Source organism: Xenopus laevis, chromosome 4S (genome assembly GCF_017654675.1).
Source record: "Xenopus laevis strain J_2021 chromosome 4S, Xenopus_laevis_v10.1, whole genome shotgun sequence".
NCBI lineage: Eukaryota > Metazoa > Chordata > Amphibia > Anura > Pipidae > Xenopus > Xenopus laevis.
The window spans coordinates 112,094,504-112,166,592 of record NC_054378.1 but is presented as its reverse complement, the minus strand read 5'-3'; the positions used below and the strand labels follow the sequence as shown (position 1 = coordinate 112,166,592).

General features: G+C 41.8%; 1 protein-coding gene across 2 annotated transcripts; it reads right to left on the bottom strand.

The window, feature by feature from the left end:
- Window positions 1-28,656: 28,656 nt before the first annotated feature.
- klf15.S (Kruppel-like factor 15 S homeolog) lies at window positions 28,657-58,495 on the bottom strand. 2 transcript variants are annotated; one of them, XM_018259542.2, is made up of 3 exons: window positions 58,326-58,495; window positions 49,699-50,790; window positions 28,657-31,731 (listed from the first exon to the last, which is right to left on the bottom strand). In XM_018259542.2, exons 2-3 carry the CDS (start codon window positions 50,724-50,726, stop codon window positions 31,563-31,565), a joined length of 1,197 nt encoding a protein of 398 aa, XP_018115031.1. In that variant the 5' UTR covers window positions 50,727-50,790; window positions 58,326-58,495; the 3' UTR covers window positions 28,657-31,562. The 2 variants fall into 2 exon arrangements, with proteins under 2 accessions (XP_018115031.1, NP_001084413.1); NM_001090944.1 differs by lacking the exon at window positions 58,326-58,495 and having other exon boundaries at window positions 31,563-31,731; window positions 49,699-50,726.
- Window positions 58,496-72,089: the final 13,594 nt, after the last annotated feature.

Below are 72,089 nucleotides of genomic sequence, written 5' to 3'. Positions count from 1 at the left end.
ATAAATAGATAAGATCAGCCCAGCTCAGCACAACCTGACATAGGGCCCGGGAGAGAACGTTGGCCCAAACAGTATTTATATCCATGATTATTCTTGTAGTTTGCTCTTTCAAAAAGAAAACTGTTATCAGCATTCACGGTCGGATTGTAAATGGGAAGCCCAAACCTGTAATAAACCATACAAAATAAGCAATAATTGTCATAGTCAGCACTTGTGGATGCAGAATGGAGTGAATATGGATTTGGTAGTATTGGTAGCTCTCCCTGCATTTGTTAGTACTGTATTTATGAGGGGCGGGGGTCCCATATATGTAGGTATACCCCCTCCCATGACATGACTTTAAGGGGGTTATTAATTAAGCTCCAAATGTTTCTAGTCGGCCTTTTAGAGGGGAAGATTAAATTTTTTTGTAGAAAAGAAAACTGGATTTTGCCTTCCTCTGGATCAACTGGCAGTTAGGCAGGTTAAAATAGAGTTAAAAGGTTGAACTTGATGGACGTGTGTCTTTTTTCAACCTAACTTACTATGGATTTATTAAAGTCTGATTGTGTTAAAGTCAGATGAAAAAAGTACTCAGACCTGCCGAGCACAAGTAAAAAAACCAATGGCAGATATCCCGTTAACAATTGGAAGATTCGGAGTTTGATAAATAACCCCCTTAAGTTTTCTGAATCAAATCCATAACCTAATTTGAAACCCTGCAAATATGTTGTGAATGATGTATAATCTCTGTATAGTGCTGCAGATTATGTTGGAGCTATACAAGCAAAGGATAATTACATTAGTGCCAATTATAAATAATTTTGGTGGCTTAAGGTTCATTCCTCTTCAATTTACTTGTAAATCTATTGATGCATGTGTGTGGCCAGGGGGGAGAGGCCTTATATTGTAATAACTGGTATTTTTACAATAATTCTCTTTCTCTTCACCCTCCTCCTCCTGTGGCCACAAATCTACTCTCCTATATGTCATCACTGGAGCCAAACAATATAAATCAAATATTATTTGTTTACACTGTACACCCTTCTCTTCTAGAGCAGAGACACACGCTCAGATTCGGGGAGATTAGTTGCCTGGTGACAAATATCCTCTTCTTCGGGGGTGACTAATCTCCTCAAACTGCCTTCCCCCGGCTAGAATGTAAATCGCCAGTGGGATGGCACTCGGATTGCTTTGTTTTCCGAAGTGGCCAGAAGTTTCCTCGTGAGGCAACTAGAATGTAAATCGCCGGCGGGAAGGAAGGGGAAGGCAATTCGGGGAGATTAGTCGCCTGAAAAAGAGGAGATTTGTCGCCAGGCGACTAATCTCCCAGAATCTGAGCACGTGTCTCTGCCCGTAAACCCACGAGCCAGTGCCTGCACCGTGTGGGGCCTCATGGTGGAGGTTCAATAAAGCCACATGTACAATGACTGGATATCCTGTTCCTTAGCACTCTTTAGATGAGGAACATAAAACAAACTACAAAATAAATGAATGGTATAAGGTCTGTACTCATGAGTGGAAAGATAAAATCACGTACATGGTCTCATGTTCCAGCGAAACACATGCCGTCGTTGGGGAGGAGGGGGGCAAACAGTATTATTATTAATTCTTTGTTGCTATTGTGGTTGATTTGTCAAGTATAATAGGAAGGGATTGGTTGTTTTAGAATTAACCAAAGCACAGTTTGTCCTGCCACAGCAATCATTATTAAAAGGGCCACTGACACATAAATGGATTTGTGCAGCACAGGCATTCACCAGTATGTCTGAAAGTTGTATTTACCTTAGCAAAGATATTCTGGGATTGCTACTCCTTCCATATAACTACTAAATACTCTTCCTCTGATACTTTCTATATTACAAACTTGGTATTGATCCATCAGGGAGTGGTTAAGGCTAAAAGGAGTATTATATCTTTAAAGGGATACTGTCATGGGAATTTTTTTTTTTTTTCAAAATGAATCAGTTAATAGTGCTGCTCCAGCAGAATTCTGCACTAAAATGCATTTCTCAAAAGAGCAAACAGATTTTTTTATATTCAATTTTGAAATCTGACATGGGGCTAGACATATTGTCAATTTCCCAGCTGCCCCAAGTCATGTGACTTGTGCTCTGCTAAACTTCAATCACTCTTTACTGCTGTACTGCAAGTTGGAGTGATATCACCCCCCTCCCTTTTCCCCCCAGCAGCCAAACAAAAGAACAATGGGAAGGTAACCAGATAACAGCTCCCTAACACAAGATATCAGCTGCCTGGTAGATCTAAGAACAACACTCATGGGTTTTTAACCCATGTCCCACTGAGACACATTCAGTTACATTGAGAAGGAAAAACAGCAGCCTGCCAGAAAGAATTTCTCTCCTAAAGTGCAGGCACAAGTCACATGACCAGGGGCAGCTGGGAAATTGACAAAATGTCTAGCCCCATGTCAGATTTCAAAATTGAATAAAAAAAAAATCTGTTTGCTCTTTTGAGAAATGGATTTCAGTGCAGAATTCTGCTGGAGCAGCACTATTAACTGATTCATTTTGAAAATTCTTTTTTTCCCACGACAGTATCCCTTTAAGCATAAAGCATAAAGCCTTATTCAACTAGTTAATAAGATGGAACAAGGGTCACATTGGATCTCTCCCATTAAATGAGCCTTCACTAAGTGGAAGTGTGGTGCACAGGGGCCACCATCAGAAATAATAGGCCCGTATGACAACATTTTCTGGGCCCCCATGGGCCACCCCAACCCGTAGTAAAAAGTCCACACAGGCATAAGCTCTAAAACAATAAAAACACGTTTGGTCTAAGGATTATAAAGTCCGCCAAGTGCCAACCACGACAAGGTAGAAGCTTTAAGACGTTACCTCCTCTAACCTAAATTACATTTAAAGTGGCCATAGACGCACAGATAATATCATACGAAAATAATTTGCGTACAATATGCGTGTATGGCGGGAAACGAACCGACCGATATCGGCAGAAGACTTGGATATTAATTAATTGGGCACCTTTGAAGACACCCGAACATCTGCCATTGTTAGTGCTGAATCGTCAGATAAAGGTAGAATTCTATTGTTTCTCTCTGTATATCTGACGATTCAGCTCTACACGTGTTTATTGAAATGATAAACATTTCAATAAACAAGTATATTTTGAGATCAGAGCTGAGATATGGGGAGAGTTTGGGTTTTAAACTGGTGGTTCACCTTTAAATTAACTTTTAGAATGTTATAGAATGACCAATTCTAAGCAACTTTTTAATTGGTTTTAATTATTTATTTTTCATAGTTTTATAGTTATTTGTCTTTTTCTTCTGATTCTTTGCAGCTTTCAAACGGGCGTCGCCGTCCCCGTCTAAAAAAACAAATGCTCTGTAAGGCTACAAATGTATTGTTATTGCTACTTTTTATTACTGATCCTTCTATTTAGACTCTCTCCTATTCATATTCCAGTCTCTTATTAAAATCAATGCATGGTCGCTAGGGTCATTTGGGCCCTAGTTACCAGATTTCTTAAAATGCAAATTGAAGAGCTGTTCAATAAAAAGCTAAATAACTCAAAAACCTTCAATAATAAAAAATGAAAACCAATTGCAAATTATCTCAGAATTTCACTCTCTACGTCATACTAAGGGGCAAATTCATCAAGGGTCGAATTTCGAGGGGTTAAATCCCTCGAAATTCGACTGGGGAATAGAATCGAATAGAATCGAATAGGCAATTCGGGCGAATTTACGCACTGGCGAATAGTCGAATTGGCAAATATTCGCCAGGCGAATAGGCGCTCGATCGAATATTCGCTCCAAGGATTTTCATTCGATCGAATGCCTTTTTATTTTATCAAAAACTTGGTAAACAAGCCTATGGGACTTTCCCATAGGCTTTTAAAGCAATTCGGTATGTTTTAGGTGGCGAAGTAGGCAGACGAAGTATTTTTAAAAGAGACAGTACTTCGACTATCGAATGGGCGAATAGTCGCAGCGTTTTTGCGCTCGATCCAGTACTTCACTATCGAATGGCGAATAGTCGCAGCGTTTTTGCGTTCGATCTATTCGAATCATTCTACGAATTTACGCCAATTTGATAGTAGAGGAGCACAAAAAACCACTCGAAATTCAAAGTTTTTTTACTTCGAATCCTTCACTCGAGCTTGGTGAATTGGCCCCTAAAAGTTATCTGAAAGGTGAACAACCCCTTTAAGGGTCTTTAATGTGAGTGCTGGTATCTCGAATTTAATGCAGGATTTTGAATTTAAAGATGGAATTGGGAGTTGGTGAAGGGGTTTGCCTGTACATTTGCGCAGTCCTCCTTGAAGAAGAATTTAGGGAAATAAATAGGGAGATTCACAAAGGCCAGCTATTTACTAAAAAGCCAGCAAGATATTATCTTAGCAAGAGATTTTATTTATAACATACAATGCTGAAAGATATGAATCGGGGTCCTGTTTACAAAATATAAATGCAGAAGCATAGCGCATATTCATTGCAACTTTTCCTAATCAAGATTGTTTTGTCAGCACGTTCCCTGCATTCAACTTCAGTTAGGTGCAAGTCACACGCTGGCCACCTCCATTACTTCAATGTAATGTTCACAGACAGCACCGACAAGAAGAAATCTTCCATTTAAAACGCCTTTATTTGAATATGGGCTCTGACCTAGACACTCTGCAATGTTTCAGACCCCCATCGGCCTTTATCAAGCTTGATGAAGGACTGATGGGGGTCTGAAACGTTGCTGAGTGTCTAGGTCAGAGCCCATATTCAAATAAAGGCGTTTTAAATGGAAGATTTCTTCTTGGCGGTGCTGTCTGTAAATGTTATACAACTTTTCTTAATCACTGCATCTGATTCAGGAGGTGTCTGACATTTCAAGATGATTCTTGAGGATGAAAAAGTATTGATTTGATTCCAAGATGAAGGGCCACTGTACCCTTAAACTGTACTGCATAAAGTGTGCTGTGTACAGAGAGATACTGATACGGCACATGACATTCTTGGGATATTTTATACTCCCTTATATTTAATTTATGAACAGCTTGACTATTACCAGTCTGTCCTATTCAAAAAGACAATACTCCTGCGTAATAAAAGGATAAATAGTTAAATGGTTAACATATAAATATACATACCTATACAAATCTATCAATACACTCACATGTGTGTGTGTGTGTGTGTGTATGTGTGTGTGTGTGTATATATATATATATATATATATATTTGTGTTAAAAAGGAATGACGCACTCCAGGACTTCATAATGAGATCAAGCAAAGTGAAGTTTATTTATCAACGTTTCGGTCCAGTCTGGACCTTTCTCAAGACATATATACATATATATACACACACACACACACACACACACACACACACAGGGCTGCCTTCAGAAATCATGGGGCCCTGTACGCCAACATTTTCTGGGCCCTCTGGTCCCCGCCCCCAAGCCCCACCCCATTTATTGCACAGGCACTAGTGGCCAGGCACCTCCAAAATTAAAAAAATGCTTGCCACGGTCCCCCATAAGTTTGACACTTAAGGGGGGGCTTCACTTACTTAGGACGGGAGCTCTGCTATCAGCATGATTATTCTCCTATTCAGTTCTTTGTACCCTCTTTGTACCCTCGATGGTCGTTTAAGTCCCAGTGAAGCTGCATTGGATTTGATAGGCTGGAGGGGAAGTTCCTACTTCACCTATCAAATCCCTGTACTTATCCATAAAGGACCAATGAGGGTACAGAGAATCTGTATAGGAGAAAAAGTATGCGTGCACGGAGCTCAAGTTCTATTTTCTGCAGCTGGCTGCATACTGACAGCAAGGGGGCTAATCAAGTAAGAGAAGCATGGCTGGGTCCCCCCAAGACAAAAAATCTGTCCCGCCTGTGCAAAAACAGAAACAGTACTTGCAATGCCCAGGTCATTGATAAATAGAGTTGCCACCTTTTCTGGAAAAAAATACTGGCCTTCCTATATATTTATCTTTTTTCCCTAATAATAACATTGGGCTCAAGCATCATTTTTACCAGCCAGGCCGATAAAATACCGGCCAGGTGGCAACCCTACTAATAAACAAGTTAAAAAGTACAGCTCTGCGGTACTCCACAACACTGGTTCAATTAGAAAATGTTCCATTTGCCACCTCTCTCTATAATATATCCTTCAGCCAGTTCTCTCTCCAAGTACAAATATTATGCTATAATATACTGTATATACTGTATAATATATAACTGATATATAATATAGAACTATATATACCTACACATTGGATCACAGGCCATCTGTCTCTAAAAAGAACAGTTCCCACAAATAGCTCCGTTTGGGTGATTTCAAAGTAAAGTTTGGCACTGAGTTCCTTCTATACCCCATAGGAAACTTTGCCTTCCATATGCCTTCCGACCTCTCCCTTTAGTTAACACACGTGCACCTCCATAGCAGACCCAGATACAAGACCTGTTCCTAAATAGTTTCACACAAGGGTATCTTGGTTGCTATGGGGCTGGCATCTTCTCAGTGGTGGCTTACTGACTGGGGCACTCTCAGGGGCTGGCTCACTGGAGATCACAGACAGACCTGCAATGCCAACACTCTCACTAGTGGCGTCAATCAGTTCTTGGGCATCATTCAGCTTGGCAAACAGCAGGTCCATCTTTCTGCATGGGTTGGAGCTTCAAACCTTTCGTCCCAGCCAAGCCACCCACTGGGCACCAAATTCTTCTTTCATGTCTTTAAAGCTTGCCAGCAATCTGCTTTCATCCCAGCCATCTACAATAGAGAGCACCAGCTTGTGAAGACAGCTAGAGGCAGGGGCAGGTGGCAAGTAGATACCCTATGCCCCCAGCAATACATTTCCAATATTCCCTGTGATAGAAGGGCCTGTTTGCACTAGCAATGCCTCATTTTCAACATTCATTTCAAGCACTTGGCTGAGATATTGGGCACGCGGCATCCTTACTATTCCAAATCCAAATGCTGCTTTTCCTCTGATTTTCCTGGAAATGACAACTAAACTGTTTAAAGTCAAACACAACCCTTTTTTTGATTGCACAGATCTTCAGTGGTTGGTTATTTGTGAGGATTTTTTTTGTCTCTTTTGTCTTTTTTTGGTCTATGGCTGCTGTGAGCTCAATTAAATTGTATCTCTATTTTGTTTCTATTTTAAAGAGGCAGTTCCATTTAGCATTTAGTTTGATACAAATAGAGATATTCCAACACAGTTTTCAATTGGTGTTCATTTTTAAGGTATTTTTAATAGGGATGCACCGAATCCAGGATTTGGTTCAGGACTCTGCAAGGATTCTGCCTTTTTCAGCAGGATTCGAATCCTTCTGCCTGGCTGAACCGAATCCGAATCCTTATTTGCATATACAAATTAGGGGCGGGGAGGGAAATCGTGTGACTTTTTGTCACAAAACAAGGAAGTAAAAAATGTTTTCCCCTTCCCACCCCTAATTTGCATTCGGTGCATCCGTAATTTTTAAATTATTACTTTCTTTTCTGTGTCATTTTTAAATGATATCAGGGGTCACTCCTGGGGAGTAATCTTGAGGCTGAAGTTTAAGTTGTATTATTATATTTTATTACTTATCCTTCTACTCAGGTCCTCTCCTATCCTTCTTCCACACGTGTCTGGTTCTTAGAGTAAATGGGACACTAGCCAGGACCTCCAGTACAATGGACACTTCAGTCAGTGAACTCATAGCATAGGGGACCCCATTAGATGCAAAAGTGTAATATGTAGTGCTTGCAGTTTCGGCATAAAGAAACATAGCCATGGGCAGATCAGGGTTGTGACCCTACCTCCCAACTGTCCCATTTGATGTAGAACAGTGCCAATTCTAACAACTCAGTCCATAGTCACAGATTTTTATTTAAAAAGTCCTGAGTTTCTCTTTGATCTCCTGCACCAATGCCAGAAAAAGATAAGTTTCTGAATCTTAATTAAAATAAGAGGCTTTTTGGCAGAGAGCTTAGAACACGCAGCACCTGCATTTATATACATTTGTAGTAATTTAAGATAACCAAAGATACAATTGAACTATTTAAAATAAGCAGGTCTCTTGGGAGAACTGAGACTTGCAGGACAAGGACAATTTCACCTTTATTAGCAAAACTTGTATAACACATAAAACATAGCCCTAAAACTCCCAGAAATGTGCTCAAACTTTCCTAACCTGCCAAGTTTTTTAAAATGTACATAATTAGGGGTATGGCCACAAAATGGGCATGGTCAACAGGGACCCCATTCTATTTGTTGCCCAGCTGACACAGGGGACCAATGTGCTAATATTCATAGGGAATAAACAGTTTATGGGGTTTAATGGAAATTGGCAAAAATGATGGTGTAAAATGCAGGAAAACATATTTTATCGACAGATTTAGAAGGAAATGTTTTCATCTTTCTTACAACTGTGAACATTTGGAGTTATGGCATTTTCTTGCAGAGCAGATCTGGCAGGTTGTGTCAATGTGCAGAGTCTCTAGTAAATCAATCATTGACCTGTTGACGGCACATTCAAGTTACATTCTTGTACCCAGTAAGGAATTGTTATTGTTTTTAGAACTGTGTCATTGACACTGATAACAAGTGTTCTATACTTGTTTGTTTGCTCCTGTTTATGTTCAGTGCCAGTCAACAAGTCTTAAAAGAGGCATATGTCGTTTATATATAGTATGTCTCATATAAAAGCAGAATTTTGTCTGGTAGTTCTTTATGAATCAGACATGACCAAACACAGTGATTGAGTGAGAGCCCACCTTATCATACATGTGGTCATCAACAAGTATTTTTGGTTCCAAAACCCATTGATCCCATGACCCTGCATATACTCCCATTTCATATATTAATTTCACGGTAAACACAAATCATTCATTTGTTCTCAGATTGGTACAATGTTGTTCAGAGACCGTCCTCTATAAACTATTAGGTATTATTAGTACTTTTAAGTAGGTACTGTACTACAAAACAACAGTCATCCTGCCCACAATAGGCCACTTTCTGCCCAGTTCATCATTCTATAAGGAAGGACCTAATGAGCTTGCCAGTGTCGGACTGGGATGCCAGGGGCCCACCAGAAAACCTTAGACTGTGGGCCCACCGTAGACCATGGACTCACTTTCCAAACTATTATTCCTCCTCTCCTCACTCAACCTCTTTATTATCCCAGTCTTTTATATCTACTTAATATATTCTTCCATTATTAAGCATTTGTTTCCCATAAAGAAATAGGGAATGACCATAAAATATGCTAAATGGTTAGATGCAAGAGGGCCCACCGACAGCTGGGCCCACCGGGAGTTTTCATGGTATCCCGGTGGGCCAGTCCGACACTGGAGCTTGCTAATGCTCCCATATGAAAATAACAAATTCTTTATATCTAATTTATAGGTTCGAGCTCTGCATTACTAAGCCATTTAATAAGTCTGGGTCCAGTACAGCCAAAAGGTCAGTTCCTTTTCAAAATAAATGAAATCTTTCATTAGTACATAAGGTTTACCTATTATTATAGAGTCACTAACATAACCAGAAGTAGTTAAAGTAAAAGCACACTAACTGAAAAGACTTTGAGCCTTAAAGGCATATGGTTTTAAAAGCCTGTCATTATCCTAAATGCACCCTTCTGTGTTGTCCTTAGGTAACGTTACCAGATCATAGGAGCAACTTAGGAAAATAAAGTTATGGGGTTTGTTCACCTTCCAAAGACTTTTTTCAGTTTAGTTGTTTTCAGATTGTTCAACAGAAATAAAGGCTTTTTTTTTTAAATTTTTCAATTCCTTCCCATTTTTTATTTTTTATTGTTTTTCCAAAATTGACATTTAAAATGTAATGTTTGTGTCTCTAGTTTGTCAGTCTGGCAGCTCAGTGATCCAGGGGCAGTTACAATTTGCTGCATTTAGTTGATACAATTAATTGGTACATTTCTCAGCAACTATTGTATCAATTCTAACAGCTGCCTTTACTGAAACTCAGGGATTCTAAGGACTCGTTCAGGGACAAAGATAACAAGTGTATCAATTTTATGTATCAATTTAGAACAGTTAAAGAGTTGGCGACCCCCCCTCTCCTCCCAGAGCTGGAGAAATTTTACACTCCAGTATTAGAAAAACAATCACAAATAGAAAATAGAAAGGAATTGCAAAAAGTCTTAATTTCTGGTGGACAATCTGAAAACAACCGAAATGGAAAAGTGTTTGAAGGTGAACGACCCCTTTAAGAGAGCTGCACTTGCTACATTTAATTTAAATGCAATCAGTTTGCAGTCCAACCACTTGTATTTATCAGATGTGCCCCTGATTTGCCAAATCATCTAGTAACCTTATCCTAAGGACTCGTTCAGTACTTTGCATCATTGTATTCCCCCAGGGTAGCTGGAACTCTGCACGACTGCACACCCAACAAATTATGCCATTTCATTGCTAAAGTGGAAATACCAAATGTGCCTTCTTTTTCTGAAAATAGATTTCCTGTTCCAATGAAATACTAATTATTATCAAGAAATACTGTTTTTGTCAATGTTAATGTTCCACTTCCCTACCCCACCCTAAATACACAGCTCAGGGGCAATATTAGGTGTCTTTCCCTGGCTCTAGTTCATCTCGTGTTCAGCTTGATTGCCTGTTAATTCAATAATAGTTGCAAATAGAACAGAATGTGTGATTGTTTGTCTGTTTGATTATGAGACATTAGGACAATACTGGCCTTTAGATTCACATTTGATTCTATATTTCTATTCTTTTGCTGTTGCTTTTCATTTCATCTATTACTAAAGCTTTGCCTTGACTCATTGGTATCTCATTGTGCTGCGGAACTGTCCTTACAGGTTTAGTTTTCTCAGAAATGTCTTTTTCAGTTCAAGAACCTTGGTTTAATTCTACGATTTAAGGACTCAGGGCCAGGTCAGACCGGCAGGGCGCCCCAGGCAATCCAGCCGGCCGTGTCACGCCACCCTCATGTTGCTTAGGCGTGAGAATGCACACGTGCACACAGAAGTATCATTGCACTAAATGCTCCTGTCACATAGGAGCACGCACATGCACACACAGAGCGGGACCGAAGACAGGACGGGGGTATGCAGCAGTTAACGGTACGTGCAAGGGCGCCCCCAAAGCTTTGCACCTTAGGCACCCCTAGTTCCGGCCCTGCTTAAGGTAGCCATATACAATAAGATCTGCTTGTATGATGAGGTCGCCAAACTAGGGCATCTTTCCCCGATATACCCACTAACGACAGGGCAATATTGGCTTAATTAGATCGTTCAACCGTAGGGCTAAATCTGTTTATCGATTGGATTTTAACAAAGAAAATGGGCGGTAATGGGATGAGGACCACATCAACTAGCCGATGCAGTCCTCGATCACATAGGAAAATCAAACCTCCCGATTGATCTCTGACCGAATGGGTCTAAAGGAACGATATTGGCATCTTTAATCTGCCCGTGTTTGGCAGCCTTTAGGCATCATGTCCTTGCAATCAATGTCCCTTATCTTCCCCCATGAATCCCAACCTCATGGAAAGCCTTAGGACAATGTTGATACTCACCCAGGCATATAGTATTTCCCCTTTGAGTGACAAAACACATTTTTATACAATCACTTGGACCCACATGGTGCACTTGTGGGACAATTGATTGTCCTTAGAAATGATGGCTTCCCACTGCTCAGCCATGCAAGTGATTACTGATGTACAGTCTATGTCTATTTGAGTTTTTCCAGCCCTTCCATTAATACAAATGATAGGAATAGGCATAAAAAAAAAAAGGCAATGATCTTTGCAGTTTCCAACCCCTTCATAACAAGGTTACAGATATGTAGAAATATTACTGGTTAAGGTCAATCTGCCATTTTAAGAAGTCCTCGGGTCAACTAGAGTTTTGAATTGTAGGCTTATATTGTTTCAGATCAGATGAAGCAATTCTTTTGGTCGTTGTCCTGGTGGTTTGGTCAGGAAATTAGAGATGATTGAAATTATTTGCCTATTTTAACGTTGGAGCAGTCAAAATATGCAACCATGTCGGGCAACTGTAAGTAGAAAACCCACAACTTAGATAAAGACCTCTGATTTTCTCTTTCAGGACTCATATAAGGACAATTACCATCATTCTGAATTTCAATGTGTTGCCTACAGCTCTGGAAAGCAAAGTATTTGTGCATTTTAAATGCCCTTTTTGCTGTCTTCTCTCCAAGCAGAAGCATGTGTGGACTTTCTCACACAAATGATCACATTTCTTTTCCAATGGAAATGCAAAGCAACCGGCCTATATGTAAACTCTCTGCTTTACATCCACCACTTACACCTGATCAGATTTCTTTATGCTTCTGGATTTCTGGCCCAAATTACCGTAGCAACCATGGATAAGATGGGGTCAGTGACCCCAATTTAAAAGTTAGAAAGAGCCAGAAGAAAATAATTAGCAAACTATACAAAAGAAATAATGAGGACCAATTGAGGACCACTTGAATTGAATAGAATCAGCCATTCTATATCATACCAAAATTTAACTTAAAGGCAAACCACTGTAGGATTGTTTTACCTCCATTAAGGATTCATTATATCTTAGTTGGATCAAGTAGAAGATACTGTTTTATTATTACTTTTGGCCTCTTCTCACCTTGATCCTATTCCTTCATAACTTCTCCACAATACCAATCCTTGTCTAATCAAAGCCTTAACTCCCCTATTTAATCTCTCGCTTTCAACTGAAATCTTTCTGTCTCAACTAAAACATGCTCTTGTCACCCCCATTCTGAAAAAAACCCTCTCTTGATCCCTCCTATCTTAACAACCTCCGACCTTTCTCTCTGCTACCTTTCATCTCTAAACTACTGGAGCGCCTAGTCTACAACCGACTAACCTCTTTCCTCTCTGACAATAACCCCCTACAATCTGGTTTTAAGCCACAACACTCCACTGAAACTGCCCTAACCCAACTAACTAATAACCTTTTAACAGCTAAAATCAACAATCACCTCTCACAACTAATACTGCTAGATCTCTAAGCTGCATTTGACACTGTAGATCACCCTCTCCTACTCTAGCCCCTCCATTCACTTGGCCTTCGTGAGACAGCCCTGTCCTGGGTCTCTTCTTACCTCATTAATCGTTCCTTCAGTGTCTCCTACAATGGAGTAACATATTCTCCTTCCTCTTTCTGTTGGGGTTCCTCAAGACTCTGTCCTGGGCCCCTTATTATATACTCCCTCTATATTTCCTCCCTCGGCAAACTAATCAATTCGCATGGTTTCCACTACCACCTCTATGCTGATGATACTCAGATCTATCTCTCTTCACTCTGATCTCAACCCAGAACTCCTAACTCGGGTCTCCTCCTGCCTGTCCACTATCTCTACTTGGATGTTGCAACGCTACCTTAAATTAAACCTCTCTAAAACTAAAATGGTTCTCATTCCTCCAACTAACACCAGTAACATCCCGGAAGTATCCATCATAGCTAACAATTCCACTATCACCCCATCTCCCCCATCCGCTACCTTTCAGAGTAAAATTCTAATTAATGACCCTGACATTCAAAGCACTTCATAACTCTGCCCCACCCTACATCTCTATATACTCACCCAACTGCTTACTACGCTCCTCTACTGACCTGCTACTCAACTCTTTTCTCATTACCTCCTCACATGCTCGCATTTAAGACTTTGCAAGGGCTGCACCCCTCCTCTGGAACTCTCTCCCACGGTCTGTCCCCAAACTTTCTGCCTTCAAGAAATCTCTTAAAACCCACTTATTTAGAGAAGCCCACCCTCACTCTGCTTAACTACCAAATGCAATACCACATACAGTACTACATCTCTCACCAATTAATTCTGATCTTGTCCACTCCCACACCTTGTGTCTTATTCCCTTCCCTCTAGATTGTAAACTCTGTTTGCACAGGGCCTTCCTCACCTTTTGTACCAGTATTGGTTATGATGTATGTAACTCCATATGTTCTATGTATGTAATTCATGTGATTTAGTTGTATAAAAACATTTGCTTAACAGCGCTGCGAAATATGTTGGCGCTATATAAATACATGTTAATAACATATAATAATAACTAATTTTTATTAATGTGAATTATTTGATTAAAGTGAAGTCTATGGTGAGATGGACTTAATTTGGAGCTTTCTACATACTGGGTTTCCTGATAGCGGAATCCATTTTTTTTTTACATACTGGGTTTCCTGATAGCGGAATCCATTTTTATATGTATGTCTCATCATTAAATAACCAGCCTTGACAGTCACTAACATGAGGTACTCAAACTTTCCTTATTCATTGTTATATACTAAGACAAAAGTGGGGAGCTTAACCTTCACCTTTCCAATCTATTTTGATTGCACGCGGATATTTTCCCATCCCTGTTCATGCAGATAAAAACTACAACAAAAAAAAGTGCAGAGCAAAACAAATAACAAGATGAAAGGAAACTGAATGGAATTTGCAAAACAACCTGCTGTTTTCAGAGAGTGACTGAGCAAGACGAGTAGGAAAACAGCAAAGGGTCGGTGTAATCATTAACTTCAGAGGCTTTGACACCAGTATTGCTCTTGGGTAGGATCATCTGCTTGTTTGGACAAACCATGACTAGACTAAAGTGAGCAGAGGAAAACACTTTGTTTCAAAAACATGTGTACCGGTTCCTTATACTATGGGTCAGAGGCCCTTAGTGATACCCACAGGCATACTACACATTCCGTGGCAGTCCTACAAGATACACCAGTTTTCACAGTGAAACCCACGGAGAGAAAAAAAATGAATGGCTTACACACAATGGCCTGGTAAAGTGGTGACATGTTTGGCCTCATGCCTTTCTTCATATTTAGAATTCCTTTTAAATTGCATGTGATGTCATTGGTTTTAGAAGCTGAAGTTGCAGCACTGGATCTTAGAGGAGTAGAATAGATTATGCCAAAGATCTGGCTATGAGTATAACGTAACAGGCATATGATGTGGTGCAGGTCAGTGATGGATTAAGGACATGTGAGGCACCTCGGCTACACTTTCCACAGGGCCCCCTTCTAGAGTACCACTTTTTTTTTGTGCGGTCCGTGACATTTTTTTTTTTTAAAAAAAGCATCGCGTAAATACACTATCGGTTTCAAGCTTAGGCAATGGCACATGATAGTAGCGTATTTACGCGGCGGTCAGCTTTATTAAAAGCCGTGGCTCGGATCGCTCAAACCCGGCGATGATCAGCAATTAACTTCCAAATAATCAAAAATAACAAAAATAATGACTCAAAAATAGCAGATTAGCAGGTACGTACGCACAGGGGCGCTTCGCCAATGAGGCAACTTGAGGCTGTCGCCAGGCCCGGATTTGTGGCGAGGCCACATAGGCCCGGGCCTAGGGCGGCGAAATTTTTGGCTTAACGATCCCCATCGCTTCTGCCTCAGCGAGCGCCACAGCCGGCACTAGGACCCTGCGGACACAGGGTGGCGCGACCGGAAGCAGCAAGGGTATGGATCGTGCGGCCTTGGGGCGCCGCTTCATTAAATCTGGTCCTGGCTGTCGCCTCAGGCGGCAGCGACTCACTAGGTATCAGGGGAGGAATTTCTGTTTTTCAAATTGTAAATTCAGCTCTTCTGGCGCAGAGATCACAATTAGGCTCTCTGCGCTAGCGTACTGGCCCTCTCTGCCGCCCTCGTGAACCCCCTCAGGCGCAAAAAGTTAAGCGCACGGGGGAGAGGGGCGGCAGAGGGGCCAGGATCACCCCTGCGTACACAGCTACTGCCTGGGAGTGGGACCCCAATGCAATGCTGATCCCAGTGGAGCACAGCCACTGCCAGTGGTACCTGCTGATTCAGCTTGTGTTTGCTTTGCTGGCCTGGCTGAAGTTTTTAATTTCCAGAGTTCACACACTGTGACGCACATATAGACGTGACGTACCTGACCTGCCTAAATTTTCCCAGCCAGTGCTGCAGCGCCCATCAGCACGTGGTGGGGGGGACTTGTTAGTGGACCCCCGTTGGTGAAAATTTTTTTTTAAAGAAAAAAAAATTGTCAAAAAAACCCATGGCCCCCTGACCACTATGGGCTCCTATACTATAGCCTAGGAGTTAATCCGCCCCTGGTGCAGGTACAACACACACAAGTCTAGATACTGAGCTTCAAAACAGGTTCCCATTCTATTTTAGGACATCAGCTGTCTCCTTCCATCAGCTGACTATAATGCCTTCCTTTATAAGTCATACGAGTGACCTAAATCCATACCGTATTCCAAGGTCCCCATTCTAATGCCACTGAGTATTCCTGGGTAAGACTTCAACCTTGGATTCCTGTTTGCACATACACCTAGATTTCACTTCCCAACTGTCCTGACTACTGTTTGTGGTTCCTCCGTGTCTCATTAGTCCTTAAAGGAGTTTATTTTTAATATAATGTGATAATAGTGATAGTCCGAGACAATTTGCAATTGGTTTTCATTTTTTTTATCCTTTGTGGTTTCTGAGTTATTTACCTTTTTATTCAGCAGCTTTCTAGTTTGCCGCTTCAGCAATATGGTTGCTAGTGTCAAAATGACCCTAGCAACCATGCCTTGATTTGAATGAGAGACTGGAATATGAATAGGAGAGAATAGAAACATGAGTAATAAAAAGTAGCAATGACAATACATTTGTAGTCTTACGGAACATTTGTTTTTAGATGGGGTCAGTGACCCCCATTTGTAAGCTGAAAAGAATCAGAAGAAGAAGGCAAATAATTGAAAAGTTATAAAAAAACTAAATAAATACATTTAAAAAAATGACAGGAATTGAGAGTATCCAAATTGCACAAAGAGTTGTATATTAAAGGAAACTATACCCCCCCCCCCAAACTGAATATTTATTGGCAGGCTGTTATTTCTCCTACTTAATGTAACTGAATCAGTCTCAGTGGAACTTGGCTTTTACAATTTCGTGCTGTTCTTAGATCTACCAGGCAGCTGTTATCTTGTGTTAGGGAGCTGTTATCTGGTTACCTTCCCATTGTTCTGTTGTTAGGCTGCTGGGGGGGGGAAGGGAGGGGGTGATATCACTCCAACTTGCAGTACAGCAGTAAAGAGTGATTGAAGTTTATCAGAGCACAAGTCACATGACTGGAGGCAGCTGGAAAATTGACAATATGTCTAGCCCCTTGTCAGATTTCAAAATTGAATAAAAAAAAATCTGTTTGCTCTTTTGAGAAATGGATTTCAGTGCAGAATTCTGCTGGAGCAGCTCTATTAACTGATGCGTTTTGAAAAAAACATGTTTTCCCATGACAGTATCCCTTTAAAGTTGAACCACTCCTTAAAGAACATATTAAAAAAAAAAAGGCTGGGGGCGTGGCTGGCCTGGTCTGCTGGAAAGTCGCATCTCGTGGCGCTCCTGGGGCTCCAACCACCTCGGCGCCCCATCCACCCATAAAGGCTCCAAACCCCAACAGCTAAGTAAGCCCACTAGGGCTGGAACACTGTCCGCCACCCGCTGCCTCAATCCCCAGTCTCCCAGCACGTCGCCGGCCAGAGTTCCGGCTGAGGCCTAGTAAAACGTGCGGAGCCGCGGCCTCGCGTACTTGCGACTCCCGCCTGCACGATACCTTCAGCGCGGTTCCCTACAAAGCCACACAGAGGGCACAGCGGACTCTACAGCTGATCCGGCAGGGGACACCAGGAGTGGGGTGAGTGGAGTTGGAGCCCTGGGGACCCCTTTTACCTAGGGCCCTATATAGTAATCAGCCACAGGCCTGTGCTAGTGACTTTGACCCACTGTTAATGTGGATGTGCACCCAGGTGAACCCCAAAATCAGCACCCATAACTGAACCCTGTTTTACCACATATGGCAAACAGTTTGGCACCTGTTCAACCGTTACCCACAAGTCTGGCCGCAAATTAACCCTTTAGCTGGATCGACTGCCTATTGACCCACTGTGTTGGCACGGCGGCAGTATAAGGGCAGCACAGACAGTGACTTTCGGATCTTGCATATTCAACCCAATTTCAGGAATTCCATCTGAGCAATGGCCTAAGTAATATGGCAGTGCTATAGCCTGACTTAGTGCCCGTGCCCTCATTATCCTGATTATCATCCTGCACTCTACCGGGAACATTATTTACTGTCTCTTATATCTACACGGACCCACCTGAATCCGTCTTCATAGGGGTAGACATGAAAAGAAACAAAGCTCCGACCCACAAACCAAGTGCGGGGTCCTCTTCCACAATATCCAAGAAAAGTGCGGAAACAACCTCCCCACTCACATCATCCAGTAACCCCGACCCGCATCACGTCACTACCAACTCTGCGGACAGGCAGAAAGTGGGCTCAGACGTGGCAAAAAAACTGCAACGTTACGCCAGGGGCCAAAGTGAGAATACGGAGCGTCTAGGCGCACAGATGGCAGCTTCTCTGGGATGCTCCTCAAATACCTCCCCTGTGCCTCCCCTGCAATATACACCAGAAGACGTACAGGAGGTCTCACCTCCTCAGCCCACACTTGCTGAAATTATGCAGCTAATAGCCAGCAACCACACAGTTACCATAAGCAAGTTCGATGATCTGAAGTCTGACCTGGCACTCCTAAAACATGATGTGCAAAATGTCAGGGACCGCACTACTGAAGCAGAGCGTCGTATCAGCGAGCTGGAAGATCTAACTGCACCTATTCCTGAGACTATAACCTCTATGACGCGTAAGATCCAAGCTCTAGAATCCAAGGCAGATGATCTAGAGAACAGATTACGCAGAAATAACATTAGACTTGTTGGTCTTCCTGAAAGGGCAGAAGGAAATAACCCGGAACTCTTTCTTGAACAATGGCTACGCAACCAATTTGGCAACGACAACTTTTCCCCTTCATTTGTCGTGGAGTGAGCTCATCGCATACCAAGCAGACCTCCACCTCCGGGAGCTCCCCCAAGATCCTTTATTGCCAGGCTCCTTAACTACAGGGATAGAGATAAGATACTATCGGAAGCCCGGAAAAAACAGCAAATTCTTCATGAAAATGTGAGAATTTCCATCTATCCTGATTTTTCTGTAGAAGTTAGGAAATTACGCTCGAAATTCTCCGAAGCCAAGCAGAGTCTCCGCCAACAAAATATGCCCTACGCCATGCTCTTCCCCGCCAAATTGAGAGTTCTAGAGGGAGGAAGAGCACACTTTTTTGAAAGACCAGAAGAGGTTTTTTCATGGCTTGAGTCAAGGAGGAGAAATTCTCCCAGAAGAGAAATGTAACTGATAATGTTAGTTAATCCGAAATCCATTATTCCCGACAGGTGTTGTTCTAATAGGCACGGGACACCTACAGGCAGGCACTGCCGGACTTTTATCTCCCAGGTATTCGGAGATTTCTACCTAAATTTTTGAAAGTGGTCTCATCCACGCCCTGATTGCAAAATGTTTGGTTTGGGAAATATGTATCTCCAGGTTGGGGGGGGATACGGGGTGGGGGGGAACCTTGACGGGGATTTGTATTTCTGGCTTTTTCTCTTTTTTCTTATCTGCATCTTTCTCTTTTTGGAGCTTAGAGAGAAGGGGTCATCAGCACTCTACTACTGTACAAAAAAACATGCAAAGGTATCTCTGAGACGCGCTGCTCCGGGCCTGAAACCCGTCTCAGTAACCACTATAACCCATACATGTCCAAACTTTGCGGGAGGCGGCACCGGGGCGGCTACTCTCACCACCAAGGTAAACATGTTTTGTCTTTCAAAATGATTGAAGGTAAAATTGTTTTATTATCCTGGAATGTCCGGGGATTAAATGACAAAATCAAAAGATCAATTGTAATGGGACAGTTAAGGAAATCAGGGGCTGATCTGATTATGCTTCAAGAAACCCATTTAGTAGGTCTAAAGGTTAGAGCTTTAAAAAGATACTGGGTAGCTAAGCATTACCACTCTGAATTCTCTACATACTCTAGGGGAGTGGCCATTCTAGTTAGGAAAACCTTAAACTTTCACTTTGAACAAATCTTTACTGACAGACATGGAAAATACATAATCCTTAAATGTAGAATTAATGACACTCCCCTCATTTTGGTTAATGTTTACCTACCTCCACCTGCTGATATCCAATTCCTCAGCGAGGTGTTTCAAAAAGTAGCTTCTCTGGGACCTCTCCCCACGGTGTGGGGCGGAGATTTTAATATGGTCCCGGACCCATCCAAGGATAGGTTAAAACCTAACGATAATGACACCAGGATATTCCAAAACTGGTTAGACTCCACTAGTTACACGGATGTATGGCGATGGAAACATCCTGACCTCAGGCATTTTTCCTGTTATACAACTGCCACGTCGGCCTTATCCAGAATAGATATATTCCTGACCACCTCAGATTTGCTCAAGGTAGTTTCCAATATATACTTTGGCTCCCGTATCTGTTCTGATCATGCCCCCCCCTTTTGATGACCCTAGAAGGCGGGGACCCTAACCCCCCTACCAATTGGAGACTTTCCCCTAAATGGATTTTCAACCCTAAAGTAGCAAATCCTTATGCTACACAATTGGGAGATTACTGGGAACTGAACACAAATTCTGCCCCTGAACAAGTAGTCTGGGATGCCTGCAAGGCTCACACCAGAGGTCTATATACCTCCCTTATCGCAGCAGCCAGGAAAGAGACTGAGGCCACACTTGTCAATGCTAAAGCAACTCTCAGTGTGGCTGAGCAGGCACTCATTGACGACCCCAATGAAACAACGAAAGCTGACATGAAGAATGCCCAAATAAATATAGACCTACTATCTGTAGAAAAATTTTCCCAAAAGGAACTCTATCGCTCAGCGAATTGGTTTGACAAAGGTAATAAAAATGGCAAACTATTGGCAATACTTGCAAAAGCAGACACCCCTCATACGGCAGTGGCCAACATTGTTGGGGTAAATGGAGATACAATATCAGATAGAGTAGGGATAGCTAGATGTTTCAAAGAACATTTTTGTGATACGTATGCAGCCCGCCCCTCACCCCCGCAAGCTGAGCTCTTAGACTACCTGGGTGTTATAGATTTCCCAACTATCCCACAAGACATGTTGGAATACCTAGACAGTGATATCTCTGAGGAAGAGATCGGTGGAGCAATAGCAGAGATGCCCACTGGCCGTACTCCAGGCCCAGACGGTCTCCCCTCCGAGTGGTACAAAGCTAACTCCCCAACACTAACACCCAAACTCAAATCTCTGTTCAACAATATTTCAGAGGACTTCTTACTACCCGAATCATGCTTCATGGCGCATATTACTTTAATACACAAAGATGGTAAACCCCCCCACAGTTGCGACTCTTACCGCCCCATATCCCTCCTAAACTGTGATATTAAATTATTTGCAAAAATACTTGCAAACAGACTGAAGCGGACTGTGAGGGGAGTAGTTCACCCAGATCAAACGGGCTTCATGCCTAATAATGCCACAGATATAAATATCAGACGACTATTCAATAATCTGGAGACTAATCATGAAAATAAAGGTAACAGAATTATAGTATCACTCGACACCGCCAAAGCCTTTGATACTGTTTCATGGCCTTATCTCTGGGAAGTTCTTCGATTGTTTGGCTTTGGGTATCGCTTTGTCACCTGGGTTAAGGCTTTATACCGACATCCCTCAGCTAGAATATCAGTAAATGGTATGCTCTCTGACCCATTTACGCTTCATCGGGGCACAAGGCAAGGTTGCCCTTTATCTCCCCTTCTCTTCTCCCTAGCTATTGAACCTTTGGCTATACTAATCCGTAACTCACCCACCATAATAGGATTTCAGGTTGGTAAATTGATGGAAAAAGTATCACTATATGCCGACGACATGCTACTGTATCTGGCCAACTCCAGGGGGCACTAGACTCTGCACTAAACTTGGTGGAAGAATTTGGAAATTACTCTGGATTGAGAATTAATCAAACTAAGTCGGTAATTTTCCCTGTTGACCAACTCCCTGTTGATCAGACACTTAATATAGGCCAACTAAAGGTGGTGCACTCTTTCAAATACTTGGGGGTTATAGTTACACGAAACTGCAAAGATTATGAGGAAACTAATCTTAAACCCATAGTTAGAGCTTTATCCACAAAGATTGATATCTGGGAACAACTTCCCCTCACCTTACCTGGTAGAGTAAATCTCTTTAAAATGGTATTTCTCCCCAAGTTTCTATACGCCCTGCACAACTCTCCGATAACCCCGCGATCCCACTGGTTCAATTACATCGACAGAATAATTAGAAGATTCCTTTGGGCTGGGGAACACCCCCGTCTCAATTTCAGGATTCTACAAGCCCCAGTTACACGTGGGGGTTTGGCCCTACCTAACCTAAAAATGTATTTTCTAGCTAGTCAATTGACATACGCACACTGGTGGTTATCCCCCCACCTTGACAATACCTCCATTATTCTAGAGGCAAATATAATGGGATCACTAGAAGCCTTGGCCAACCTCCCATACCGGGGACCTCCAACACTCCAAGCCTGTACTACTCCAATGTTAACTGTGATCGCAGCCTTTCAAAAGGCTCTTAAACTAGCACAAGGGCGGGCTTTGGTGTGGTCCAAATGGGAACCCTTATGGGGTAACAAGTCTCTGCCCCATTTTTCCTCTCTCCCTGACATTAATGTATGGGCCTCGCGGGGCATCAAAATGTTGTGTGATATTGTATGGGAAGGAGAGATAAAACAATTCCAGGCCCTCAAAGATACTTACCATTTACCCCAATCCATGTTCTTCAGATACCTCCAGCTATCTCATGCCTTCCGAGCACAATTCCCGAACAGGCCGATAACTACTCTAGAGACTACTCTAGAAATTTACCTCAGGAGAGAAGACCTCACCAAACCCCTATCCCGCCTATATACTATCCTAGGGCAGACCTCCCAAGACCCCCTGGCAAAAACTTTTGCGAAATGGAAAAGAGATATTCCAAACCTGACTGAGGATTTATGGGAGGAGGCTCTGAAACAAATACCTGACTTAACAATATCCTTAAATGACAGGTATATTCAAATAAAATTCCTCAATCGGGTGTACCTTACCCCATATAGACTCTCGAAAATATTCCCCCAGACGTCTGATGTTTGTATTAAGTGTGAACAAGAAATTGGTTCCTACATGCATGTGTTTTGGCATTGCCCACTAATCCAGTCATTTTGGAGAAATGTTGTACACTATATATCTGATGTCCTTGATTTACCAAGAATACTATCGCCCCTGATATGCCTTCTCGGAGTTGAAGAAGACATGGACATCAATAACCACATTAGACTGTGTTATCTTCAACTTCTTTATTACGCAAAGAAAGCCATTCTCCTAAACTGGAAAGCTACTGGCCCACCATCGTTAACCTTCTGGCGAAATCTTATAAATAACTCATTGTCTAACCAAAAACTGACATATCTTGCCAGAGGTTGCCCGCAGAAGTTTGATGCAGTTTGGGGCACTTGGGTATCATTTCATGACGAGAACAATACTACTATTGTCATTTAACATAACCAACTTTGACATGTGATGTATAATTGTATGAACATCCTTCTCCTCTCCCTGCTCCACTTTTTCTTCTTTCTTTCTTTTCCTGCTTTCTTCTCTCTAAATCGCTGTTTTGTGTTAACCTAAAATGCAAAAATAAAAACTTTAAAAAAAAAAAAAAGGCTGCATAGTATATTTGCATACAGAGGATGAACTTGTAACCAATGGTATGTGTACTTGATGTTATAAGTAGATATATGTGAATATTATACCCATTCACCCCCTTTTTCCCATTTCCTTCTCCTTTTATATTCTGAACCCTATCCCCAAAAAAATACCTATAAATAAAGAATTATAAAAATAAAGAACATATTAACTTTGATTGCGTTGTACAGCTTGGATATCGCTTCAAAATATCCCTTTCATCTATACATTGTTATACATATTATAAACGTATGCTGTATACCAATACCACCGGTTTTCAAAACTGATGAGCAAAACAAAAAGCAAGTCAATTAAACTGTTGGGGGGGGGGTGGATAATGTGGTCAAACACAGAAACAAAAAATAGTCATTTAAATGGGAGAATAAAATGATGCTAGCTTTGGAATGTTAATAGTTACAGCTCATAATGCTTGTATTTAGCTATCAAAGTGGTACAGAACTGTTATGTACAAGTATGGGACCCATTACCAGGAATCCCATTATCCAGAAAGAACTGACCCCTCCCATCAAAGCATGTCCACAAGCTCATATTTATACACCATTAAAACTTAACTTTTATTACTGATAAATAAGATAAAAAAGTCCAGTAATAATTAAAACATGGTTAGGACCGGGGAGACCGATTAACTTGGAGTAGTGGGTTGGTGGTACGGTGCTCACTATAACTTATACTATGTAGAGCTTAGTAGAGTGTATACTGCATACCTCCCAACATTTTGAAAATAAAAAGAGGGACAAAAACTGTTGGCCCGCGTAACGTGGCAACATTTTTATGACCACGCCCATTTACCATGGAGAAAAAAAGGAACACCAAGAGCCCCAATAGTGTAATATGTTTTTACAGGGAGTAATGGTAGAGTAAACAAGTTAATACTCACAAACCAGGGTTACCGATAGGCAACCACTGTATAGGCAGGTGGGGAGATTATCCTGACCCCACTCTAGAATAAAACGTCGCTCTCTGTAGAAGAAGAAAACGGGGATGATACCCCTCCACTCGGGGTGGACTCGATATGGTAGTAAGACAAAACAGAGGCGCCAAAAAGGATAAAAATAGCTAAAAGCACTTAAAAACCCAATGGGTAAGTTCATTACTACCTCCTCTGAATTACCCATTGGGTTTTTAAGTGCTTTTAGCTATTTTTATCCTTTTTGGCACCTCTGTTTTGTCTTACTACCACGCCCATTTACCATGTTCATTTTGCAAAATTTGGCAGCTTATGAAAGTTTGAACATATTTCTGTGTTTTTTTTCCAGTTATTCCAGTTTTGTTAATGAAGGTGAATTGCCATGTAAGCTGTGAGTCTAAAGCTGGCCATAGACACAAATATCCAATCGTATGAATCCTCGATTCGTACGATTTTCGGACTGTGTCTGGAGAGTCTTGACATTTTCCGTCCGGCGAAGATCGGTCAAAAGATTTCTGTCGGCTGCCGATAATATCTCTGCGTGTATTGCCGATCGTACGACTTCCAGTGGGAGACTGTCACCAGCTTTGGTGGGACATAACTGTCGTACGATTGCTGTCAGGGGCAGAACATCAGCTGATCTGTTCTTTTCTTCTTTATTTGATTGGAATGTTAATGGCAGGTCGGGAGATGGGAAAGTCCGATCGTTCAAGGATTCGAATGATCGGATCTTTGCATCTATGGCCAGCTTAACTTTTCCTAAGGGACCTCCTTATCTACTGTATATTGTTACAATTACTTATTTGCTTATCTCAAAATTGTTAGCTGCACCTGGTGGCTGTTCTGGGCTCTCTGCCAAAAGCCAATTAAGTTAGAAACTTTCGGGGGAATGTAATAAAAGTCGCAAAGAGCAAAACACTTAGCACAAATGAGAATAAAACGTCTCATTTCGCAATGTAATACTCTTCTTTAAACTGTTATGACATTGGGAATTTTAATTGCACATTGCTCACTTTTAAGAAGTGCTTGAAGTTGTCAAAATCTTTTGGAGCAAACAGAACAACTTTTTCATTAAGAAGTTTAAAGAAGTTTTTATTAGCACTGGCGCTAACTATAAAATTCCCAAACCTTCTTCCACTGTCGGAAGTGGTCGCTAAACAGTTTCCGACTTCGCAAAAGCTATATTCAATTCTCACAAAGGCAAATATTTTTCTCACAGAGGCATAACTTTTCGCAATGCGAATATTTTTTCTGTTACCGACTTTTATTACATTCCCCCATTTGTATCTTTTTCTGGCTGTTCCGTGCAGAGAAAGTTGGGACTTTCCAGTACAAACACGGGACTGTGGGTTGAGCGGGACTGTCTCGCTGAAAACGGGACAGTTGGGAGGTATGATTAGAAACTTGATGAAAAGTGAAAAGAAGGATAATATGAAGAGGGGATAAAGGAAAATTAGTGAAAGAATGGGATAAGAGGAATGAAAAAAGAAATAAAAAAGATGGATAAAGAGAGGGAGAGAACATTTTTCCAGGGTGGGACACTGATCAATTATTTCTTGGTGGGTTCCCTGCATCCTACACTGACACTTGCTGGGACACGGGCACGTTTCTATTTATCTACACAAAACCTTAACACAACAAAACCATTCTTCTCGAAACCACAAGACAACTTTTTATTACTTTTTAAAAGTTTTTAATATTTATTGTAAATATAACATAGGCGGAACGCTGGCGAAAAATACAGTATTGTTTATATACATCGCGTTGTAGAGACCTCTTTTAAACTTTGATTCAATTTACACAAATTTCTGATAATAATAAATTGAATTTGATATGAAGACATTTATATACAATATATTTACATACATTCAGAAAAAGAGAAGTTAACCTGCTTGGGCAGAGGACAGTTGGCCTGGGTGGGAGGAAAGCGACTAAATACAATTTGTAAATCGAGGACCTAATACTTTAATTGTCTGTCACTACTGTCAAACCATTCGGGAAGCAAACTGGGTTGGTTTCTATGTAGTGATAAAAATTCTGTTTAGTGAATTTAGCGAATTTATTCGGCAGGTGCAAATTTGCGGCGAATTTCCGCGTTTCGTCACCGGCGCAAATTTGCGCACGCCCATTGACTTTAATGCAATTGGACAAAATAGGGGCATGTCCAATTGTTGCTGGCGACATATTTTGACGCCCGCGAATTGATGCCAGTGTCAAAATTCGCCTTTCACAAATTTTTCATCTAAGCAAAACAGAACAAATTTGCCCATCACTAATTCTGTTGTATGAAAATCTCAACCATTTTGAGCTTCTGGGACAGTATTGGTATTATAATAATTCTCTTGCCTTTTATCATAGCACTGTCATACAGAATTTAATTTCTGAGCATTTAGCTCATCCTATAAATCTTCTAAGCACTAGAGATATGATTGACAGAGCAGTATTTTGTATGTATTGTTCCTATCTGCACATATGAATACATATCTGGTACGAGTTCGATCCCCCATTCTAGACAATGTAAAGCAGTGGGGTCCTTTCATCTTTTATGTCTTTTGGAAGCCCAATAGGAAAACATCTTCTCAAAAGAAGGGAGTCAAAAAAAAAAAACAACATAATAAAAATTAACAAGGAAACATCATTGTGGATAACCAAATTGGCCAAAATACCCCTGCACAAGGCAAATTAGTTCTCGTATACATGGCTTTTCTACAGGATGGAATGCATACCTCATTTACCCCTTTGCAACCAGAGCAACACTATATGAAAGCAGCTTATTCCCTCTCCTGCCACAAATTTCCCACCCTCGTCTCACTCTGAATTAGGCTTGGGTTTTTTATTTTTTTTCTTAATAGCTGGATTAAGGCAGAATTAACACATTTCATTACAGATTTCACAAGAAAATCACAAACAAGAAGATAAACCGATTGAAGAACAAAGGCATTTAAGGAGCAGCAGAAATATCAGGCTTTGTTTCCCTAAAACTGGAAGGACAAAAAAATGTCCTAAGGCTCCTAAAATAAATATAAAAAATATACACATATTCTTATGTATATACAGCACGAAAACATGTAGATACTTTGATCTTTACATCCTTAAAGTATGTCACTGGCAGCTGAATGTGTTGAATGAGTTGATATTGTTTATATAGTCCCCTGTGGCTCTACAGCTGGTAGAGCAGAGACTATGGTTGACTTCAAGACTTGACTACAGATTTGGTGGGATCCCAAATTTCAGCATCCCACAAGCAAATATATATAGGCAAGGGTGATTGCTGGGATTTAATGTTCTGCAATGTGACTTATACTGCCCAACACAGAAAATCATGGGCTTATCATCAAACCTTACAAAAATATATACAGGTATGGGATCCGTTATCCGGAAACCCGTTATCAGAATTATGGATTAAGGATTATGGAAAATTTAAAAATGATTTCCTTTTTCTCTGTAATAATAACACAGTACCTTGTACTTGATCCGAAACGAAGATATAATTCATCCTTATTGGAAGCAAAATCAGCCTGTTGGGTTTATTAAGGGGCAGATTTACATAGGGTCAAATATGGAGGGTTAATTAACCCTCCATATTCGACCATCGAAGTTAAATCCTTCGACTTCGAATATCGAAGGATTTAGTGCAAATAGTTCAATCGAACAATCGAATGAAAAATCGTTCGATCGAACGATTAAATCCTTCGAATCGTTCTATTCGAAGGATTTTAATCCATCGATCAAACGATTTTTCTTTGACAAAAAAAGCTGCCAAAGCCTATGGGGACCTTCCCCTAGGCTAACATTGACTTCGGTAGCTTTTAGGTGGCGAACTAGGGGGTCGAAGTTTTTTCTTAAAGAGACAGTACTTCGACTATCGAATAGTCGAATAGTCGAACGATTTTTAGTTTGAATCGTTCGATTCGAGGTCGAAGTAGCCAAAAAAAACATTTGAAATTCTAAGTTTTTTTCCTCTATTCCTTCACTCGAGCTAAGTAAATGGGTCCCTTAATGTTTACATGATTTTCTAGTAGACTTAAGCTATGAAGATCCAAATTACAGAAAAGCCCCAGGTCCCAAGTATTATGGATAACAGATCCCATACCTGTATCAGCACAACATACACATGACCGTAAAACGTGCCTTGGTGTACCTCAATCGATACTGAAAAGGTTTTATTAGATTAAGTTGCATAGGAGTTTCCAAGACAGAGATATGGTTGAGTTCAAACATTGTCCGTGCATCCAGTCGGTAATACCAATTCTTTACACAGTCTATTAATACTGATATGTATGTTTTCACAGGATCGCTTCTCAGTTGCAGATTGATCCTTTAGAACAGAGATTCCCAACCAAAGGACATCTTACACTGAACTGTCGTCATGGGATGCGAGAATCGGAAGCTCAACAACAGCCAAAAGGTCACAATGTGGATGTGCTTGCTTAAAATAAGGAACCAGAGAGGTTCATACATTCATCTTAGTACTTTTTTCTTATGAAAAGTGGCAGTGAAAGATCAATACAAGGGATTGGATTGTGTTGTTAGTTCAACATGGAGAAGAGTAGAACTTGGCCACCAATACCTCCCACACATGTTTCTATTTTTGAACTTTTTTGGATATCCTATCATTTCCCAACTAATTGATGATTAAGGCCATGCTTTGTTGACCAGCACTGTGACTATTTTTTTTATAAATTATTAACTTAATCATCTGTACATGGAGTTTGTTTTACAGCCGAAGAAGACGTGATCTGCAGCAAGACCAGCAAAGGATCATAGGAAATGCCTACTAGAAACAACAGCCCTAAGAAGCTTGCAAACGTTTCACATTACATGGTGCCTGGTAGGTTTTACAGTTAACAGAAGTTTTCTGTAGTCTAGTAACCCATAAAAACCAACCAGCAGTTACCTTGAACTGATCAAAGTTAGAATACTGAAAGTAAACATTTGATTGGTTGTTGCAGTTAAATGGTAACCTTAATTCCTGTTACTAAGTAAACTCTCCGTTTAACAGCAGCTTGTTTTAAAGCACTGGCTGTAGAATAGCACCATTTAGTCATGTATTAAGAGATGAATGTCTGACCAAACCAAGCTGTATTTGTAGTGAGCATTGTTCTGAAGCTGCTTGACAGATCCAAGTATACTGAGACTAAATACTGCTGATAGTAACTGGCCCCTTGCTGTTCCCTTTTGTACAACTACTACTGTAGATATTTAAGGATACACAACTGTATTGATAGGAAACATTCACTCTTGTTTCTGGCTTGTTCTTATAAATTAATTAAATTAAATAATAAACCACACAGGGTAATCCAACTACAGAACAATACAACTTTCAGACTGGACACTTGACAATCTGTCCCTATTTTAAATTATCTTAGGGTCCCACTGTTTTTTTTTTTTGTATAGAGACCAACCGTTTTCAAAAATAAGATTTCCCCACTTTTTGTATTTAATGATGACATAACGCTAGCTGGCTGTATAAAAGCTGTGATATGCCCATAGGGCTTGTATATCCAAGCAGACTATGCAGATTGTCAAGGGCATCCATTAAGTGTATCTCTAGCAACAGACTCTGCTCACTATTATTTATAGTTTGAATATGTCATACCTTATAATTAAAAAGCAAGAAACAAACCTAAATATGAAGAGCACCACCTATATACTACTACAGACTGTGAGTAGATCATAGAATCTGAATATAGGCCCATATTTTTGGTATTTAGAAGATTGAAATAGATGAGGGGAGCAACACCTCTATAGCCTTCAACAACAGATTTAGTGATGTAACTATAATTCAAGTGCAATAGTAATGTGCAAAATATTTTTCCCACATTAAAAAGTGAAGGAAACCCTGACAACAACCCTAGGTCCACTCCAGGGGCCATGTTCCTCCAATATGGACTGGAACTACTATGCTTTGAGTTGGTGATCGCAATAAAGAGGACCCAAAGTGTCATGAGATGGAGATTGTCAACCCTGCTGTGCTCCTGTTTTATGAGCCCCCAGTGGTGTGGTTCAGGAACGAGGGGCTAGGGTTGCCCTCAGAGTTTCATTCTACTTAAAAAAAGAGAAAAGCACATTTAGGTCATCAGTGAGATGATGATTCACTAATGATATCTGTAAGATCTTCTAATACTTCTGTCTGGTCTACTAAGGAAAGAGTTGAAGTAACACAGATTCACATGTAACATTATAACTTTAAAGACAAGTTGACTTTCTTTGTTTGAGTGTAGTGGTTCCCAACTGTGGCGCTGGATGGGGAAGAAAATACAAAAAAATTGGTGGTAAATACTTGTCTACTGTAATGGAAAACCCCTCAAACAATCAGGTTTATGAGCTAAGGGGGGCTGGTCAAAGGACCATTCACTTAGGGGAAGCTAGAACCCATTCTGAAAACCTCATGGAGGAAAGTAAATTTCCATCAAATATTCAAATCTCATAGAAAGTTACAACATGCTAAAAAGATGGCAACATCCCTGCCCATCATCTGTTGTAAAATTCATCTTCAGCCATTGCTTGGCCATAGATGCTAGGAGATAAACATGGCACCAACCGAAGTCTGTAACCTTGATATTGCTGCTGAAGAGCAACTTGTAAATTTGTATCTCTTTATGAACCCTGACGATTGCGTGGGTACAAATTGAACTGGTTTTACCAACACACCAACCAAATGGAAAGAGTTGCTCACCAAACTCATTCTTTGGAACTAACAGTAGCAATGCAACTCTATGCTGCACAGGGAGACCCATATTTATGCAGTGAATCATCCCCTACATTATCAAACTTTCATTGCTTAGACTATTGCATTGTGATAAACCAGGGTAGCAGAGCGCACACATATCTATTATCCAAAATGTTTCTTTGTCCTGGAGAATACGCTTCATTCATAACCTTGTTAAATAATAAGAGTTCAGATTACATTCACAACTGCTGTCCAGTCAAACCAACGCTCTGTTGCACATTTAATAAGTTATAGCAGGATGATGGGGAAAAAAGTGCTTGGGATTCACATGATCTATCCAATGATATGTGTTCTGGGCTGAGCCTTGGAGACAGAAGGGTCAGTTTGATAACCGCGTCGAACGGCTGCTCCTGGGAAATCTGTGCACCTTGATGTGTTTGGAAAGGTGGTCACTGCGAGCAAATTTCTTTTCACAAACGGCACACTGATATGGCTTCACCCCAGAATGCGAGCGGCGGTGTCGAGAGAGCTCATCTGATCTGGAAAACCTATGGAAAAAAAAAAATATATGAATTTAATTTAAAAGTCATTTCACAGATCATGTCATTTAAAATTCAACATCTACATCACCAAAATAAACATACATTATAAATATTCCATCTCTAGATAAACAAAAAGGAGCCATGGTAATTCACAATATCCCCGTTGTGACCATGGCAGCAACCAGCTCCCATGGGTGTCACTATTAATATTTCTACTCTACAAACATATCCTGCTTTGCTGACCTAAGTTACATGATTAAAGGAATCCAGCAAATCATTCTGACATCATCTGATGACTTTCTCTTATTTAAAAGTGAATATAAATTAGCTGCACAGGCAAAATTATTCAAATGAGATTGCCCAAGAGTAATCACAACCAAATCACGTCATGGTTAACAACATCTAAAAAATGTTGTATTCATATGTTCATGTGTGCATAACAATTATCAAATCGTCACCTTCAAACATGTCAATTTGGGAATTAATCACATCTCCAATCATTTACTGATAATTAAGCTGTTATTTTTAAGAATTGTCTGATGGTGGCAGATGACTGAGTGATGACTAAAGTAGTTGTGACTATCAGTAATTTTAGACTAGTCTCATTTCAGACTAGGTATCTAGCTGTCACTTTTCTTTCTTGGCCCACATAGGATCCCTCATCAGAACTAGCAGCCTCAATGTCCCTTCCTCTGTCCTACTACTGCTAAAAGATTGATCCAGACCCTTATCCTCTCCAGGATAGACTACTGCAACATATTAATAGCTGGTCTCTAGTTTTATTCTCGAATTTTCTTGATGCCGGTGAATCACGCGAATTTGCGCCTCGCGAATAAATTCGCCCATCACTACTGGTCTCCCAGAATCACATCTCAATTCAATATCACCATCCATACTTTTGCTGCTCATAGCATCACACCTGCATCTAAACTTTGTTTTACCTCTTTCTCCTAACACCGCCTTGACCTATGTATCAGTTCCCTTCACCATTGTGTTTGTGCTGACCCCCCCCCCCTTGTGTGGCCCCCCACCTACCTGCTGTGTCTGCTTACCACGTGTAAACTTTAAATGGTATCACTACAGAGATTAACTGGCCCCTCCATTGTTTAAACCACAAATTCAGACTAATCGCCTGTATTGTTCACACCTGTGATCCCCCTGTATTGTTCACCCTTGTGACACCTCTATTGTTTATATCCTAAAACCCTGTAATGTTCACACCTGAGACCCAGACTGAAACTGCCACATTGTTCACCCGTTCACACTTTATACAAAATGCTAATGGGGCACCACCACTGTGTCACTGTATGTAGTACATATTAGAGTGGTCCTGATGGGTTTCCCTGTCTCCTGCTCTGTTCTGCTTTCCCTATACTCTGCCTGTGTGTGCCCTGCTTTGCCTGTGTGTGTCCTGCTCTGCCTGTGTATGACCTACTCTGCCTGTGTGTGCCCTGCTTTGCCTATGTGTGGCCTACTCTGCCTGTGGAACATTAGACTGGTATCTGTTCTGGGGTTAGTTAGCATTTTAAAACAAATTATTGTTAGGGCCCCTAAGGTGTTTATTCATGTGCTGGGGGTGCTGTGTTATCCACAGGGGATGAGGAGGTATATGGATTTAAGGGTATGTCTTATTATGACAACTTTTTTCGCATATGAGTGATAAGTGATATCCCTGCAGTGAGCACCAACCATTTGGTTTTTTGGTATGCTACCACAATTAATGGGGACATGGTCTTGTGGTAATATGGGTGTGGTTTAAAGTGGGTGTGGTTTAAAAACAGGGAGTGGTCTACACTGGCTTCCATTATATGCCCTCCACCATGTAGGCCAGAAAAATTTCGGCCCTCGATAACAAGTTGAAAAGCACTGTAATATGCTCTTCAGGGCAAGGATCTCATTCCAAATTTGTACGGAAACCCCTAAGAATGGGGCACACAAAGCTACTGGGGGAGATCAACAAATCCTCTGTTCTTTGGGCGACTAATCTCCCTGAACTGCCTCCCCTCCAGCTTGAGTGTGAATCACCGGCAGGATGGCACTCAGAATGCTAAGGTTTCCGAAGTCACTGAAGTTTCCTTGTGAGGCAACTTCGGGCGACTTTGGAAAACAAAGTGCTCCGAGTGCCATCCCGCCGGCGATTTAGATTCTGGCCAGTGAGGAGGCAGTTCGGAGGGATTAGTTGCCCGACGAAGAAGAAGCGATTTGTCAATGTCTCCCCCAGTAGCTTCGTATGTCCCTGCCCTGTAATTTAAGTACTTATTTACAATGGCTGTACCCTTATCTGTGTTTATGCCTTCTAAAGCACTGTGTACATTTGTGGTTCTATAAATAAATACAGATGTCTCCGCCTGCCTAGGCAGTTGTAGCTTATCTTCAGCTGAAGGACTAGACATACTTGGGTTAACACAGATATCAACTTGCCTACCAAGCAAGAACTTTTCTAATTTCAGATATAAATTCATCCCACCTTCCCTTGGATTTTGGAATGGCTCTTTTGATTGCTTCTAGTCAAATCAATTATGATTCATGAGATAAATAATAATAATAATAATATGACTCAGAGAAGAAATATAGGTCGCAAGCCCTTCCTAGGCTACTTTACAAGAGTGCCATTTGCATGGATTGTACATCATAATAACAGGACTAGGTAGTTCTGAATGCTTTGCGGACAGAAACGATATCTTCAGAGATACTTGCATCCAGTCTGCAAGTTTATACACCCTATTGCTTTAATCTAAGAGGTTCTGCGTCAGCTCTACAATATTCAACGGAATTGACTAATAGCCTTGTATAATTATGTAAATCATGAAAATGAGCTGGATCCGTGTAATAATGTATAAAAGCCAAACACAAACTCTGACCTTTGTATCAATAACATTAACCATATTAACAGACAATGAAATAAATTAATTGCGGAGCACAAGCCAAATCATTGTCTTAAAACTGTCACCTACTAATGCAATAAGGATGGGTGCCCCACCTTGGGGTGCGGCAAATTACATAATGATGTCCAACCTGCCACCTGCACAAGCTACTATTAGGCCAGCTCTTCTGAGTAGCTGAAGGGGCAGTTATGATCATTCTGAGTCAAAAGAGATTGTGCAACAGCTGTGTGACCACATTTCCCTAGAAGAGAGTTTGAGGGACTGATGAAAGACATTATTTAGTACTAGAGAAGTCATTTCTCTGTGGTTGAGTGCAATCACTCTTACTCGGAAAAGGCTTTGGTTCAATATCTTTGTCATCTCCATGTGGGCCAATTGACTATTAGAGATGTCGCGAACTGTTCGCCGGCGAACTTGTTCGCGCGAACATCGGGTGTTCGCGCTCGCCGGAAGTTCGCGAACGTCGCGCGACGTTCGCCATTTTGGGTTCGCCATTGTTGGCGCTTTTTTTTGCCCTCTCACCCCAGACCAGCAGGTACATGGCAGCCAATCAGGAAGCTCTCCCCTGGACCACTCCCCTTCCCTATAAAAACCGAAGCCCTGCAGCGTTTTTTCACTCTGCCTGTGTGTGCTGAAGAGATAGTGTAGGGAGAGAGCTGCTGCCTGTTAGTGATTTCAGGGACAGTTGAAAGTTTGCTGGCTAGTAATCGTTTTGATACTGCTCTGTTATTGGAGGGACAGAAGTCTGCAGGGGTTTGAGGGACATTTTAGCTTAGGTAGCTTTGCTGGCTAGTAATCTACCTTCTACTGCAGTGCTCTGTATGTAGCTGCAGTGGGCAGCTGTCCTGCTTCTGATCTCATCTGCTGACTGCTGCAATAACAGTAGTCCTTGTAAGGACTGCTTTTATTTATTTTTTTGTTGTTTTACTACTACTACTACTACTACTATAAGAGCCCAGTGCTATTAGTCTAGCAGTGTTGGGGAGTGGGACTGGTGTGCTAATCTGCTGCTCCTAGTAGTTCAGCAGCACCAACTTTAATTTTTTTTTTTTAATATTCATTTTTTTTTTATTTTACTTTTTTTTATTTTACTACCGCTGTAGTAGTGTATAAGTTGACCTTTTAGGCATTATTTGCCCTGTAGGCATTATTTGCACAGTGTTTTCTTCAACCCGCCATCTAGCTGTGTGACCTTGTTCACATTCTGTCTAAATATCCATAATATTACCGTCTCCAGAAAAAACACCGGAGTGACTTTTTTCAAGCAGCATTCATATATTTTACGTAATCCGTATCCACCGCTGTAGTAGTGTATACGTTGACCTTGTAGGCATTATTTGCACAGTGTTTTCTTCAACCCGCCATCTAGCTGTGTGACCTTGTTCACATTCTGTCTAAATATCCATAATATTACCGTCTCCAGAAAAAACACCGGAGTGACTTTTTTCAAGCAGCCATAATATATTTTACGTAATCCGTATCCACCGCTGTAGTAGTGTATACGTTGACCTTGTAGGCATTATTTGCACAGTGTTTTCTTCAACCCGCCATCTAGCTGTGTGACCTTGTTCACATTCTGTCTAAATATCCATAATATTACCGTCTCCAGAAAAAACACCGGAGTGACTTTTTTCAAGCAGCCATAATATATTTTACGTAATCCGTATCCACCGCTGTAGTAGTGTATACGTTGACCTTGTAGGCATTATTTGCACAGTGTTTTCTTCAACCCGCCATCTAGCTGTGTGACCTTGTTCACATTCTGTCTAAATATCCATAATATTACCGTCTCCAGAAAAAACACCGGAGTGACTTTTTTCAAGCAGCCATAATATATTTTACGTAATCCGTATCCACCGCTGTAGTAGTGTATACGTTGACCTTGTAGGCATTATTTGCACAGTGTTTTCTTCAACCCGCCATCTAGCTGTGTGACCTTGTTCACATTCTGTCTAAATATCCATAATATTACCGTCTCCAGAAAAAACACCGGAGTGACTTTTTTCAAGCAGCCATAATATATTTTACGTAATCCGTATCCACCGCTGTAGTAGTGTATACGTTGACCTTGTAGGCATTATTTGCACAGTGTTTTCTTCAACCCGCCATCTAGCTGTGTGACCTTGTTCACATTCTGTCTAAATATCCATAATATTACCGTCTCCAGAAAAAACACCGGAGTGACTTTTTTCAAGCAGCCATAATATATTTTACGTAATCCGTATCCACCGCTGTAGTAGTGTATACGTTGACCTTGTAGGCATTATTTGCACAGTGTTTTCTTCAACCCGCCATCTAGCTGTGTGACCTTGTTCACATTCTGTCTAAATATCCATAATATTACCGTCTCCAGAAAAAACACCGGAGTGACTTTTTTCAAGCAGCCATAATATATTTTACGTAATCCGTATCCACCGCTGTAGTAGTGTATACGTTGACCTTGTAGGCATTATTTGCACAGTGTTTTCTTCAACCCGCCATCTAGCTGTGTGACCTTGTTCACATTCTGTCTAAATATCCATAATATTACCGTCTCCAGAAAAAACACCGGAGTGACTTTTTTCAAGCAGCCATAATATATTTTACGTAATCCGTATCCACCGCTGTAGTAGTGTATACGTTGACCTTGTAGGCATTATTTGCACACTGTTTTCTTCAACCCGCCATCTAGCTGTGTGACCTTGTTCACATTCTGTCTAAATATCCATAATATTACCGTCTCCAGAAAAAACACCGGAGTGACTTTTTTCAAGCAGCCATAATATATTTTACGTAATCCGTATCCACCGCTGTAGTAGTGTATACGTTGACCTTGTAGGCATTATTTGCACACTGTTTTCTTCAACCCGCCATCTAGCTGTGTGACCTTGTTCACATTCTGTCTAAATATCCATAATATTACCGTCTCCAGAAAAAACACCGGAGTGACTTTTTTCAAGCAGCCATAATATATTTTACGTAATCCGTATCCACCGCTGTAGTAGTGTATACGTTGACCTTGTAGGCATTATTTGCACACTGTTTTCTTCAACCCGCCATCTAGCTGTGTGACCTTGTTCACATTCTGTCTAAATATCCATAATATTACCGTCTCCAGAAAAAACACCGGAGTGACTTTTTTCAAGCAGCCATAATATATTTTACGTAATCCGTATCCACCGCTGTAGTAGTGTATACGTTGACCTTGTAGGCATTATTTGCACACTGTTTTCTTCAACCCGCCATCTAGCTGTGTGACCTTGTTCACATTCTGTCTAAATATCCATAATATTACCGTCTCCAGAAAAAACACCGGAGTGACTTTTTTCAAGCAGCCATAATATATTTTACGTAATCCGTATCCACCGCTGTAGTAGTGTATACGTTGACCTTGTAGGCATTATTTGCACACTGTTTTCTTCAACCCGCCATCTAGCTGTGTGACCTTGTTCACATTCTGTCTAAATATCCATAATATTACCGTCTCCAGAAAAAACACCGGAGTGACTTTTTTCAAGCAGCCATAATATATTTTACGTAATCCGTATCCACCGCTGTAGTAGTGTATACGTTGACCTTGTAGGCATTATTTGCACACTGTTTTCTTCAACCCGCCATCTAGCTGTGTGACCTTGTTCACATTCTGTCTAAATATCCATAATATTACCGTCTCCAGAAAAAACACCGGAGTGACTTTTTTCAAGCAGCCATAATATATTTTACGTAATCCGTATCCACCGCTGTAGTAGTGTATACGTTGACCTTGTAGGCATTATTTGCACACTGTTTTCTTCAACCCGCCATCTAGCTGTGTGTATTATCGTTTCCAGAAAAACCAACTGAGTTTTGTTGTTGTTGTTGTTTTTTAAAAAATAATGCCAGGCAAAGGCAGGCCGCCACGCAGAGGCCGTGCTAGGGGCCGTGCTGCTATGCAATCCTGTGGCCCTAGCAAATTGCCCAGTTTTAAAAAGCCAATGACCCTGAACTCCCAAAATGCTGAAGAGGTAGTTGACTGGCTTACACAGCACACCCCATCCTCTACCGTTTCTAACTTTACCACAACATCCTCCTCATCCTCCACTGCTATGGCCACCCCACGTAACACTTCCTCCACCACCGGTGCCCCTTCTTCACTGGGGTCAGAGGAGTTATTTTCCCATGAGTTTCTTGAACTGAGTAATGCGCAACCATTATTGCCAGAAGAAGATGAAGGAGATGAGGACCTTACACCAGATTTAATTCTGGCAGAGAACACGACAGAGATGGACATAATGAGTGATGAGGAGGAGGTCCCCGCTGCTGCTTCCTTCTGTGATGTGTCAGAAGAAATTGATGCATCTGAGGAGAATGATGATGAGGAGATTGATGTTTTGTGGGTGCCTAGTAGAAGAGAGCAAGAGGAGGGTAGTTCAGATGGAGAGACGGAGAGTCAGAGAGGCAGTAGGAGAATAAGACTTAGAAGAAGCAGGGAGGACAGCCCGCAGGGATCAGTAGGGCAACAACATGTATCGGCACCTGTGTTCAGCCGGCCAACGCACCCGCCATTGCCGCCAATGCCGCCAACTTCTACTGTTACCGCCAGATCGCACACTTCCAAAAAGTCAGCAGTGTGGGATTTTTTTAATGTGTGTGCCTCTGACAAAAGCATTGTAATTTGCAATGAGTGCAGTCAGAAACTGAGCCTTGGTAAGCCCAACAGCCACATAGGTACAACTTCTATGCGAAGGCACATGAGCGGCAAGCACAAAGCACTTTGGGAGCAACACCTCAAAGGCAACAGGCAAACTAAAAGCCACACTCCTTCTGGTCCAGCATCTTACTGCTCTACCTCTGCTCTCCTTGACCCGTCTGAACCACCCTCCACTCCGCCTTCCACCTTGACCACCTGTTCCCATTCCCAGTCATCTGCCACCAGCCAAGTTTCTGTGAAGGCCATGTTTGAGCGTAAGAAGCCAATGTCTGACTGTCACCCCCTTGCCCGGCGTCTGACAGCTGGCTTGTCTGCACTCTTAGCCCGCCAGCTTTTACCATACCAGCTGGTGGACTCTGAGGCCTTCCGCAAATTTGTAGCAATTGGGACACCGCAGTGGAAGGTACCCAGCCGCAATTTTTTTTCTAAAAAGGGAATACCACACCTGTACCAACATGTGCAGAGCCAAGTTACCGCATCTCTGTCACTTAGTGTTGGGCCAAAGGTCCATATGACTACTGACGCATGGTCCTCCAAGCATGGTCAGGGCAGGTATGTCACCTACACTGCCCACTGGGTGAACTTGGTAATGGCTGGGAAGCAGGGAATGGGTAGCTCAACAACAACAGTGGAGTTGGTGTCACCGCCACGGATTGCACGCGGTTCTGCCACCACCTCTACTCCTCCATCGCTCTCTACCTCGTCGTCTTCTTCTTCTTACTCTGCTGCTGGGTCCTCCTTCTCCTCCTCCACACCTGTGCACCCCCAGCTCCCCCTAGGCTATTCGACGTGCCAGGTACGCCGTTGTCACGCTGTCTTGGGGATGACGTGCCTGGAAAGCAAAAACCATACCGGATCTGTACTCCTGTCATCTCTGCAGTCACAGGCCGATCGGTGGCTGACCCCACACCAACTGCAGATCGGAAAAGTGGTGTGTGACAATGGAAGCAATCTGTTGGCAGCGTTGAGACTAGGCAATTTAACACATGTGCCCTGCATGGCACATGTGTTAAATTTAATAGTCCAACGTTTTGTCTCCAAGTACCCAGGATTCCAGGACGTTCTCACCCAGTCCAGAAAGGTGTCGGCCCATTTCAGACGTTCCTACACAGCCATGGCACGCCTTGCTGACATTCAGCAGCGCTACAACATGCCAGTCAGGCGTTTGATTTCTGACAGCCAGACTCGCTGGAATTCAACGCTCCTTATGTTGGAACGTCTGCTGCAACAACAAAGGGCCGTCAACGAGTACCTTTTTGAACTGGGTGGTAGGACTGGATCTGCACAGCTGGGGATTTTTTTCCCCCGTTACTGGGTGCTTATGCGCGATGCCTGCAGGCTCATGCGACCTTTTGAAGAGGTGACAAATATGGTCAGTCGCACCGAAGGCACCATCAGCGACCTAATACCCTTCGCTTTATTCCTGGAGCGTGCCGTGCGACGAGTGACAGATGAGGCTGTAGACCAGCGTGACGAGGAGCTGGAAGCGCACGATTTCTGGTCGGAATCACCAGAACGAACCCAGGCACCTGCTGCAACGCAGGGAGAGGTGCCAGAAGTGGAGTCAGAGGAGGAAGGTGGCTTTGTGGAGGAGGAGGAGGAGGACCAACAGGAGCAGGCTTCCCAGGGGGCTAGTGGTGACCTTTTGGGGACCCCTGGTCTTGTACGTGGCTGGGGGGAGGAGACCGTGGATGATGCAGTCCTTGATAATGAGGAAGCGGAGATGGATAGCTCTGCATCCAACCTTGTGAGAATGGGGTCTTTCATGCTGTCATGCCTGTTGAAGGACCCCCGTATCAAGAGGCTTAAGGAGAAGGACCTGTACTGGGTCGCAACGCTACTAGACCCTCGGTACAAGCATAAAGTGTCAGAAATGTTACCAACATACCACAAGTCCGAAAAGATGCGGCATTTACAAACCAGCCTGCAAAACATGTTGTACAATGCTTTTAAGGGTGATGTCACTTCAGGAACTCATCAACATTCCAGGGGCAGAGGTGCCAGTAATCCTGCCACGAGCACACCTGCAAGGACAAAGCCCTTTGGCCAGTCTGTAACGTCAGACATGCAAATGTTTTTCTGTCCAAGGCAGCGCCACAACCCTTCTGGATCCACCCTCAAAGAACGCCTCGACCGGCAGGTAGCGGACTACCTGGCATTAACTGCAGATATCGACACTCTGAGGAGCGATGAACCCCTGGACTACTGGGTGCGCAGGCTTGATCTGTGGCCAGAGCTGTCACAATTTGCCATGAACCTCTTGTCTTGCCCAGCCTCAAGTGTGCTCTCAGAAAGGACCTTCAGTGCAGCAGGAGGGATTGTAACTGAGAAGAGAACTCGCCTAGGTCACAAAAGTGTCGATTACCTGACCTTTATTAAAATGAATGAGGGGTGGATCTCGGAGGGTTACTGCACGCCGGAAGACTTGTTCTGACTTCTATGCAGCTGTCCTTCTCTTCAAGCCTCATGACTCCACACACAGCTGTCCTTTAGCGTCCTCCTCCTCCCTCCGCCACCGTTACAAACTAGGGTGCAAACCCTACTGGTTTAATTTTTTCTGGCCTCTGTGCTTCAGTGGCTGCAACCAAAAAAACTGGGCAAACAATGTCTACAAGGTCAACGTATGGCAAAAAATGACTATTTTCAGCATTTATATGGCATATTTTTTCTGGCAACTGTGCTTCAGTGGCTGCGTCCAAAAAAATGCATATTTTCTGCATTTATTATGGCATAATTTTTCTGGCCTCTGTGCTTCAGTGGCTGCAACCAAAAAAATGCATATTTTCAGCATTTATATGGCATAATTTTTCTGGCCTCTGTGCTTCAGTGGCTGCAACCAAAAAAATTTATATTTTCAGCATTTATATGGCATAATTTTTCTGGCCTCTGTGCTTCAGTGGCTGCAACCAAAAAAATGCATATTTTCAGCATTTATATGGCATAATTTTTCTGGCCTCTGTGCTTCAGTGGCTGCAACCAAAAAAATGCATATTTTCAGCATTTATATGGCATAATTTTTCTGGCAACTGTGCTTCAGTGGCTGCGACCAAAAAAATGACTATTTTCAGCATTTATATGGCATATTTTTTCTGGCCTCTGTGCTTCAGTGGCTGCGGCCAAAAAAACTGGGCAAACAATGCCTACAAGGTCAACGACGTTGACCTTGTAGGCATTGTTTGCCCAGTTTTTTTGGCCGCAGCCACTGAAGCACAGAGGCCAGAAAAAATATGCCATATAAATGCTGAAAATAGTCATTTTTTGCCATACGTTGACTCAACGTATATGGCAAAAAATGACTATTTTCAGCATTTATATGGCATATTTTTTCTGGCAACTGTGCTTCAGTGGCTGCAACCAAAAAAACTGGGCAAACAATGTCTACAAGGTCAACGTATGGCGAAAAATGACTATTTTCAGCATTTATATGGCATATTTTTTCTGGCAACTGTGCTTCAGTGGCTGCAACCAAAAAAACTGGGCAAACAATGTCTACAAGGTCAACGTATGGCGAAAAATGACTATTTTCAGCATTTATATGGCATATTTTTTCTGGCAACTGTGCTTCAGTGGCTGCGTCCAAAAAACTGGGCAAACAATGCCTACAAGGTCAACGTATGGCAGTTGTTTAAAGAGAACAGTAGATTACTAGCCAGCAAAGCTACCTAAGCTAAAATGTCCCTCAAATCCCTGCAGACTTCTGTCCCTCCAATACAGAGCAGTATCAAGCAGATTACTAGCCAGCAAACTTACTATCATCTGTCCCTGAAATCACTAACAGCTCTCCCCCTACACTATCTCTTCCAAGCACACACAGGCAGATTTTTCAGATACATTTTTGCCCTTGATCCCCCTCTGGCATGCCACTGTCCAGGTCGTTGCACCCTTTAAACAACTTTAAAATCATTTTTCTGGCCAGAAATTTTTTTTTTAGATGTTAAAGTTCGCCTTCCCATTGAAGTCTATGGGGTTCGCGAACCGTTCGCGAACCGCTCGCGTTTTTGCGCAAGTTCGCGAATATGTTCGCGAACTTTTTTTCCGACGTTCGCTACATCCCTATTGACTATAACATCTACAGGAAAGTGACTCACCGTGTCTGAAATAATATGTGGTGAGCCTATAAGTCTCGTCACATTGAGAGTTGAGTGACATAATGCAATAAAAAGGGCAGCGTTTAATCCAGGTTTAATAACCCATACCAGAAAGAGATGCATTTAATGGCCACAAAACGACACATTTGGTGCTCTGGATTACTAGATCTGGTGCCTAGAATCTTGTGTTGGTGGATCCCAAGGCACGATGGGTCAATTTTTAAATCCTCAGCACAGATTTGTGCAGGTTTCAATATGTATGGAAGTCTTAGAAGAACTAGAAGAAGTAAAAATGCTTCCTTTTAGCAACACAACTCTATGACACTAAGGGGGTTATTTATCAAAGTCTGAATTTATCTCAATATTTTCTGCTACAAACTCCAATCAAATCCGCTCTGATATTTTACTCTTATTTATTAGTACAATTATTATTTTCCGTAAAATTTGCTTTGCGGGAAAAAATCAGATTTTCACCCAAAAACTCTTTTGCCGCACTTCGCCAATCATAGATTTCACAGGGCTGCGCAAATTCATGAAGTTCCGAAGTTGTGCACAAGTTACCGACCGTTTGTGAAGTTGCGCTAGCGATGTTACGATCAGCGGTTCCAAGTTAACCTAGCGATGCCTAATTTGCATATGGTACAATGGACGTATATGTAGCAGCAAATACATTACACTACACAAGCCTGGAAAACCTTCATAAAATAAAATAAAAGTTGTTATAATGCCCTACACATGAGCCCACTGTATAGTTTAGGTGCCATATGTTAGGAAACGTAGGGGGGAAGGAGGGTACCCCCCCAAAAAATGTACGAACTTTTTCAGCCTATCAACCTTAAAAAAGTAAAAGACGCCAGCGTTTTTTGGGACTTAGAAAAAATTTCAACTTTTTTTGAAGCAATCCTTATTTACTCTATTGCACTGCACTTGGTCTGAGATGGCGAAGTAAAGTCTGGCGCAAGAGGTAACATTCACTTAATTCTGGATTTTATAAAAAAACAAATTGTGATTTTTGCAATCGTAGTTTAGTAAATAACCCCCTAGGTCTATCAGATCATCTGCGAATGATTTCTCCTTTATTCATGGAAATTACATCACATCATACTAATTTGCAGCCTAAAACCTTGGGGCTTGTATTAAACAGACTTCTTGCTACACAATTAGCTGTCCTCTTCCTGACCCCCATGACTATGAGCAATATATTTGATAAGCCAGTTCCTCAATTAAAATGATCATGAGAAAACAGCTATTATTCATCAAATGCTCTGGCTTAAAGGGGTGTTTGCTTTGATTTGTTTGTATTGCTTAAAGGGATACTGTCATGGGGAAAAAAAATGTTTTCAAAATGAATCAGTTAATAGTGCTGCTCCAGCAGAATTCTGCACTAAAATCCATTTCTCAAAAGAGCAAACAGATTTTTTTATATTCAATTTTGAAATCTGACATGGGGCTAGACATTTTGTCAATTTCCCAGCTGCCCCAAGTCATGTGACTTGGGGCAGCTGGGATATATAGGATATAGGATGGGCAGCATCTTAATGGCATTTGTTATTCTGTCATAAGAATTATGTGCGAAGATTGTATCATTCTCCATTTATGAGAATATTCATTAGTGTCGGTGCACAGTGTCGGACTGGGACACCAGGGGCCCACCAAGAACCTTAGACCAGGGGCCCACTCTCAGTACTAATATTCTTCATCTCCTCAATTAACCTCTATTCTTCTAGTTTGTTTTCTTTATTTACATACTATAATCTATTATTACATCTATTTAGCCTCGTATTTCTCATAGAAATAGGGAATGGCCATGAAAAAGGCCAAATGTTTAGCAGTGACACCTGGGCCCACCGTGAGTTTTCCCGGTTTCCTGGTGGGCCAGTCCGACACTGGATGGGCAGGTCCTTTTCCCTACAAAGAGACCAGAGCAACAATATCAACAAACAGATCAAATACCTCCCGCTAAAAGGTCTCGTGCTGTTTATGTATCTGTTCAGTGTAAGGGAACACTCTGTTTCAAAAACAGCCCGGGGCTCCCAATGATTTTCACATCATCAATGACAACTTGTATTTCCAACCAAAGTAAGTTTTGCACTTACAGTACAAGTCATTCCTTTGTGAGTGTCCCCATTTTAAATCAGGTCTTTTTAATCAATGCCTAAATATTGCACATGCAGAATAATTCAGCTGATGGTAGATTAATTGCCTCTGCAATGGATAAGGGCCAAAAGTAGAGATAACCCTCAGCACCCTGGTTGGTGCTAACATAGCCGTCCTGTCATCCACCTAATCCAGATGGGCCACCATATAGCGTCATCTCTTGGGCTGACTGCAAACTTTCTATATTTCAGTTCTATATTTGAGTTCATCATTTGGGTCACAGATGGACAAGAAAATACGTGATAACTGGCTCATCTACATTTGCAAAAAGTGACATTTTTGCCATTACCCTAACAGCTGTAATATATATATAAATATAATATACTGTATATATAAAATATATATATATATAACAAACCTCACAAACCTGAATATTTTGGCAAAACCGTGAATCAAAGTGCTTGAATATGGGCATGTTATAAAAAAAACTATGTCCTCTTTCTTTGTCTTATAAAACAACACTTCTTTCATGCTCCGTAGCTGGGATATAGGGTTTCCTGGAAAAGGGGGTCTTTCCATAATGTGGAGTACCACTCCTAAAGGTTACTGAAAATTTACATTATTTGAAAGTCTAATAAAACAATGTTTTGCCACCAGAGTGGATGCATGCTAGCACCATTAACAACAAGTACAAGATACAGTTTTGTTATTTCAGGTATGGGACCTGTTATTCAGAATGCTCGGGACCTGGGGGTTTTTTTTACGGATAACAGATCTTTCTGTAATTTGGATCTACATACCTTATGTCTTCTAGAAAAAACCTCCAAACATTAAATAAACCCAATAGGCTTGTTTTGCTTTTATTATATCTTAGTTGGGATCAAGTACAGGGTACTGTTTTAATATTACAGCGAGAAAGCAAATCTTTTTTTTAAAATTATTTGGATAAAATGGAAACTATGGAAAATGGCCTTTCCGTGGTTTGGAGCTTTCTAGATAACGGGCTTCCGGATAACGGATCCCATACCTGTACAGAGAAAACCTAATCAGATAGAGAAGAACTCTTTTGGACATTATGGGAAAAGGTACTGTCCTATTTGGGCTATTACTCATAATGAATTTTTTGGATAATAGATCCTCTGACTCTGTAGCACTTTTTAAAAATGAAAATGACATTGTTAAAAGGAGGGGGGGCACATTTTGGAATGAACGTACCCCTTTAAAAAATTATTTTCTCATCCCACAGCGGCATTCTTTCTCTGAAACATGACCCATTGGCCATGACCGCAGAGAACTACTAAAGTCAGTGTGGCCTCACCAGAGAATTAACCTGCGCTTGCCAATGACCTTGCAGATAGATTAGCAAGTGAGTCAGGAGATACAGTGGAAATAGCACTGGGGAATGTTCTGTTTCCCAGTATGTAGTTACAGTAGAAGGCGCGCATGTATATTACAGTCACATATCACAAGGCTGCTATTTCTGGGAAGCCTGAACTCCAGTAACACTTACACTGAATGGCAAATCTTCATAGATCCGCTCAACTTAGGAACTGGGTGGGAGGGGGGAGGTTGCCGCATGTTGATCAGGGGACTCGTGGCTCATATTTGCCTGGATATGATTCTTATGCGTTAGAGTCATGTGGATAGCTGCAATAAATCATTTATCCACATTTACATGAGCAAATGAAGCACAGCCATGGCTGATATTTAGCTTTCCAGCAGCGTCATGCCCTCCTACTTGTATGTGACTATATGGCACCGCAATGGTTGAATGGGTGAAAATGACAGTTGCCTTCAGGCGAAGACTGACAATCTATAAATTCTGGCAAATGCCAGTGGAGCTGATGTGAGGTGCCATACACAGTAACTATTTATGTTAGGTCCTCCAAAATATCCAGAGTAGTGATGTGCAGGTTGGATTTTTCCCGACCCGCAACCGATCATAACCCGACCTCTCTCAGCCCGTGCCCGCCTGCATCTGACTTTCGGGTTCCTTTTATAGACCCGCACCGCCCCGCTCCACCGATGACATCACAAAAGGGGCGGGCAAGCAGGCGCTCGGCTATAAAGCCGGAAGTATGCATCTGAACGTGGTGGGAGAGCAGGAGAAAAGCTCAACCCTCACCCGCCCCCCACCCGCGAAGAGGTGTGCGAGGTCGGCCCGAACCCGCCCGACCCGGGGGTATCTGGCTGGCTGGACATCACTAATCCAGAGGTTGTGCTGTTTTACCCATATATATTTGAAATTGCTCATAAAGTAGGACCTCATGGCGCCCTCTATACCTCCTGGGCCATCCTGCAGCCGTAGGGTCTGCTTCCTCTGTAGTTACACACCTGCTGTGGGGGTCTGTTTGGGCCTCTTTTGGGCCTAAATCTCAGTCCACAATAGGATCACACCAAGGGCTCCAGAATTACAGGGGCCACTTTGAGAGTAAAAGCAAACCTATAAAGGACATATAATATAGTACAGGTATGGGACCTGTTATCCAGAATGCTCTGGGCCTAGGGTTTTCTGGATAACTGATCTTTCCGTAATTTGGATCTTCTTACCTTAAGTCTACTAGAAAATCATGTAAACATTAAAAAAAAAACAATACTCTGATTTTGCTTCCAATAAGGATTAATTATATCTTAGTTAGGATCAAGTACAATCTACTGTTTTATTATTACAGAGAAAAAGGAAATCATTTACAAAAAATTGGAGAGATGGCCTTTCCGTCATTCTGAGCTTTCTGGATAACGGGTTTCCGGATAACAGATCCCATACCTGTATAGCAATCGTTAAATATCTCCAGTATATAACATTTGCAGTGCCCCACACACACACACTCCTCTAACTGCCTTGCCAGCAATGGGTTAAAAGCAACACACAAGCTTTTCTTGGTCACATGGTCACATGTTCAAACAGGTTGCAAGGGTACAAGCAGGAGCAAGCCTGCCTGTATTGCTACAATAACTACCTGGGTTTACTAGAGGTTACCAACTACAGGTGTATTTAGTGCTAAAACACACCCAGAGTTAAAACATGATTAATTGACAAGCTCCATAATTCCGCTTCATGGCTGAACACTCCCAAAACCATATCTTACTTTTCAGATGGATAAAAAAAAACACGTTTTCTTCCCCCTAATTTTTAAGATGTTTAATGCTTTCTTAGTGATTTGTCTAGACCATTTTTTCCTGCTCTAAACCATGTCGGTGCCACGCTGATTTACTGTAATCTATTCAGGGCAGGGACTTCCTTCCTACTTTGTCTTTTAACACGTTAAGTAGTTTATCCTGATTGCAACTGCAAATATTGTCTATACAGTATGTATGTTCTATTATGTTATAGTCCCCCCTCTGTCCTATCAATGTATTGTTACAATATATAGTTCTGGCTATAAATGTAGTGCTACATTTCATTGATACAACATGCGGATACCAGCACAAGTCATTTATCCGGATTAGCCAACCGCTAGGGATGGGCGAATTTTTTCATGGCCCATAGATTTGTATGGCGTTGTGTGTCAAAAAAAATATTTTTTTGATGCCCATAGACTTTAATGGGCGTCGGCGACATTTTGCCGGCGGCAAATTTTTGGCGAAACGGGTCATCCCTACCAACCGCCCAACAGCATGACTGAGCTAACTGCAGCAGGAAAAAAGTTAGGTTCAGGAGAACACTAAATAACCATTCAATATCTCAAAAACTATAAAAACATATACATTTATAGGTCGGCCTGTGTCTGTCTGCTCCCCTGCCCCTAGGGTTGCCGCCTAATCTCCCAACTAATTCCGGGGTGGGGGAGGCAGGGCCATGACATAGCGGGAGGAGGAGCTGTAACGTAGAGGGGCAGGATATGATGGCGGAGGCAGGGCTATGATGTGGTGATTGGTGATTGGCTGATCACCACATTAATCACGGGGAATTCTAATTTGGAAAGCCAGGCTGGCAGTTTTGACCTAAACAGCCCTTCAAAACAACAGGATGTCTGGGTCAAAACCTCCCCTAAATTTGTGCAGACCTTTGTGGCTTTCCCACAAATGTGGGCCTGGTACCGGTTAGATATGATTCTGTGGGTTACTACATTGGAACAATGTGCCCTTGATAGTGTACCTTACCCTTGGCTCTTGTGATCCTAAAAATACACTGGGAAGAAAGACAAAAATACTTTACATTCTCATTCTAATTGTTATTCAGAAGACCAAATATGTCACAATTTATGTATTATTATTATATTATTGAACTGACCTCCACCCACATCCAGGCCACGTGCAAGCGAATGGCTTCTCTCCTGTGTGTCTGCGCAGGTGGGCTTTGAGATGGCTACTTTTGGTGTACATCTTGGTACATCCCGGGAAAGTACATTTGTGCATTTTGATAAGTTCCGTAGCTGGATTTTTTTGAAACTTCTGACCTATCACAACTCCAGATTGTCCCTGAATCCCACCCCCTGGGCTGACCGGTTTAGAAGCAATAGGCACAGGGGCTATGCGGACAAACTTGGTGGATAAGTTCGATGACTGGACTAGTTGTGGGACCAGAGCAAAGGTCTGACCTTGAATATTGACCAGAAGTTGTGCAACTTTAATGTTTTCTGGAAGCTGTGATGACTGGTTTGTGTTGGACTCTTGCTTGATTTCAAGGGGTTGGATCTGAAGAATGACAGGGATTCCACCCTCAACAGATATAGGCTCAGAACCTGTTGAGTTTTCATCTTCTGGCGTTGAACTGTTTTTCTCTCCATTTATATCCGCCTTCATGTTGTTGTTAACTACATGGGGCTCTATAAATTGATCAGAAAACAACTGGCCACAGGTCCTCAGTTCCTTGGTATCATGTCGATCTTCATCTTTAAAGTCAGTTTTCATGTTTTCCTCCAAGAACTCCTCAATCTCATCCAGAGTGGGATGGAAAAATGCTGTTTCCTCCATGTCCACACCGAACTCCGGAACCTTAAGGAATTCCTCTTTAACCACTGGCTGCTGTCTTCTCTTGTCCCACCATGATAAAGACGCATTGCCCAGTGACGTGTGGGATAGAAGGTAGTCTAGGATGTTGTCCTGACTTTCTGCACTACATGCACTACCATAGCTGGAGCTGAGTACTTGTGAGTCAGGACTAGAGCATGAGCGAAAACTTGAAGAATCACTATCATCCTCCGATGTAGGAGAGGGCAGCATCTGATATATCCTTCTACCCATCAGCATTTCAGAATATCCAATGGTAGCTGGAGCATGTGTAAAACATTCATCTGTAGAAAGCAAGTGATCCACCATTCCTGGAAGAGCTTATGTGTGGGACCAACAAGCATATGTAGGATTATTCCCAAAGGAAGGGATCCTAAAATTTAAGGAAAAAAAGAGTCAGGGGTTGTTCTATCAACTAAATACAATTATTGACTTTCAAATAATGAGTTCAATGATGTTCCCACCTACTCAAAGGAATATAAACAATATTATGTCAGCCACAAAACATTGATCAAAACTGTTAACACTAAAATCAAAACTGGTCCCAAAACAGAAAAAGAAAAACTGACCCCAAAACAGAAAAATACATTAATAAAGGGTTATACAGTTCTATAATGAGATCCTCCAAGATGTAAGACAGATTAAGAGCATGTTTCTCATTCAGGTGCACATCCACATGGACCATCTCATGGGACACTTCATTGGCTCAAACAAGAGCTTATCTTTCATTGGCTTTGCCTATTTCACAGGCATTAATATCTACTACTAGTTTATCATTACGGTTCATGTGGGTACAGCTGAGTGGCTAGAATTGGTGCCAGATACCGCTTGCCAAAAGACATTGCTCTAGAACCCAATAAAACTAAGCATTGCGTTCCATTGGTCATTGTAATTCAGTTAAACTGAGATGGAAAGAAGTTGCCCATTCATTTTTAGATAACTGCTACAGATACAGGTATGATCATTGCTTTATAGAGTGTCAGCCTAAAGCAGAGATATCATCCATGGTTTTCCCTCTCCATCCCCAGCCATGGGGGCACTTGGGAAATACTGTACTCCCTTATTTGGCACAGAGGCAGTAAATCAAATGCTGCATTTGTTGTTAATGGCATGTTTTAACGCAGGTCCATTATAAGATTGTTAAGACTGGCTATCAGCTTGAGGGCAAGATTACCGGCTCCAGTGGGGAGATGGATAAATGGTCCTTTCTCATGAACAGCAAGTGTATTATAAGGGCAAAGTCTTCCCCCACCGGCTGAGAAAACTCCAGTCATGCTGCCTCCAGCATAGGCCTTTCTTAGACCCACTACACTGCAGCTCTGTCCGACGCACTTCATACTGAATAGTCAATAGCGGATTATGTACAGGGCTTGAAAAAACAACATTACTGGCCCCTCAGACAGCAGAAGGATTATGCCTCTCTCATTCAACTGGCCCTTTCAATTTCGGCTCCCAGCATTCTCAGCCAGTTTATGGCTTCAAGTGATATTACTTTAATAAGGTAGATACTTGCACTTGGAACCTCTGTCGGAGAACATGTGTCATGTGTCACATGCACATGAATTTGATTTGGACCCTGTATATGCAGAGACGTATTAAACTTAGTGGGCAAGAAAAACTGACTGCTAAAGGTGCATGGTGCCATTGTGCAGATGTGGTGGGTACCATTAGCCACATGCCTCATCATCATCATTTATTTATATAGTGCCAGCAAGTTATGCAGCTCTTTACATGAATTTATGACGAACAGGGGTCAAGAGCTTACCATCTAAAGGGTTAGGGTACATTTGAAAGTGGTTCATGATAAGTTAATGTGTTGAGCAGTGGGTCCATACAAGCACAAAATGTTTACACATTGCATGCATCAGGTCCTCAGTAAAATCACGACAATCTTTTAAAGGAGAGCTATGGCAAAAATGAAAAATTAATATAAGCTTTATCATACTGAAATAAGAAACTTTCTAAATACGATCAATTAAATATTCAGCATCATTTCTGAAATAATCAAGTTTATGTTCACTATCCCTCTCTGAGCATCTGTTTCTCTTGATTCTGTCTTCATGCAGGAGTTGGGTGCCAGATATTCATTTACAGTTAGATCTAATATATTTTATAGGGATATATATCATATATATATCCTTTCCTAGCAGATGTATTAGAGCTCACTCAAATAACTGATTCCAGTACAAACAAAATCTAACAAAATAACTGCCTTTTGCGCAAATTCTGCATGTAGAGAGACATGATGTCTGGTGATTCGAATACATCTTCTAGGCAAAAAAGAGCCCCCCTATAACATATATTGGATCTAACTGTCTGACACCCAACTCCCGCATGAAGACAGAATGAGGACAAACAGATGCTGAGAGAGGGATAGTGAAGATAAACTTGATTATTTCAGAAACGGTACAGAATTCTTAATTGATTATATTTAGAAAACGTCTAACTTCAGTATAATGAAGCTTATATTAAATTTTTAAATTTTCACGGTAGTTCTCCTTTAACATTAGTAATAATATTGAACAAATCAGGTGGCACTAGGCTACCACAGCAACCAATCAGAATTCTGCTTTCATTAGTTTTACTAAAGATGACCGCTCAGAAATTTCTGATTGGACGCTGTTGAGTTATTCATTGGATCATTAACCCCTGCACTGCCCTGGCACAACTTTGGACAAGCCACTTAATATAGAGATCAGTACAGTGTAGGACTGGGACACCAGGGGCCCACCCAAATGCCTTAGATTAGGGGCCCACTTAGATTCTTCCACTCCTTACTCAACCTCTATTCTCCTAGTCTCTTTTCTTTATACTATAATCTATTATTCCATCTATTTAGCCTCTTTGTTCTCATAGAAATAGGGAATGGCCCTGAAATAGGCCAATTGTTTAGCAGCATGAGGGTCACTGACACCTGGGCCCACCGGGAGTTTTCCTGGTATCCCTGTGGGCCAGTCCGACACTGGATCAGTAGCAATAATTCTTGACTCAGCAGGTAAGCCAGCACTTGCAGGGGTTAATACCTTGCATCATGCTATTTATTGCACATCTTATCTGAGAAAATACTCTGCTTTCTGACAAGGAACTTCAGTGAAAGTTTAACCATAATCTTTCCCAATCTCTGTGTTCTAGTGAATATCTACAGCCGATTCTCTCTATCTACCTGGACTCCTACTAGCGAAGCATCTGCCCATTCCTGTTATTGAACCTCTTAAATGATATTCTACTCCTGCTCAGAACCCAATGGAATTCCATGAGTTCAACATGCAGCATATGATCCCAATGGTTAATAAGATCACATGTTATTTCTCGTGTGTGTTTGAGCTTGTGTTTAACTAAACTGGAAAGATTGTTAAAATCTTATCAGTGTCTTTGAATGGTTACTTATTAATCAGAGCGTTAACCGGGCATGTGATGATTTAAGGCTCTTGGCACCGGCAGGGTTAATATCGGCTCTTCCTTTACAGGGAGCCGAATATTTAGGAGCACTGTGAATGATTCCTTAAGAAATGTATTTTGGCCCCCATAAAATGACTAAGGTTAATGAATTCGGATGCTGGGAGTGTTCTCTTTTAGGACTGCAGGTGGATAGACACATATTTTCCATTTACAGTCAGTAGAGCTTGCACAATATTTGTGAATGGTATAACACTTATTTTTCATTCGGCCCCCGTGTCTCTTCCTAAAGGCAAACATGGAACAGCTCCTCGTTTTTCCTACATAGCTGTGAAAGTTCTGATCTCTGAAAGGAATGTCCCATAGAATTATCAACTAAGAACTGCCCACTAGCACCCCTTCTGGCCAGCAAGCAGAATGCACTTTTCCTGATACCGTATCCTTTACTATAGAGGCCTGCAACTATCCAGCACCCTTTCTAACACAAGCCATCCAGCTATTATTAAAGGCATCATTTAAATAGCAAAGAAACGCTTAGGGGTGCCTGGGGTTGTAGTTAGATAGAGTCTTTGACAAACAACCCAAAACAAAAACTGCATGGCTGCACAGAATCCAGCTCAGTCTGCAGCCTGAATTCACAATACCGACAGTTTTAGAAGTGTCACCTTCATACCTGCTACTTATCAGCAATGCACCTACCCTTGACTAGTCTTATGTAAGTGTAAGCAATGATTCCAGCGTGCAAAACGGGACCAACAGATACATGGACTCGTCATCCCCAATGCTGTGTTCTTCTCTATTTCTGGATGCAATTAAAATACTTCTTTACCGAACAACTAACGAGAGGCAGAAGATTCTTTTATATTAAATTCCACAGTTCTTACTAAACGGACCACAGCCTCAGCTGCCACATGCACAGAACGGCAACTGCCTGCAGAATGGTTTAAAGGGGATGCAAACCCAAAACTATCACCCTTCCCAAATGAATGAAAATGGAATTCTAAGCAACTTTCCAATACAGGTATGTGATCCGTTCTCTGGAAAACCCATTATGCAGAAAGGTCCACGTTACGGAAAGGCTGTCTCCCAAATTTATCCCAAGTAATCCAAATTTTTAAAAATGATACCCTTTTTTCTCTATGATAATAAAACAGCAACTTGTACTTGATCCCAAATAAGAGTAATCCTTCTCCAGAGCAAAACCAGCCTATTGGGTTGATTTAATGTTTACATGGTTTTCTAGTAGACTTAAATTGTGAAGATCCAAATTATGGAAAGATCTGTTATCCAGAAAGCACCAGGTCCCAAGCATTCTGCATAACAGTTCCCAAATCTGTATACATTCATTATAAATGTTCAATGGTGTTCAAATTATATGAAAATGTAATATCTATTGAAATTCGTATCTGCCTGGTCCTTCTTGTTCTCTTCCTATTGAAACTGTGAAGCAGAACTAACTCCTGTTACATTGTACAGCTGAAAGCAGTATTGGTTTATCTCTCTTCTACTTCTTCAAACAACGTAGCCGACATCATACTGTAAAGGGTTAAACAAATTGATCCAGATGCCCTGAGCTCCCTGAATTCCACTGGTGAATCTACACGTGTTCTGCTATTTATTAGGATATCATCCCGACATCTGGTGTTTTTGATGCTCTTTGGTAAAAGTGACATTTTAGCCCTTTTCTCTGCGAGACGCAGAAGCCTGAAAAGCGGCCCCTGGGCCCTACACAGCGCTACACAAATAATAATAATGTTTACTTAAGGGAACACATATGGCAACACACATTGGCCCAGTATAAATAAGCAAGGCAGGAAGAAATTGCTGTTACTTCTTTGTCATACAAGATGTTACTTCCAAATAACTCTTTCCTTCAACCCTCCAGATGTTGAAATTGCGCCCGTGCAGTTATCCATAGTGATTGGGCCAGGGGTGTAACTAGAAGACCCTGCGGGTACAGGGGGCCACAGAAAGTACAGGGGGCCCCATGAGGCCCTAATTATTGAGCAATTTCAACATATATTGATAAAACAGGACAACGTCTGGATATGTCGGGGGCCTTAAAAATAATTCTGATTGAATTAAAAAAAACTGAAATAACTGACTAGTTTATATAGATAACTGCAATGATGCAATTAACACTTATTTTAGTCACTCAGCCCTGTGATATAGATAACTGCACTGGTGCAATTAACACCTATGTTAGTACAACAGCCATTTAAAAGGAATTCTAAGCTTGAAGGACTCCAGGGACGGGAGACCAGGCTAAAATTTCTATTGTCATACAATACCACTATAGGTAGAGCTAGGGTAATTGCTGATCAAAGGCAGGAGGTATATCCTTCCACTCCAATGCAAACTTTCCCCATTGAAGTTTGATCCCTCGTTCCATCCCAGGGCTCCTGACACTGTTACCAGCACTTGCTCAGTCCCAATGGGGCCCCTGACACTGTCACCAGCACTCGCTCAGTCCCAATGGGGCCCCTGACACTGTCACCAGCACTTGCTCAGTCCCAATGGGGCCCCTGACACTGTCACCAGCACTCGCTCAGTCCCAATGGGGCCCCAGACACTGTCACCAGCACTCGCTCAGTCCCAATGGGGCCCCTGACACTGTTACCAGCACTTGCTCAGTCCCAATGGGGCCCCTGACACTGTCACCAGCACTCGCTCAGTCCCAATGGGGCCCCAGACACTGTCACCAGCACTCGCTCAGTCCCAATGGGGCCCCAGACACTGTCACCAGCACTCGCTCAGTCCCAATGGGGCCCCAGACACTGTCACCAGCACTCGCTCAGTCCCAATGGGGCCCCTGACACTGTTACCAGCACTCGCTCAGTCCCAATGGGGCCCCTGACACTGTCACCAGCCTATATCTTGTATGCCAATGACTTCTTTCACCAGCAGTCAACTAAACAGAAATGGATAGACTTTCTTTACTGAATAGATCGGAGCGTGAGCTCTGCAGGTCAACAGACAACTTTTGCCTGTCAACTTTACCCCACACCCTACTGAAAAGGCAGCCCATAAACAGAACAGGTCTAACCGGGCACGCTATAATGATAATCCAGCATAACAATATCTCTCAGGTCTTATGATGCCAGGAATGGCTTTTCAATTCATTGTGGGCCAAATCTCCTCGATGCGAAAATATGTGAAGCAGTTCCTTAAAGCAACAGCAGTTCCAAGGGTTAATGCAGCTCAGCCTTGATGCTGTTTGTGAATGAGTTATTGTACAGCCTGTTATTGAGTCCTTGTGTTAAAACTCCACTCTCCTTTCCATGGCCCCAGCACTGAACATGACCACTAGTAAACCCCCTCCCCTCTCTTTCGCCTTCTCTCTCTCCATGCCTGGCTCCTACTGTCAACATTCTCACCATAACAGCGCAGGAGAATCACATGCAGAAATAGCTGCGCTCCCAACCCTCTCTCCCCATGAGTGTACAGCAGCCCCTGCTAAAGTGCTACACTGGGGTATTGTAAGAGTCCCAAATGTGGAACAGAATCCAGTGCCATAAATTTAAAAAAAATCAAAATACATAAACAGCTCTCCTAGATTGTAAGCTCTTGGGATCAGTACCGGTCACATGTTTTAGTTTGCTGCACTGAATTGTGCACACTTTACTGCACATTTGGGCACCTTGCAGCCGTTCAGATATCATAGAACGACAAGCCCTGCTTCCCAACTGCCAGCCTTCGGACTGGCAATTTATACACGGACTAAAATCACTGAAAATGAAGAGTTTTAATATATATATATATATCAAGTTCCAGCACAAACCAATCCACATACAGCTGTCGTTCAACTACAGCTCTCAGAAATTCCCAATACAGGGTGTAGTTGTAGCTGATTAGTAGCTGTGGGGCTGTAGTAGAGACACAGAGCTAGGAGGAACCTGATTCACAGGGAGAGTGGAGGGATCATATACAGAGATATATAGATGACACACATATATAAGATATACATAAACACCAATGTCATACAACTGAGAGGCGCAGAAGGTGTAAAGTAGAATAAAGGGAAAGTAGGTCGCATTACACAGGGTGCAGGGGAGGAGGGTCTATAACATTCCTCTCTCCAATTTGTAAAATCTATTGAAAAGAGCTCACAGCTTAACGAGTTATCGCCCTGCTCTGCAGCAGAAAAAAAAAAGCAAGCGACAGTCGCAGCAGCAGCAGGCATTCAAAAAAATCTCTTTGGGTTATTAAACAATATCCCAACTGTCAGTGCAAGGTGTCATCCAGTACAAGCCAGTGTATTAAATAAAACTGAGCAAGATCAGATGTCACAATATTAATAATGCTAATAATCAGTTTCTTATACAAGTTGCCATGGGTAACTAGACCATAGCAAACTTTGCACTATTTACTGCATTATCGCCAATGCCCTTAAAGAATAGCGTGTAACGTGTAAACAACATGGAAGACAAGTCACCATATGGCAAGGGGAGCGCTAGAGGTGCAGCTCTATAGACCAGGGATGTAGCGCAGGGGAGGGAGGACTGTACGTACCAGTGCAGCTGCGCAGAGGCGGATCCCACGGAATCGCAGGCAAAGCGTTAGTCGTTGTCCCCTTGGTGCCCTTGGGCTATGGGAGCGCTGTCAGCAGCGGGTGTCCGAGTCGTGTGTCTGCCCGCAGCTCAGCAGTACTACTAACTAACATCACATGACTCGTGTGTGGAACAGGGGAAGGCTGGAGGGAGGCTCGTCCACTTCTCGCACGCTCATTGGCTCTGGCGATGAAAGAGGCGTGGCGAACATTTTTTTTTTTGTCGTCCATGGGAGTATCCCAGGCTCTCCCTGTCAATCTTCCCCGCCAACAAAATCTACGGGAATGTTCCCCGATGGCTTTAACCCCTCGCTCGATGAGTATGAGAAGCTTAATGGCGACAGTCGCTGCTACTGTACAATTGCACATTCTGTGCGCGCAGCAGCCGATCCCTTGAGAGAACTGCGCGATCTTCTGTGTCTGAGGGTTTTAAAAAAGAGGGCCGATGTCTCTGGAGCGGGAGGCAATGTTATTATAGGGGGACAGGGAGGCGCTTCAATTGACTGAATATAAGGGATTGTGGGACTTGTCTCTTCTGGCTGATCTAATTAATCTGGTGTCACTGCCTCTCACTTCATCTAATGGAAATATTGTATTTGGCAGCGCTGGCATCATAGGGTCCCTTAGTACTGAGATACCATAGCCCTTCCCTTAGGGTGTCCTAATATTTAGATTACCAGTCACCTTGACTTCATGGTTGGTGGTGGCCACTGACAAATTGTAAAATAGGGCAAGGAAACCCATGCCCAAACTCTGTCCATACCCTAGTCTTCCAAACTCTGTCCATACCCTAGTCTTCCAAACTCTGTCCATACCCTAGTCTTCCAAACGCTGTCCATACCCTAGTCTACCAAACTCTGTCCATACCCTAGTCTACCAAACCTTGCCCATACCCTAGTCTACAAAACTCTGTCCATACCTTAGTCTACCAAACCTTCCCATACCCTAGTCTACCAAATGCTGTCCATACCCTAGTCTACCAAACCTTGCCCATACCCTAGTCTACCAAACTCTGTCCATACCCTAGTCTTCCAAACTCTGCCCATACCCTAGTCTACAAAACTCTGTCCATACCGTAGTCTACCAAACCTTGTCCTTTAAAACCTTACCTTTAAAAGTCGAAATTCTGTTTTTTAAACCGGAAATTCTTTTATTACATTCCCCCATTAGTCTCCAAAGTGCCTTGTTGCAACTAAAGGTGACCATAGACAGAACAATAATATTGCCTGAAAAAATTTGTGTACGATATTCGGTGAGTGTATGGTGTGAGACAAGCTGACCGATATTGGCAGAAGACTAATCAGGATATCACTTGGCTCTTTGATCAGGCTGGCCAGAAAAGTAGCACTAGCTGAAACAAATTAAAAAATGATCTGAAGCAGTGCCTATCTCTGTAGGCCTCAATTACCATCTTTGCTGCAACAACAGGCAGATAACATTCCGTCCTCAGTGATTTTAATATGCACTTTGTGTCATGTCAGGTGACTGTCAGGTGAGTGACCTGTGAAAGGAGCACAATGCAGTGTGATGGAAAAAACTAGGGTAAAAAGGCTCATGTTACTGTGACCTCCTAGAGAAGGTTCCTCTGGTGCAAACTAATTCTCTCTGAGTGAACTATCTGTAACCTGCAGCAAAATCTGGACCCTAAAACTTGTCAAACGGCTTCACGTAAATGGTCAGTAAGAAGAGTATCTCCTGAGCTGTAGTTAGTATGCATTGGGGAATAGGAGGCATATTAGGGTAAGATGTAGGTTAGGGCCAGACAAGACTTGGCAGACATGGCTATAGTTTGCATTTTGCGCCACAATCTGCACTGCCTTCAGAAGACAAGGGGAGCAGTAGGGCAGTTGATTCTCTACAATCGTCTTCATCATCTGGCCCTAGCCTAGACAGACTGAGTCGGCAGCTTATTGGCCCGTGTGTCGGATCACAGCCGTATCTATGCGAGTATGTGGTCCCGCCATCCGACCAACCGTATTGGAACGATTATGATCTGATCATTGGGCCCTAAGACCCACGATCAGATCAGCGTGATATCGCCCACTTCAATGTGGGCATATCGGGGAGAGATCTACTCATTTGACGACATTGCGGATCTCTACGTCTACGGCCACCTTGAAGCAGCAGGGCAAGTTGGTGACAGTAGGGCAAGATGTCAAAGAGAACACTTTATATGCTATTCAACCTGTAGCCCTTGAGTTGTTGTTGAACTACAAAGTCTGTTTTCCTCGGTTCCCTTAAATCTGAAGATAGCCCCATCTGGTATCCCTGCCATTTCATATACTGTAAAAAGCCAAAGGTGTTTGGCAACCTGCCAATCAAGTAATTGCGTGTTTCTTACGCCATACACCCTTTTCACATCAGGCAGAGTTACAGTATTTGCCAGCTTCTGTGTTGGGCAAGAGTGCAGGGCACTGATTTCATAAGCCATTATGGTTTCAGCAAATAAGGACGAGTCTGGTTTTTATTTACTTAACAGTAAATGAATAATGACAGCATTGCATGCTTAAGCAAATATGATGTTTAGGGCAGATGTATGTACAGTATAGTGGAGGTGCAGAGGAGAGGGCATAATATTGCACACGCTATATAAAATATATAGTGAATAAAGTACCCCCTATTGTAAAATATAAGGATATGATAAGCCACCGAGGAGTTTCATGACCAAATAAAAGCATGAGGCCGAAGGCCGAGTGTTTTTATACAGGTCGTGGACCTCCGAAGGACCTTCTAATATCCTTATATTTTCCAACAAGGGGTACTTTATTTATTATAATACACAAGCTTTAGTAAGTTATGTGACAAAAATGACATCACTACTCAACGTTTAAAACTGATGACATCACTAGTGGCCGTTTATAAGGACATCATTTACAGGATATTCGTGGCTTTTGTGTATTATAGAACAATATATACTTAATTGCACAGAGAGAATGTGCAATGTTTAACCAGATATTTTACATTATATAGAAGGGTAAAACCATAGGCATATTCGGAAGCTAGTGGGCCCTGGTGTAAAATTTAGCACAGAGCCCTCTCTTACCATATCAAAACTTCAATCTACTATAATTTCTCTAAAGATTTAATTGTGCCTGTAGCAGTCCCTTTGTCAGGCTGTGAGGGAACATAATGAATTGTACTGGGCCCAATGAAATAAGAGGAATCATTGCCTGGAGCCCAAGTACCTCTGGGGCCCCTTTGAAAGAAACTGACCTGATAAACATATAAAAAATATAGTATTAAATGGACTAGCATTCACAGTCTTTCGTGGCCCCGTGCTTAGAAGAGTTATTGAATTTGTCCCAGGGACAATTATGGCAGTCAGAACACTCTTCCTGGACTAAAGCCACGTCCCTTAAACAAAAAAAAGGACCTAGGGCAGGAGCTGCATCTATCACCCAACAACATCAGATTTTTCCTTCAATTAAGTGTCAGAATGTGGGAACGGTGTCTTGTCTTTGACTAGAAGTCTGCCTGAGAGTACAGTCAAGATGCATTACGTGACATTTGCTTAAGCATTGGCAAGAGGAAGGGTCACTCTCTTGGATTCCAACCATGGAGAAGGTGAGAGCAATTGGAAATACCAGTATAGGAGGCTTAGCTTTGCAAGTAAGATGGAACTGGTGGAACAGAGCTCCCACAGGAAATCCATTTATTCCAGGGAAATGTCTCAAAATAAATTGTTCTGGGTTTTTAAGTCTACAACATGCGTCTTTCAAGACTTAATCAAAGCAGGACAATATTTTGCAAATCTTAAGGTCGGTTATTATGTTGGTATCCAGTCATTACTGCTAACAATATAGAAATGTTCTGCAACAAAATGAAGAGGTTCCAGATGCTGAATAATTATACGTCTATGAACAGAACTGTAAAAAGGAAACGTATACTCTTAAGAGGACTTCAGTTGGAGCCTGGGGTATGGGCCCCCCCAAAGAATGAGTTCAGTCCGGGTAGGAAACAATAGGAAAAGAGGACAGTAGAATTGTTTCTCTGTTTAATGGGTGTGAAGTTAACACACATATTATAAGGGCTCCCAGTTAAAGTAATTGGTTTCCAAGGCTGATCGCCATGATCAGAGCAAATTGCTTCTCCTGTTTCATAAATGCAAAATGTGATTTCTGACTGCTGAGAAGCTAAGAAGGAGCCTGTATACCGGCGCCAATAAATAATTGTGCAGATTAAGTGTTCTAAACTGTGTTCTGATCTACCTGCCCTGTGCAGCTGTGTTAGAGGAACCATTGATAGAGTCTTCTACAGTTGGCAACTCAGTCTTTAATAAACACGTTAACTGTTTAAGGCTCTCTGGCATTCAACCATTTGAAGGAGGAGTTAAGAATGCTATACAGAACTTCATCAGATCTAGGTAGGTATATATGTCACAGTCGGGGGTTCTGAAATATCACAGAGTTTAGCCATAAAGGGGTTCCCTGGTTGCTCTAGAAGTCCCTTTTACCTGCAAGAACCAACCTTAAGAATGGATGCTAACTATAAACAGAGGACATAGATGGACTGCAGCTTTAATTATATCAACGGTATCGTAATACCGACACAAAGTTCTATGTGAATGTAACTTACCTATCTAACCCTTGACACAGATTCTGTGGGGCTGAGAACCAGAAAAGGGTTGACAACGTTCCTGGAAAAGTCAGTCCTCTTGTTCCTGTTGTGTTTCTTCCCTATGAGCAACATTGGCACCAAGTACCATTTTTCCATCCAGGCCAGCAAAATGCCAGTCAGGTGACAAACCTAATCCACACAATTCTACAAGGAACAAATTGATGATGTGCTAAAATACAAAAAAAGATGCTTATTTCCAGCTTGGTTGAACAGACACAAAAGCAACCTCTGTTTCCATAAAGTCATTTATTTTTGTAGGATTATGGTTATGGACGATGGTTCCAACCTGAATTATGTGTTGCTCTTTGAGATGCAGAGTCGGCAAAATCAAATGTCCAACGAAATCTACCTGTAGTTGTTTTCCTATGTTAAGAATGAGCCACTGGATTTTTAATGCTATTGTACAGAAACATTCTATGCCAAGTGCTATAGGCGTAAATCAGTGGTTCCCAAACTGTGGGGCTGGACCCAGGGTCGGATTTAAAAATCAGGCACCCCTAGGCTCGCTGTCGTTTGTCACCCCCGTCCCCTCCCTTTTATATGCTCAAATTTTCATCATCGGGAACGGAGCAATGGGGATTGGCACATGGGAGGTTTAAAAAACTATTGTATTTCCTGCTCATCCTCAGTATTTCTGAACCAATATGGGTGTAGTTGGGCAGCATGCCGCCCCCTAAATTCCTGTCGCCCTATGCCCAGGCCTTGGTGGCCTTTCCACAAATCCGGGCCTGGCTGGACCCCTAGGGAAGCCACAGAACAGTGGCAGGAGGGACTCAACTTAAAGCTCATTTATGTTAAACTTTGGCAATGCCTATATTCTTTCCTAGATAAACCTGAAAGCCCAGCTTAAAGAGTAAAAACAGATATGATCTTCCAGATATATTTGAAATTATTGATGAATGATTGATACAAGACTAAACCGTCTCAACCTCTGGTCTAGACAGATCGAGGCCATAATAGAATACAGGCATGCAACAGCAAGACATTTTAGACAGATGCTTGTAGGAGCAGCCATAGTAAGTCTGAAGTGTGTATTTGAAGTTCTGATGTTTGTTCTGTGGGCACTAAGAATACTCTAGGCAGCAATTTCAATGTATGCATGCCTAACTAGTCTTCTCGTTTGATGTTTAATGGATCCTCGGATGGTTATTTGTGTTTTCCAGTAACACCAATGAGATGCGCTGGCCTTTCCTCACTTGTGTCCCATGAGTTATTGAAATATGTTATAGAAAATGCTTTATTGCTCTCCTTCCACTCCTTAGATTTGAACACCACCCCCACACATACTCAATACATCTTTCCCGTGCTCAGTCCATATATCATCAAAACCCCAGGTTCACACACCTTTTACCCATCAGTCCCTTTCCCTCCTACTGAGAACCATCCCAATTATACTCAGAGTCACATACCTCTTCTGCCTACCCCTACTACCAGCCCTGACTGGACTTTCTAGCCACATTTTGCTATAGGTTTTATATAGGCAGGGGCATAACTACAGAGGAAGCAGACCGTTCGGCTGCAGGGGGGCCCAGGAGGTATAGGGGCCCCATGAGGCCCTAATTCGTATAGAATTTCAATAAATGTTAAACAGGTCAATCTCTAGACATTTTGGGGGACTAAAAAATCATTTGCTTTGGGGCCCATTAATATCTAGTTACGCCACTGTATATAGGGTAAATTTTGTGAGAGTGTCAAGTTGTATGGTGGGTCTTAAGAAGTCCAAGTTAACAATAACAACAACTGCTGGAGTGGGGTATGATGCCATTCCCTGTATGAATATGTTGGCTCAATATAAATAAGTATATCTATTATATATATAATTATCATTATAATACAAACACTTCTACAAGGAACTTGGCTACCCCTGAACATGGAACACAGACCTTCCCCGGCTGTAGCTGCTACAAGGACACTGGTGCAGAGGAATGTGTGTAGCATTTGTGCTAAAGTATTTGCTGCCCTTCCAGAATAGTAAGCATGCCTTTTTAATAGATACTTCCAAAGGGGCCCAGTGATAGAAGCATGTAGAGCACTCAGAGATTGTATAATGCTCTATATAATCCTATCTATGGCCCAGCACAGGCCACATAAATCAGTATAACATTCACAGAGAAAGCGGTAAATAAACCTTTTTTGGCAGTGATCTTTGAAGGTACAGGGATCCAAAGCAAACTCTTTCTGAAGTCCTTTCACTTCTTATAACGCTCCCCATCCCTGTTATAATATAAAACACCTGTCAAAAGGCACCTGTATATGAAAAACCTATTCCAGCAAACACACACAGATACAAAAATAGTGACACAAAATATTCCTGCACAATCAGTACATGATAGATCCCCATTCAAAAGTTTATGAATTTTGTTGACTGATAAAAAAATAAATGGAGTACATCTTCCCTTACAATAATCAGAAACTCTTTAGAAATGAGCCATGAAGAATACCTAACCAGTCGCATGGCTTATAGAATCTGTGGAGCACGGACATTTAAGTGTCTGTACTGAGCCTGAACTGTGATCCAGAGCATAACAGCACTTTATGAATAATTTATAATAAACATTCCTAAGTCCAAAAATAGCCAACCAGCAAAGATAGTAACACAGCTAGAGAATACGGAGGCTGAATCTCATTCAACCCTGAATAAGGTAGAGACCCAAGTTGAATATATGAACTGTAAAGCAGCTAGGCCAAAGCATCAATGAGTGTAGCGGCTGTGGTTACATCAGCACCCGAAATGATGCAAAACAGCCTGAAAGCTGATGCAAAGTTTCATGGCAGTTACATGGACACAGTGGTCAAATCAGACATTGCTGTCCCACAAATTCCAGTCCTAAAAGGGAACTAACAAACAAGGAGGAATGTGCAAAGATCCACAATCCCATGTTTCACATTCCCTGACTGGCACAACATGCTGTTTAATTCATGCACATTTAGAATCAGCATTATAGGGGGATCAGTGACCAAGACCTAAAGGATGTAGATGTCAAAAAAGGCATTGCCCGTGTTTCTGTATCAGTTGCCTGTACTTGGGTATAAAGCTGGCCATAGATCTGATCGTACGAATCGAGGATTCGTACGATTTTCGGACCGTGTGTGGAGAGTCCCGACATTTTTCGGACAGCAGAGATCGGTCGTTCGAACAGGTTAAAAGATTTCTGTCAGCTGCGGGTAATATCTCTGCATGTATTGTCGATCGTATGATTTTCAGTGGGAGACTGTCACCAGCTTTGGTGGGACATAACTTTCGTACGATTACTGTCAGGGGCAGAACAACGGCTGATCTATTCTTTTCTACTTTATTTGATCGGAATGGTTGGGAGATGGGGAAGTCCGATCGTACGGTGATTCGCATGATCGGATCTTTGCATCTGTGGCCAGCTAAAGGCAGGCGACAGACAAAGACACAAATTCACAGGTTCTCCCATTAGAGAGAGCTTGTGGTGTGATAAAGATCTATTTGACCCTACAGCAAAATCATTATAGGGGCCCCCCATTTCCTAAGCCTTGGAGATGATTAAGGTTAGAACCTGGGTGGTAAGTTACCCTGAAAAAAAACATTAAGAGTGGAATTTGCATATTTTTAAAAACAGCATTCCTGGCCTTTTAGTGTAGTATAGCAAAATGCTGCTTTCTATCCCACTCCCTGTCTTGTTTGTAACAAAGGAAAGGTAAATACGGGTGGGTGGGATGGAGGGAGATTAAAATGTGATTATCAGTTTAGAACATGTATCAGAACTGGGCATTAGTCAGGAATTCTGCTGATCCCCTCTTTAATCCTGAGTGCCAAAGGTCTGTAAATGCACTCAGGACAAGGACAATGCATGAAAACTGCATTACCCATTTGCATATCTTGGCATCCATGTTTATTAACTGTGTTTATTAATTGTGCACCAATCCAAGTGTTAGAATGTTATGAGGCTAATAGCAACCGATCAATAGTAAGCATTTACTGTTCTCTCTAATGAGATGAGAAGAAGCAACAGGTGATAGGGCTAAGGCTAAAGTCTTTATATTGGATTTTCAGTTTAGTACTCATACAGGTATGGGATCCATTATCCAGAAAACCGAGATCTAGAAAGCTCCGAATTACGAAAAGGCTGTTTCCCACAGACTCCATTATAATCAAATAATCCAAAAAAATTATTTATTTTTTCTCTGTAATAATAAAACAGTACCTTGTACTTGATCCATACTAAGATATAATTAATCCTTATTGGAAGCAAAACCAGCCTTTTGGGTTTATTTAATGTTGACATGATTTTCTAGTAGACTTAAGGCGTGAAGATCCAAATTATGGAAAGATCCATTATCCAGGAAAACCCCAGGTCCCGGGCATTCTCGATAACAGGTTCCATACTTGTTATTAGTAAATGTAACCACTGGTGCCATAACTTGAACAGTACACACATGAACTTACAGGAACATAGACAGGTGGCCTAGGTGGACCCCATGGTAGATGAGAGGCACAAAGCTAATCTCCCATAAGACTTGGCAGTAAAATGACATACAGTCAGTGCTCTGGACCACTACAAATGTAGTTCTCATTTCTAATCAATCTTCCACTTGGTCCTTTCAAAGATTCTTCTTATTGCTCTGGCCAGACTTGAGTCTTCACTCTAAACCCCTTTACCATCCAGACTCAATGTCCCATATGCAACACTTCTAGGGGTTACATCATTTCTCATAGTTCAGAAGAAATTCTCTTTACTCTTTCTAGGGCTCATTTACATTTTCCACAGGAACCTGATATCTGACTAACCAAAATGAAAGCCTATATCGCAGTGCTACATCCTGTGCGGACAGCTGCATCCTCTCCTGTTATCGGTCACAGGGGGAATCCCTCTCATCTTCAGCTTTCAGTAGCCTAGGACAAGGGCTTTCGCAAGTACCACACTCTCTTAGGGGGTCTCTGTAACAATGGGTATATCTTCAGTTATCTCCCTATAAATTATGAAGAAGAAATCCAAGCACAGATCTACTACCTTAAAATAACTTGGTTCATGTAGTGCAAATACTGTATTGCACTTTGCATATATTCCAAACACTCTGAGAATTGCTATCTTCTTTTTATTATATACAGTATTTATTTGATGCAGTTGGGCCAGGGATGTTTCTGTAGAGGCTATAAACTTTTACTGTACATCAACTCTTTCTGACCGTTATTCATGCCATTAACCTTGGCCATTAGGTCATGCACCCAAGTGGCTTCCTGCAAGGCTTTGATCTCCAAACTGTGTGGAAAGCTCCAATGCATTCAATTGAGGGAACCCACCCAGTTGGGTGAAATCAGAATGAATATTTATTATCTGTTATATATTTTTAATTTTCTAAGGGGAACCTGCCAAACAATGGAGGAGACCTTCAACTCAAGAATTCTGAGTACTTGTGATTATCACTGATAGCTATCCCTGTTCTACTTCTCTTCTCTGTCTCTCAGCCACCATTCTTTGTTCTGTCAAGGTTAGTTCTCTTTGCTAAAACCAACATTCTTCCTCTTTTTACTTCTTTCTCTCACTTCTTTTCCAAAAAGGCATTGGTACTGCAATATAAGTCATTCATGCCCTCAGCTTGCTTTTGTTCTCTTCTCATTTATCTTCACTTCCACCATTGGGCAAACATGTACAGCAGTGGTTGTCCACGTCGAGCCCGATTTGAAGGTCCAACCATTGACCATAGCCAACCTTTGAGGTCCTCTGGTCAGTTTGGTGCAACAGTTATTCAGCCATAGTTTTATGAATACCTAGGACAGTAAATACATATTCACCTCAAATCTCACCCTGACTTATCTTCACTCTGGGCTTTCGGGTGTATCTAGGACAGGAAAGAGCCATTCTCCTTAATTCTCACCCTAACTAGTATTCAGGCTAAACTCCCTCTGCCAATGGGAGATTCCCAATATTTTGCTCAGCTTGGAAGGCAGCAAAATGATGGGACATGCTCCTCTATTGACTTTAATGGTAATCACCTTGACCTGTTGGTGGCCAAGATGGTCATTAAAAGAGAAGGAAAGGCTGAAATTAAGCAAGCTGTATCAGAAAAATCTATATAAATACACCAGTAAAACCTCAAAGTAATGCTGCTCTGAGTCCTCTTTTAAAAAGAACACAGTGTTTCTTTCCTTCTATTGTGCACACATGGACTTCTGTATCAGACTTCCTGTTTTCAGCATAAACATCCAGGGCTAGGGCTTGAGCATGCTCAGTTTGTTCCTCTCTCTCCCTCCCTCCTCCCCTCACAGCAGTAATCTGAGCCCAGAGCTATGAGCCAGCAGGGAGAGACTCTGGCAGGAAGTTACATCACACCAAGCTAATATGGTGGCTGCTATCCTAAGCAAACAGAGAACTTCTATTGCTGTTTACTCTAGGTGTGGTAAAGCATTCTGCAGAATATATATAACTGTTATAGCTTGCACTATTGTGGCTAATCTATTGGCAATAAACTGCCTTGGTAGCTTTCCTTCTCCTTTAAAGTCAATGGAGGTGCAATTTCTAGCTTTTTGCTGCCAGACCACAAAGCTGAAAATTGCAATGGGAATCTCCCTACTCTTCGGAACACTGGCTTTTCCCCAAAGATACCCTCCTACCAGTCCCCATTTAATTAAATATGGAAACAGCTGTTGGTGGGTACACTTAATCTCTGTGCTTCTCCTGAGAGTACCACAACAAATAAAACAACTTTGTGCCATGTACCTCAACAATAGTAAATAAATAGAATTGTCTATTTTCTGTGGTCGATGGAGAACTCATCAGCAGAAACAGGCAACATGGCGGGAGCTGCTCATAACTATAAATCCAAGTAAAATGTTCTTTGAGCAGGAGAAGCAGTGCCCTTTGTTTGTTTAAGGGAAAGTAAATGGAAGATAAGCTCAGCCTGTAAACAGCAAATTCATTCTCTCTAACCCTACAAATACACACGGAACAAGCTGAGATCAGGATTGTATTTCACAGTCTTTGTGCTAGTGAAAGGGACAGTAACCCGACAAGGTGTATTATTTATTCACCTGACTGTGTTTACCCACTGTACAGAGATAAGAAGTAAAAGAAAAGAAAAATAGCTGAGAATCTAGATAAATCCAGGCAGGTCCCAGTACTGGGAAGCTGATAGCAGGTCTGAGGAGTTCATAATACATTATAGTTCCCTCTCTATGTATTGGAATTCATTATGATGCAGAACACTGTACTGTACTTGTACTCTGTACAAACTATGTCTTTTTAAATAGATATCAGCTTAAAGGGAAAGTATTAATATAAAACTATTACCTATTAAAGGACTATTTTTCTGAAAAATATATTTTAGCATGGTGCTACATAAATAAAAACCTGTAGCGACTTGAAATATCTATAACAAACTAAAAGTTCATTTCAGGGTGAAATTGACATTTTAAAAAAAATAAGGAAAACACCTCTGACGTGTTGCTTCCAATTAATAAATGAGTGGATTTAGCTGTAGATCCCTTTGTAAAAATACGCCCTTCATGTTAAGGTCAGACTGAGATTCCTCTTGCTGACTCTAGGTGGAGCATGCAGTTTAAATTACAGTATCTACAAACTATCTTGGAGCTGACTGCCTCCATAGATTTCTTGGTGTTTAAAATATTTGATTTGATTTTTCACGATAAACCATAAAGACAATATGACAACAAGTAGAATGCAGAAAAATAAAATGCCATTGATTTCTTAAAGGGCACCTGTTGCCCAAAAATATTTTTCCCCACTAAAGGTGTGGGGCAGCGTCAGACTGGGGAGGGGGGGTCTGGGCTCACTGCATCAGGGGCTTGCACACCTCCCCCCAGGCTCCTGACCCCCACTTGGCCACCTCCACCAGCTGCAATCCCACCCCCCGCTAGCATGCACCAGCCAGCGGCATACCTCCCAACTGTCCCTTTTTCGGAGGGACAGTCCCGCTTTTGACAGCTCAACCCGCAGTCCCTCATTTGTACTGGAAAGTCCCTATTTTCTCTGCACTGAACAGCCAGAATAAAAACAAAGTTTCTCACTTAATTGGCTTTTAGCAGAGAGCCCAGAACAACTAACAGGTGCAAATAAGATACTTTGTAACAATTTTGAGGCACAAAAAAACAGTTTAGATAAGGAGAAATATTTTCAAACTTTCATAACCTGCCAAATTTTGTAAAATGAACATGGTAATTGGGGGGGGGGCACAGAAAGGGGTGTGGTCAAACAATTTTGCTGTTCTTCATGTGAAAAAAAATGTTGTCCCTCTTTTTACTTCCAAAATGTTGGGAGGAATGGAGTATACCATCACATCAGGGACCATAAAGGTTCAGGAGGCCGCAGGGAGCAGGTCTAGGCTGGCCGGGCCCACCGGGTTTTATCCCAGTGTCCCCCCCGCCCAGTCCAACCCTGGTTGGGAGTAACAGTAGTTTTTTTTAAAAAAAACTTGGACCCGTCAGTGCAGCCAGGTTGTGCAGAGTGCATGCGCATAAGCTTCTGACGTCACACGTATGTACATAATAATCATTAGGAACATGCATGTGCCCCAACATGGCGGCTCAAACCGGCTAGCACTGGCAGGAGGCCATTAAAAAAAAAACATTACCCCCAACCGGAGTGCGGGCTCTATAAGCCTGCATCTTTGGTGGGGGAAAATATTTTCGGTCAACAGCTGCCCTTTAAAGGGGTGGTTCACCTTCAAGTTAATTTTTAGTATGTTATAGAACGGCCAATTCTAAGCAACTTTTCAATTGTTTTTTTTTTTTTTTTTATAGTTTTTGAATTATTTGCCTTCTTCTTCTTCTCTCCAGCTTTCAAAAGAGGGGTCACTGACCACATTTAAACAACAAACGCTCTGAAAGGCTTCAACTGTATTGTTATTGTTGCTTTTTATTACTCATCTTTCTATTCATTCCCTCTCCAATTCCTATTTCAGTCTCTTATTAAAATCAGTGCATGGTTGCTAGGGTAATTTGGACCCTGGCAACAAGATGGCTGACTGGAGAGCTGCTGAATAAAAAGCTAAATAACTCAAAAACCACAAATAATAAAAAAGGAAAACCAATTGCAAATTGTCTCAGAATATCACTCTCTGCATCATACTAAAAGTTCATTTAAAGGGCAACAGGGGAGTGTATTGCGGGAGACAGCAGATAAGAG

What these genes read in the sequence shown, in the direction of transcription:
- klf15.S (XM_018259542.2), bottom strand. Translation starts at nt 50,726, where the DNA reads ATGGTGGATCACTTGCTTTCTACAGATGAATGTTTTACACATGCTCCA. An exon ending in TGGCCTGGATGTGGGTGGAG is followed by an intron (nt 31,732 to 49,698) that starts GTCAGTTCAATA and finishes TTTTTTCCATAG; the next exon opens with GTTTTCCAGATCAGATGAGC.